Here is a 72,089-nt window from a genome sequence, read left to right as displayed (position 1 = left end):
AACATGACATTAGTCCTGAGTGAGTTGGGTTCTCCTGCCTATGAGGGTGACCCTTTGATTTACATGGGTGCGAGTGGCCAGATTGCCGACTCAAACCTACCACTTTGGGGATTCATCTCATTGGGAGCTGGGAACTCAACTATACAAGATGGAATTCACTCCTTCCCGGGATAAGTATATAGATTGCTCCCTTAAGTGCTAATTCCGGGGCTTAAACGATGTGGCACCACCTTCTCATGACCCGAAGAAGTATGCACACACCTTCTCATGACCCGAGGAAGTTGGGACCGCGTTCGAAAGTTTACCTCTTTGTAGGCTACCCCAAGGAAACGAGGGGTGGATGCTTCTATGATCCAAGTGAGAATAAAGTGTTTATTTCTACAAATGCTATCTTCTTGGAAGAATACCACATCAGGGATCATAAACCACGAAGTAAGCTTGTTTTACATGAGATTTCTAGTGAGACTACAAGTTCAACAAAAGTTGTTGAACAGACTGACAGATCAACAAGAGTTGTCGAGGTCGATACATCTAGCCAACCATCTCAAGAGTTGAGACTATCTCGATGTAGTGGGAGGGTTGCGAACCCACCGGAACACTACATGGGTTTGACTAAAGCCCGTAACATCATTTCTAATGATGGGGTCGAGGATCCGTTGTCTTATAAGCAAGAAATAAAGATGTTGACAAAGATGAGTAGATTAAGGCCATGAACCAAGAAATGGAGTCTATGTACTTCAATAATGTTTGGGAACTTATGGATCAACCTGATGGGGCAAAACCTATAGGGTGTAAGTGGATCTACAAGCGAAAATGAGGTGTAGATGGAAAGGTGCAAACCTTTAAGGCTAAACTCGTGGCAAAGGGTTATACCCAGGTCGAGGGAGTGGACTATGAGGAAACTTTCTCACCTCTTGTCATATTGAAGTCTATCAGGATACTCCTATCTATAGCCATATTTTATGATTATGAGATATGGAAAATGGACGTTAAGACTGCCTTTCTTAATGGTAACCTTGAGGGACCATCTACATGCCTCAACCAGAAGGGTTTATTGTTCCAGATCAAGAGCAAAGAGTTTACAAGTGTAAGTGGATACAATGTATATGTTATGTTGTGTATGTTTTGTATCGCTCATGCACACTACTGATGGATGAATGTACTACAAGCTCATGTTGCCATAAACTTGATGACTAAAGATTTGAATGATTGTCTTTATCTATTGCACTGATGAATGAATGAATGATACTTTAAATGCGTTCAAATGCTCTGGGATTAAGACATTTTATGCGATACTACGTCTAAGTGTATGCGTTGATAGTGATATGCTCGTAGTATGCGATAAAGTAGTGTGTGTCACCAGTTTCCTTGCGCTGAAACCAAGTATAATTCTAATGCAAGTTTCTCAGAATGATCTGAGGTCGAACACGGGGATTGTTGTCGTTAAATGCGATACTTATGTGATACATGCGACCGGTTTTGATAACGAATAAAGAATGTTGGTTTGTACATAAATATAAATTGCGATGAAAGTAAAAATGTGTTGATAAAGTAAATTCCTAAGCTACTATGATACATGATACAGGGGTCGAGGACTAGCTGTGAAGTTGTACAAAAGTATCGATGAATGCGATGACAAGTCTTATGAATGAGGCAGAAAGAGAAAGAGTAAAGAGTAAAACATCGCAAGTTTGTCGATCGTGTTAAGGATGCAACTAAGGTTCCGCTTTCCCTTGGCGTACACCTCTCAGTGATCGGCCACGTTCCCATATGTCTATGGTGAAACAGAGATGAACGTAATGAACGCAAGGTTGTTTCCATCTCTGGAAATACTTCTCTCTTTAGTTAATGCATTCTTCCAACCTTCTCTCGATAGGCGGAATAACATCTTCACTTCTGCTCTCATAGGTGAAGATGCCATCGAGCATGTTTTAGCTAAACTTAATTGATTCCTTAACATAGATTAACTCACTCACTTAATTCTCACTATTTACCTCGGGGATTAAGAATGCATCATGGAGAAAATGGATGATAAAAGTATGGAAAGTGACAGAGAGATGATAATGATGACGATGATAACATTTAATTCTAAAATTAAGTGTTTGATACATGTTTGTGAATGAAGGATTAAAGAAGATGAATACAGAAGATGAAATAGAGAATAGAAACAAATATGGAAAGAGTGTCAACGTCTTGACACAGATCCCGATCGGAGATTTGTGCTTGCCGGCGTGTGGATGTGGTGGAGAGGAAAGCTTCCCTCTCAGGCTTGCTTTCCCGGTAGAATTAACCTTTTGCACAGAGCTTCAACTTCGGGAATCGGAAGAATTCTCTGCTCGAAGACTCACTTCTCAGCCTTGTCTTGTAGTTCTCCCCGATTTACTTTATAAGTTGCTTCAGACCAGCCTCTCTCCCAGTATCAGTATAACTCTGTATCTATATATATCATGTATATCTTTCAGTGAATTTGAGGAAGCTATTTATAGGTGAGGCTCTTTGAATTTGCGGTCCCCACTGTCTAATTATGGTAGTTCCTAAAATGGCGGAATGGAAAATTCCTTTCTGTTACACGATCAATCCGTCAGAATTGCACAACTAAAAGTTGTACACTTGTCAGAATCATCTGCGAATGCGTTGCTCTTCACATCTTTGATCTATCGTCGCATGCAGTGTAGTTTTTTATTACCGCATGTGGTTGAAATGCGTTGATCACTTAAGCTCTTGATCGATTGTCGCATGCATTTTCATTGCGTTGATCATCTCTTCGTTCTTGATTGATGAGCGCATGTGATGTAGATGCATTGTACATTTTGTCTTCGAGCCATTAACGCAAGCGGTGACCTATTTCCTGCAAAACAGAGGCTGAAACATTCTATCGCCATCGCAATGGTGTTAATAGGTGTGTTTATGACATTTCATAATTTTCGTATTTCTTAGCCAATTCTTATACTATCGACGCAACTTTCCTCTCTTTTAGCCGCAATATCTAAATAAAACAGCATAAATAACTTGTATTTCTACAAGTTATCAACAAGCTTAATAAGTCCATTTATGGGCTGAAACAAGAGTCTAGATCATGGAACATTAGATTTAATAGTGCGGTCAAATCATTTGGCTTTAATCAGAACGTTAATGAGCCTTATGTTTACAAGAAAATCATCAACAGCTCAGTAGCTTTCCTGGTATTGTATGTGGATGATATCCTACTTATTAGGAATGATGTAGACTTTCTGACTGACATTAAGAAGTGGCTAGCCGCCCAATTCCAAATGAAAGATTTGGGAGAGGCGCAGTATATTCTAGAGATCTAGATTATTCGGGATTATAAGAACAAGAGGTTAGCCTTGTCTCAGGCATGATCAAATGTTGATCAGGTATAGGATGCAGGATTCTAAGAGGGGTTTATTACCCTTCAGTTATGGAATCGTTTTGTCTAAGGATCAATGTCCTAGGACACCTCAAGAGGTTGGAGAGATGAGACGGATTCCCTATGCTTCGGTTCTTAGAAGCTTAATGTATGTAATGTTATGTACTAGACTTGATATTTGCTACGCAGTAGGGATTGTCAGTCGTTATCAGTCCAATCCAGGATTAGATCACTTGACGACGGTCAAAACGATCCTCAAGTATCTTCGGAGAACGAGGAACTGTTGGATTGATATGGCAACCCTAGAGGGGGGGTGAATAGGGTCTAATTAATTTTTTTTTCTAAATTAACCCAATTAAACTAATTAATAAACTTTTTATAAATAATAAAAACAAATTCAATTTATGCAACAAATAAGATAACAAAAAAATGTGATAATTTAATTCTATCAAATTTTAGCAAATAAATAAGAACAAACTAAAACATACAATAAATTGCTTAAATTAATTGCAAAAATAAAAAGAAAAGAGTTAGAGAAGAAGACACCGTAATTTTTATAGTGGTTCGGTCAAACTCAACTTACTCCACTCCCCAAGCGCCTTTTGGGAATTTGAATAAAATCTTTCTGACTCTTTCCACGGATTAGAGCCCAACCGTTACACCACCGCTCCTTTTATGGGTTCAAGAGCAAATCGGATCCTTTCCACGGTTTAGGATCAAACCGTTACAAATGTTGGAATTTTTGAAGAACACAATACAACTCTCACTAGAGTGGATCTACAAGTTTAAGCACTCAACAAATTTATTCTCACAATACAATAACACTCTCTCAAGAATAAGATGAAAAGAAAAGAAAAAAAATTGGGAACTTAGAGAGAACAATGGAACTTTTGAGTTTTGGGGGATTATGAAATGTAAAAATTTGTTCATTCAAAATTTGGAGAGGAAGATGGTTTATATAGAGATGGAAAAATTTTAAAAACCACAATTAATTTGGACAATTGGATTTTGGAAACAAACAAAATATAATATTAAATTCCTTTTCTTTTGAAATTCATTTTCTTTTTAAAGTTAATAAAAAAATATATCATGTGTCAAAAACTAGCCGTTAGACACAAACATAAAATAATATTAAATTCATTTTTCTTTTAATTCATTTTCTTTTTAAATTCATTCTTTTTAAAGTCAATAAAAAAAAACATACCATGTGTAAAAAACTAACCGTTAGACACAAATATAAAATAATATTAAATTTATTTTTCCTTTTAAATTTCTTTTTAATTTCATTTTTTTTAAATCAATCCAAAAATCAAAAGTCCATCATACGTTAATCTCTTAATAATCCACCATTCAACCAATATGCTGCCACATGTCTACATGCAAATGGTCTGGTTATGCCACGTCATCCACCACGGTATTTTCTCTATAGACTTGTTTCGGTCATATCATCTTCGTTTTAGCTCCGATTTGAGTGATTCAAGAGGGTTGGAATCGTTGTTCCGAGCTCTACGCTATGGACATATTAAAACACTAAAATTTTCAGTAATTAAAAATTGAGTTTGTTATCATCAAAACATTGATTAATTAATTAATTAAAATTAATTAATTTGAGATTAAGGGCCAAAAAGCCAACAATCTCCCCCTGTTTGATGATGACAAACCATTCAAGAAAAATAGCTTGAAATACATGTAAACCATATGTAGCACATAATAAAATTCAAATATCATCATAAAGATCATTCTTGAAATTCACTCAAAAAAAATAAATTCTCCCCCTAATTAATACAATCAAAATCATAACAAATTTATAGCATATTTTTCTTAAACTTCTCCCCCTTTGGAATCACCAAAAAGAATAATTAAGAAAAATTTTGAACTACATAAATGTTTCCCTTAAAAACATGAACATAAATTTAGCACAACTCCCCCAAGAATATTAACACATGCTTTCCATATCTCCCCCTATCAAAATGCCTTCTAAAAGATTTAACAAGTAAAATTATAAAATCAAGAGGCATCACAACGAATAATACCGATCTCAAGCCTATTTTTGCAAAAGTTTTCTTCATTCAAAGGCTTGATTAAAATATCCGCTAATTGATTATTAGAGCCTACAAATTCAAGAGTAATATTATCATTTTACACATGCTCTCTAATAAAGTGATGTCTGATATCAATATGCTTAGTCCTAGAATGATGTATAGGATTTTTAGTCAAATTAATAGCACTAGTAATATCACAAAATATAGGCACATTATCAAACTTTAATCCAAAATCACATAGAGTTTGTTTCATCCAAAGAATTTGAGCACAACAACTAGCAACTGCAATATATTCCGCTTCGGTAGTGGATAAGGCAACCAAATTTTGCTTTTTACTATACCAAGAAATTGACAAGACCCACTAGTACTCTTACAGTCAAGTAAACTACCCACAAAATCCGCATCGGAATATCCTACCAAATTAAATTCAACATTTCTAGGATACCATAAGCCTAAATCAATAGTACCAAGCAAATATTTAAACATTCTTTTAACGGCACGTAAATATGATTCCTTAGGACAAGATTGAAATCTAGTACAAAGACATACACTAAACATAATATCGGGTCTACTAGCAGTTAAATAAAGTAAAGATCCAATCATACCTCTATAAGTTTTTATATCTACACACTTACCTTTTTCATCCTTGTCAAGCTTCGTGGATGTGCTCATAGGAGTTTTTGCAATTTTACCTTCATTGAATTTGAACCTTTTGAGCAAATCCCTTGTGTATTTTCTTGACTTATGAAAATACTATCCTTGAGTTGTTTGATTTGGAGTCCAAGGAAGAAGCTAAGTTCTCCCATCATACTCATCTCAAATTCACTATGCATTCACTTAGAAAAATCTTCACACAAAGATGGATTAGTAGAACCAAAAATAATATCATCCACATATATTTGTACTAAAAGCATATCATTTTCTTTAGTCTTAATAAAAAGAGTAGTATCAATTTACCATTTTAAATCCATTCTCAAGTAAGAAATTACTAAGTCTATCATACCAAGCTCTTGGAGCTTGTTTTAAGTCATAAAGAGCCTTTTTTAACTTATAGACATGATTAGGAAAATCAAAACTTTCAAACCCCGAAGATTGTTCTACATAAACTTCCTCCATGATATAACCATTTAAAAATGCACTTTTCACATCCATTTGATACAAAAATAAATTCTTATAAGAAGCAAAAGCAAGCAACATTCTAATAGCTTCTAATCTAGCAAGGGTGCAAAAGTTTCTTCATAATCTATTCCTTCCTCTTGACAATAACCTTCAGCTATAAGTCTAGCTTTATCTCTAATGATATTTTCATTTTCATCCATTTTATTTCTAAAGACTCATTTAGTTCCAATTATAGAAGCATGAGAGGGCCTAGGGACCAACTCCCAGACTTTATTCCTTTCAAATTGATTTAATTCTTCTTGCATAGCTAAAATCCAAAATTCATCATTTTCGGTATCTTTAAAACTTTTGGTTCAATTTGATAAACAAAAGCAAGATTATTAAACATATTAAGAGAGGAACGAATTTTCACATCTTGTTCGGGATTACCAAGAATTAATTCTTTGGGATGGAAAGGAGCATACCTCCACTCTTTAGGCATGGATGAAGAACCAACTTCTTTCTTTTCGATTAAGCTCACCTCTTGCTTACTTGAAATAATTTCCTTGCCTTTGTCACTAACAAGTAAATCTCCAAAATTTTCTTCTAATACATCACTATAAATAGGCTCATTAGAAATAACATTGCAAGATTTATCAAATACTACATGCATAGATTCCTTAATTACTAAAGTTCTTTTATTGAAAACTCTATAAGCTTTACTAGTAGAGGAATAGCCAAGGAAAATACCAACATCCGTCTTAGAATCAAATTTTCCAAGTTTTTCTTTGTTGTTCAAAATAAAACATTTGCAACCAAAAACTTTGAAATACCCAATATTTGAAATTTTGTTATGCCAAAGTTCATAAGGAGTTTTATCCAAAGAAGGTCTAATTAAAACTCTATTTAAAACATAACAAGCGGTGTTAACGGCTTCCGCCTAAAAGTATGTAGGTAAACCATACTCATGCAACATTGATCTAGTAAATTCTTGCAAAGTATGATTTTTCCTTTCAACTACATCGTTTTGTTGAGGAGTCTTGGAGCAGAGAAATTATGAGAAAAACCATTTTCTTCACAAAAAGTTTCAAAAACATTGCTATCAAATTCTCCTCCATGATCACTCCTAATTTTAGAAATCAAAAAACCTTTTTCATTTTGAACTCTTTTTGCAAAACTAGAAAAGATTTTCAAAGCATCATCCTTATGTTTTAGCATCAAAACCCAAGTAAATCTTGAAAAATCATCAACTATCACAAAGGCATAATAGTTCCCTCCAAAACTAGCAATTCTAGAAGGTCCAAATAAGTCCATGTGTAATAGTTGAAGGGGTCTAGTTGTAGAGATTACATTTTTAGATTTGAAAGAGGACTTAGTTTGCTTACCCATTTGACAAGCATCACAAACTTTGTCTTTTTCAAATTTAAATTTGGGAAGACCTCTAACCAAAGAATTCTTAGAAATATTTGAAATTAAGTGCATGCTAGCATGTCCTTGTCTTCTATGCCATAACCAAGAATCATTATGCAAAGCCGATAAACATTTATCATTAATAGGAAAATCATTCAAATCAATAGTATAAACATTTTATCTCTATTTCCAACAAATATAACTTTTCTATCACTAACATTTTCAATGATGCAATTCTTTTTATCAAACACAACTTTAAAGCCTTTATCACACAATTGACTAATACTAAGTAAATCATGCTTCAAATCATCAACCAAAAGTACATTTTCAATTAAAATAGCCTATACTACCTTTACCAATTATTTTACCTTTCTTGTTGTCACCAAAGATTACAAGACCTCCATCCTTTTTGGAGAGAGAGAGAGACAAACTTGGATGGGTCTCTCGTCATGTGCCTTGAGCAACTACTATCCAAGTACCACTTGTTTTTCTTAGAGGCTTTCAAACAAACCTACAAACACAAATGTTCAAGCTTGATTCTTTGGTACCTACACTTGTTTGGGTCCTAGATGGTTAGCATTGACAAACTTGGGAATCCATTTCATTTTTGTATAGACATTTAAGGCATTGGATTTAGACAAGTAACAAGAATAAGTTGTACGTCCAAACTTGCCACATGAGAAACAAACAACATTATGCAAAGATTTATCTCTTACAACAAATTTATGCACTCTACTTTTCTTAGAAAAATTATTCCTTGGAGCATTGTGAAACTTTGCCCTTTGAGAAAAATTTCTTCTTGGAGAAGTAGTATGAACATATTTCAATTTAAAACACTTAGGTCTAATATGGCCTTCAACACCACAATAATGACATATAGGTACAAAGTTAGATTTAACATGCTTAGACACAACCTTAGACATATTAAGCTTAGGCATATTATGAGATGCTTTAACAAAGATAGTTTTAGAACTTGAAGGAGTAGAACATTCATCAATATAGCCTAAACCTCTTTTATCACCAAAAGGCTTGCCTACTTCAATTATCTTGTCTAATCTTTGAGCACCTATTGTCAACTTTTTAATAGATTCTTTAGCCTTATCAAGTTCTTGCAAAGCAATAAATTCCTTTTCTTTGAGTAATTTAATCAAATTATTTTTTTCACAACTATCATGCTCAAGAAATTTAACTTTGTCAAGCAAGGCATTTTTCTCATCACAATCAAAAGCATGCTTGTCACAAGAGATATTCATTTCATCAATATGCATAGCATCATGCTCATTCTCTTTTAAGCAAGCAATTTCTTCAAGTAAAGACTTATTTTTACTAGATAAAACATTGTATTTCTTTTTAAGCACAACATACTTAGAACTAAGTTTTTCTAAATCATTTTGCATATTTTCAAAAGCTTCGAACAATTCATTATAAGAAAGAGGTTCTAGAGTTACCTCACCATTTTGTTCATCCTCTTTGTCACTATGAGCCATGAAGCAAAAATTGGTCACTTTTTCATTATCACTCCCACTTTTGCTTTCATCGCTATCATCTCAAGTAGCTTTCATTGCTTTCTTCTTGGATTTCTTGGATGATTTGAGAAAAGGACAATCGGTTCTAATATGACCCGGCTTCTTGCATTCATAGCATATTACCTTATCCTTTTTGTTCTTTTCACCTTTTGACTCTTTTTGGTTGGAGAGATGCTTCTTGAATTGATTCTTTCTCTTGATGAAATTCTTATACTTACGTGAAAGATAGGCAACATTATCTCATCAGGGTCATCTTCATCTTGGGAGTCAACTTCTAAAGAGATGGTCTTTAAAGCTATACTCTTTTCTTTCCTTTTCTTCTCTTCCTTTATGTTTTTTTTTTATCTTTATCTCATGCGTCAACAACGAGCCCATAAGTTCATCAATTAAGAGAGATTTGAGATCCTTTGCCTCTTGAATGGCGGTGACTTTAGGCTCCCATTGTTTAGGCAAAGACCACAATAGCTTCTTTATCTTCTCAAGATTTGAGTACTTTTTCCCAAGTCCTTCTAAAGCATTGACAATGTTAGTAAATCTAATAAACATATCGGAAATAGCTTCATTTTCATCAATTTTAAACATTTCATATTGATGAACTAACATGTCAATCTTTGTTTCTTTTACTTGACTAGTTCCTTCATGAGTAATTTCTAATTTATCTCATATCCCTTTAACGGTTTTGCAAATAGACACTCTATTATACTCAACTTCATTCAAAACACAAAATAAGCAATTAATAGCTTTGGCATTTAAAGAGTGTGCTTTCCTTTCATTTATTGACCATTCTTCCTTAGGTTTTATAGTGCTAACACCATCAACATCTTTTGTTGGAATTTTAAAACATTCCTCAACAATATCCCATAAATCATAATCAATAGAAAGTAAGAAAAATCTCATTCTATTTTTCCAATAACTATAATTAGTACCATTAAAGAAAGGAGGCTTTGTAATAGATTGACTATCGGTAAAAGGGATAAAACCTAAAGTTGCCATATCTCAAAAACAATTAAGTTTATCAAGAAATAAATATTTCAAGAAGAGCAACCCGCTCTGATACCAATTGTTGGATCGATATGGCAACCCTAGGGGGGTGAATAGGGTTTAATTAAACTTTTTTTTCTAAATTACCCCAATTAAACTAATTAATACACTTTTTATAAATAATAAGAAAAATTCAATTTATGCAACAAATAAGATGACAAAAAAATGTGATAATTTAATTCTATCAAATTTTAGCAAATAAATAAGAACAAACTAAAACATATAATAAACTGCTTAAATTAATTGCAAAAATAAAAAGGAAAGAGTTAGAGAAGAAGATAACGTAATTTTTATAGTGGTTCGGTCAAACTCGACCTACTCCACTCTCCAAGCGCCTCTTGGGAATTTGAATAAAATCTTTCCGACTCTTTCCACGGATTAGAGCCCAACTGTTACACCACCGCCCCTTTTACAGGTTCAAGAGCAAACCCGATCCTTTCCACGGTTTAGGATCAAACCGTTACAAATGTTGGAATTTTTTAAGAACACAATACAACTCCCACTAGAGTGGATTTACAAGTTTAAGCACTCAACAAATTTATCCTCACAATACAATAACACTCTCTCAAGAATAAGATGAAAAGAAAAGAAAAAAAAATGGGAACTTAGAGAGAGCAACAATGGAACTTTTGAGTTTTAGAGGATTATGAAATGTGAAAATTTGTTCATTCAAAATTTGGAGAGGAAGATGGTTTATATAGAGATTAAAAGATTTTTAAAAACCACAATTAATTTGGACCATTGGATTTTGGAAACAAACAAAATATAATATTAAATTCCTTTTCTTTTTAAAGTTAATAAAAAAACATACCATGTGTCAAAAACTAGCCGTTAGACATAAACATAAAATAATATTAAATTTATTTTCCTTTTAATTCATTTTCTTTTTAAATTCATTCTTTTTAAAGTCAATCCAAAAAAAAAATACCATGTGTAAAAAAACTAGCCGTTAGACACAAAAATAAAATAATATTAAATTTATTTTTCCTTTTAAATTTCTTTTTAATTTCATTTTTTTAAAATCAATCCAAAAATTAAAAGTCCATCATATGCTAATCTCTTCATAATCCACCATTCAACCAATATGCTGCCACATGTCTACATGCAAATGGTCTAGTTATACCACGTCATCCACCACGGTATTTTCTCTATAGACTTATTTCGGTCATAACGTCTTCGTTGTAGCTCCGATTTGAGTGATTCAAGAGGTGTTGGAATCGTTGTTCTGAGCTCTACGCTATGGACATATTAAAACACTAAAATTTTCAGTAATTAAAAATTGAGTTTGTTATCATCAAAATATTGTTGATTAATTAATTAATTATAATTAATTATTTAAGATTAAGGGCCAAAAAACCAACAGGACTACATGCTCGTATATGGGGATAAGGATTTGATCCTTACAATATAGATAGACTCTAACTTTCAGACTGATAGAGATTCTCGAAAATCAACACCAGGGTTAGTGTTCACTCTAAATGAAGGGGTTGTAGTGTGGCGAAGCATCAAGTAAGGATGCATCGCAGACTCCACTATGGAAGCCGAATACGTAGCCGCTTGTGAAGTAGCTAAGGAGGCTGTTTAACTGAGGAAATTTCCTTACAGATTTGGAAGTTGTTCTAAATGTCTTTGCCAATCACTCTTTATTGTGATAACAGTAGGGCTGTGGCAAATTTAAAGGAACCTAGGAGTCATCATAGAGGTAAGCATATTCAACGGAAATATCATTTGATCAGGGAGATTATGCATCGCGATGATGTAATAGTCACGAAGATCACGTCGAAGCACAACATTGTTGATCCGTTTACAAAGGCTCTCACGGCTAAAGTGTTTAAGGGTCATCTGGAGAGTCTGGGTCTACGGGACATGTGACATCTTGTCTAGGGCAAGTGGGAGTTGATGGAGTATAGAGTATGCCCTAGTTTATTGTATATTGTACTTTTTTTTTTTTCCATGTATTGTACATTAGTCTCCTGAGGTATTAGGACAAGTGGGAGATTGTTGGGATTGGTGTCCTAATTCTCTTGGAGTCTCATAGTTTGTAGATTTTGTACACATTGTTATGAATAAAATAAGAGTTATTTTATTTTTCATTTAGTCATATTCGATAAACAAAGCTCCATGGTTATTATATATAAACTTAAGCATGTATATGAGATATACAAGTGAATCATGCCTTAAGTGATAACCTAAAAGGTCTGTAGTATAAGGATTAAGGAGAGATACCTTATCTTAGTGACACTATAGATACAGCCCGCTTTGTAGAGGTTTACAAGTGTTGTGAACTACTACAGATGGTTGATCCTGACCATTCATGTGGAGACATGCGAGCAGGGTGTCCTATACAAAGAGTTTGTATAAGACCAGACCACGAGATGACTAGTCTCTTTATATAACGTCGTTGATACTTGAGACTTACATCTCACCTAAAACGACCATAGGTGACATGACCTTAATCCTGAGTGTTTTGGGAACTCTTGCCTTTGAGGGCTGTCCTTTGATTAGTATGAGTGAAAGTGGCCAGATAGCCAACTCAATAAGCTTACCTTTTTGGGGATTTTTCTAATTAGGGAGCTGGGAACTCAGTTACATAAGACGAAATTTACTCCTTTCTCGAAGTAGGGGTAAGTAGATAGATTGCTCCCTTAAGGGTTGATTCCGAGTCTTGAACATAGTGGTCACATCCTCTCTTTGGAAGAGAGGACTCGATCATAGTAGGACTATGACTTATGTTCATTAGAGGAATCAGTGGTACTTAAGGAGTTAGATGTAACTACAGGGGCAAAATGGTAAATTGGCCCAACTGTACTTACGAGTGACCTGTGAAGGGTTATCACACTGTTGATTGGTTGATATGGACACAAAAATATATTTTTAATGAGGAGAGTGCAACAGTCGATCTTAGTGGAGTGCTTGGCAATTAACGAATGGTGGATCCCGTGACTAAAGAGTTTAGTCAGTTATTCACGTACCGTTGGAGCTTCCAACTACAGGTCCATAAGGTCCCCTTGGTAGCTCAATGGATTCAAGTTGAGAATCAATTCTTGGGGTTAATTTGAAGTGTTTAAATTAACATGAGAAAATTCAATTATATATTATATAATTGGTATGATGTATGAGATGCATCAAGTGGAGGATTAATGTAAATATAATTTACATTAAGTACCATAAAATAGAAAAAGAACTATGGTTTGTATGTTTCATGAGATGAAATATTAAAACTATAGGTTATAAATTTAATATGGTAAGTTGGTTATCATATTTATTTATAATAATATTAATTATTTGATAATTAAATCTTTTTCTCTAATAACCAATTGAGTGGGAGGTTATTGATAGTTTTATAGTAACTGTGAGAATAAAGGAAAAATGTTTTCCTAAAAATTAGAACTTACTTGATTCGAAATTTTTCTCACGGAGAAGCTATCAAGTGAAATCGTTTCACTAAACGATAGTTATAGAGAGACTAAACAATCGTGGAGTTTAACTATACGATAGTTCATTCAGCTCATCATAGCTAAACGATTGTGTGGCTTTGTCTATACGATAGGCTACCATTTACTACACAATCGAGCATTCGTATATACGATAGACAACTTTCTATCTCCCACTTGCTCGATCGTCTACATGATTGTTGTCCTCTAATCTCTTCTTCAAGCCAAGTTCATACAGAGCCCAAGAATTTTGGATTCTCACACCGAGAATAACTAAGGTAACCATTGTGGTGATGTCCTCACTCAACTCGATTGGTTTCGAGGATTCGCGAAGGTCGTTCGTTGTGTTCGTACTGTTGATCGTGTTGTGCATCGGTCGTTGCCTTCAAGGTCTGTGTTACTGTTCTTGGACACGTTTGGATTGATCGAGGGAGTTTGAAGAATGGTTCTTCAAAGGTATGCATACTCTATCCCTTGACATTCTTGAAAGCATGCTATAACTTCGTTTTGTGCATGACCTGTTAGTTTCCGTTTTATGACTGTAATTGTTTGTGTTTAATTTCGAATGGAATTTGGAACGATCCTTTCGCTGCTCATGGAATCCTCATGTTTGATTTTCTTCACACAATATATCTACAGTGAGGGGGGTGCAACTACTGGCCCTTAGTGGAATGGTCTGGTAGTTAACGAATGGGATTTAATTCGGTGTAAAGAGTTTGGCCAATTAATCTCGGATCGTTGGAGCCCATGATCTGTAGGTTCATTAGGTTCCCTTACTAGCTCACAAACGGATTAGCCTTAGAATAATGTGATAAGTTGATTTGAAACGCTCAAATTCGAATTAAAGGAATTAGTAATTATATGTGATATAATTACACGTTTAATTTTGGAATTAAATATAATTGGAGAATTAATTAATATATAAATATGATTTAAATATTAATTTCATGAATAGGGATTCATGGTAATGGAACTAGTGACAAATTAATTTAATATTTGATATTAAATTAATAGAATTAATAGAATTAATTAAATTGTTTAATTAATTATTAATTTTATTAGAAATTTGATTATTGAATTAATTTTTGTAAAATTAATAAAATTTTAATAGCATTAAAATTGGGAAAAGTTTTGATTTGAAAATCCATTTCAATTTTTTTTTTAAAAAAAAAAGGAAATTGAAAAATAGGAAAATCCAAATGTGGGATTTTCCCATTTTGAAGCAAGAAGGTTAGTCACAGGAAATTGAAAAATAGGAAAATCCAAATGTGGGATTTTCCCATTTTGAAGCAAGAAGGTTAGTCACCTTCTTACACAAAATTCCACCACCAAATTCAAGGAGTAGCTGGAATCACTTCAAATGATCAGTTTTGCATGAGAGTCATGTAATAAAATCACTCTTGATTGAGTGAAAAAGCTGATGCAATTGCTGAATTACTGAGTTTTTGAAGGTTGAAGAAGTTGTTCTTTAACAAGCTGAAAAACCAGAAAACCTCTCCTTCAATTCCTTAAGTTTAAGCTTGTTTTGAGTCTCACAACTCAATCTACGACTCCTAGAGAATAGTAGAGAAGCTCTAGTGGTGGTCCACAGCAAGGATTGGAAAAGATTGCAGCTCAAATTCGTGTTTGAAGAGAATCTTTAAAGGTATGTGTTGATACTCTTTTAATTCTCTGTGAACATGCTTATTTTGATGTCAAAATTAAGGAATTAGAATGCTTAATGATCTTGTTTTCTTCTGCGGTATGTTTCTGTATTCCAACATTTATGAACACGTGATTTACAATTTGTACAAAGAATAGAGTCATAAGATTTCGCCATGATAAATGGTTGAGCCAAAGCAATCAATTAAATCAAGAAGAAAAAACCAAACTGCTAAACATACTGGTATAAATTGATTGAACCAAACTGGCTTGGTCATGTCAAACGAAATTAACTGAACTGGACCTGCTTGACTGGACAAAATCAGCCTGATTAGACCAATTGCACTCTTCTCAAACCCTTGGTCTTCGAATTTTATAAGGAAAACCAGGGAAAATGGATGAATCTCGAACAAATTAATAGATTGAAGAGATGATGGCAGATTTGGTTCAGATTCAACGACGGATGAAGAAGACAATGGAAGAAAATACACGACACGAGGAGGAATGGATGAGTCTAATTAATTTGATTTGAAACCAGAGACCTACGAAGAGATCTGAAAAATAGAGAGCAGCGATGATAGCTTGTAGAAGTATAAGTTATTTTGCCTTTTTATTTAGAATAATTAGGAAAATTCATAGGAAAGCGCATTAGCTTTACAAAAAAATCATAAAACTACTCATATTCTGCGATCATGTGCTTATAAAACTGATAATCCTTGAAAATTATAAAATATGTCATTTTTAGATGCAGGATTCAAATGAAATAAAGAGAAAATTGGCCAAAGAAACAAACTGTAGCCATGAACGCGTAGAAGAAATCAACTCGGTGCCTAACTTTGCAACACATAACACCATGTGATGAGATGAAACACAAGATATAAAACGACAAATGCATGGGCAGTGGAAGTCAAATCAACAGAGCAAGTTGATAGTTGATTAAGATGTTTGTGGCAGAGCCAATGGATCTGTGACGCGAAGCAATTGGTGCAGTAGGGCATGGAATTAAATACATGATGTTAGCATAATCATTAGAGAGAGGCGAAGAACCTTCTTTTCAACGCCTATAAATAGCCCATTGAAGAATTGTTGAAGATACTTATACAAGTACTGAAGGATTTGGCCAAAACTCTACTCGTCCTCTACCCTGAATCCACCATTACCACAACTTCTTCAAACATTTCTCCGAAGAATTTTAAGTGAGAGCTTAGAGCTCTACTCTGAAAAGTAAGACAACTCCATTGCCACCACAACAATCACTTGGGAAGCAACCACACCAAAGCCAAAGGGAGCAAGGCATTGCAACCAAAGGCTTGACATACTTTTGACTTTACATTTTATCTTTTTGTTCATCTATTTCATTATGTATTAAGTTATTAAGATTGAGAATCTATTAATGCTTAATTCAAGTACGATTTTCATTCATTTTCATATATCCATATCTCTTCATCATGAGTAGCTAAATTTTCTATGGGTTAAGGAGAATGATCTAATATTTTCAAGAATAATGCTTAAGTATACGTTCATTTTGTTTAAATTAAGCAAGGCTTTTATGACTGACAGCTTTAGTACATACAAGTTATTTTCCAATTGAACCAAAACCAATCTCCATACCATTCTTAAAAATAAACATTTTATTCTCATAAAAGGAGATGAAATAATTTTGTTCAATCAGACAAGAAACTGAAATTAAGTTTCTCTTGATATGAGGAACTACATAAACATTATCCAGTAACAGATACCGTTTTTTGTCCAAAAATAACTTAAGTCTGCCTACAGCAACAGCTGAAATGACCTCACTTGTACCGACTCTAAGAGTCAACTCTCCAGCTTCCAACTGTTTCCAATAACTAAATCCTTGATGGGAAGAAGATATTTGGTTAGTAGCCCCTGTATTAAGTATCCAGGCAGAATCGTCATTCTCTACCAAACAAGTCTCCAAGACAAATAAATCACATTTATCGTCTTCGGACTTCTTCTTTTTATGGAGAGTAGTGAGATCAGTATCAGAACCTATATTATAAACTCCAAATTCCATTTCAAAGAAAAATTCTCGCCGATGAACTTCCTCAGAATCTGCAACAATTTCTTTCTCTGTTAGTTCCTTGACATTCAAGAAGGACTGGAGATTATCTTGGGAACTGATACCACTGGTTTCATTGTTATCAATCCAGTGAGAACTTACGTTCAAACAATTCTTGCAACGAGTCCATGATCTCATGTGCAATGACCATGTTCTTAATCCTTTTGGCCAATGCATCAGGTATGCTTGCCAAAATGTGAAGTCAGACCAACGAATTAGCCTTTATCCACACCTCATATGCATTACGAACATTTCGCGGTGCATCAGGGGTTGGGACTTGAGGATAATCCTTAAACATGACAAATTCGAGGTCGTTTACCACAAAACGTGTTTTAATAGACTCTTTCCACATCATGTAATCGGTCAAAGTAGAAAAGGCAACTAATGAAAAATCATACATTGACATGTTGTTGAAAAAAAAAACATATTGATCTATGTTAGATTTCAGCAATTACTCTTTAACAAACAAATCCAATCAGGTTTAGCAAAATCTAAATGAACCCCATATCACATCTAGTTTTGCAATGACGCTTTAGTGGTTTAGGACAAAAGCCACCGAAGGGTAGTCAATTTATCGCTCCTCTGAATTGAGACACTCTCAACTAACCATTACACCAGAATAACTCTTATTCCTATGACGATTAGCCATCATTGATTTGGTCAAGAAATCATTAACTTGCTTAACAATTTCTCGTAAGTGTGACCCTTCATTTTAGATCCTAGAGTTCCGTCCCAAGTAGCCAACTGAAAGGAAAAAAATAAATTGGAGCAAAAACTAAAGCAACCCTATCCATTTCTGGAGTTCCCTCTGATATTGACCAACTGCACAAACCATCCAAAGAGGGACGCTCTAAAGGCACCTCGAGGCCATGCAAAAAGGTCTCACGGGGCAAACTAATGAAGGATACCACAGGACATGTTGACACACATCCTTCTCCCACTTACTATAAATACTCTATCCATTCACCTTGATATTGACCCATGCAAACACCATCCGAAAGGGGACACTCCCAGGGCACCATAGGCCAAGCATGAACCTCATGGTGTGAACATTAAGGGAGAAACATGAGTGGAATTAACATATCATATATATTCCCCCATTGAGTATTTTAACAACCTAGGATTTAATTCACTTAGAAAAAACACGGCTAATTATTTTTACTAAGTGTCTGTTTAAGTTTGTCCAAAAGTAACACTTACTTTGGAAAGTTAAACAACTTTGATCAACATTCATTAAACATTTTAACAAATATTAATCAACTGTTGCATGCTTGTAGCAAATCTATCTAGTTCACCTTTCCAGGTTTCCTAGGTAGGGGTGTTCCGTTTTCGTCAGCTTAAATACTCCAGCTTAGCCAGAACCCACCTTAGACAAAAGGTCCCTTATAGATAGATTTATTATAAATTTAGCCTTCTATTCAAATCGATTTAATCCTATTAAACTGATTTAAAAGATTAAACTTAGGTATCTAATCTCATTAGAACCGTGAGCTTAGGTATATCTCAATCAAATTTTAAAACTCTTTTAAAAAATGATTTTACCTAAGTTTTCATGCAACTCTTTCTTATTGATTTTAATTCTAATTTCATTGATTATGGCTCTTATAAAGAATGAAACAATCAAAATCAACCACATTGCTAAGCTAGATATCCACAAGGCATTTATAACTCCTATAAATAAACCTAAGTGTCATACTTCATGCAATGTTCATTCATTATTATATATAACTTTTATATAACTTGTAATGAACCAAGCATACATGCCAACATACACCCGTATACTATAACACTTATAATATAAAGATGATGCATGAATATGCTTAATGCATGCATATGTTATAACTCTTATATTATATGATGCATGAGCATGCTTTAAGATAATTTAATCATGCAAACTACTATATTATAACACTTATAATATAAAAATGATGCATGAATAAATGCATAACCTATAGTGGGTTTTAAATCTATATGTCATACATTATGGCAAATAATCAAGCATACATCATATGTACATTAAACAAAAAATTGATGGATCGGGATAATTAGCCTGAAAAACCAGAAATAAAAGCTATTTATTACATAAGGCATCGAGTCAACCGGTTCAAAAAGGCGAACCAGGTCTTGAATCGCCCGAGCGAAGCCTCGTCCCTTTGATCGTGCAGCAGCTCCATGTGATCGTGGAGTAACGCCTATCGAATATAAACGATCGTGTAACATGGATCGAGTGCCTTTGAACTATGTGATGAACATGAAGGCCACGCGATGAAGTAGCTAGTGACTATGCGATGAAGCGTGCTAGTCTACATGATCGTTTAGTGCGCGCACCATGTGTCAAGTATCTTATACCCTATACAATCGTCGACCCCAAGCGTCTAAGCGATCGAGTAAACTCTTTACTCGATCGTGTAGCATTAGCTATATGATCGTTTAGTAAATACTACATGATCGAGTAGAACTCTTCTACATGATCGCATAGCCAAATCTAAACGATCGTTTAGCTTGAGCTACACGATGCACAACCTTTGGTCTTCTTCCTTGAAGCAAACAACATTTCCATGCGTCTTTGAAGCTTCATCACAAACGACTTAAACAAAACAAAAACTTTCAATAGAGACTCGATTGCTTGTTAATTATGCCCAAAAACGCAGGGGCCCTTATGAATTAACTTTGGAAATGTAAAAGAAAGCTTAAACAGAGGCAATCGTCCCAAAACATCCATCAACCATCATTCACAACTACATCTAACACTTGAACGCATTGTAGAATCTATAAAACCCACCCAGACTGTAAATGACTTTCAATACAGCAATGGAATTTGGAATATCAGAACAACCTAACTCTGATACCAATTGAAGGAACTCTAAATCTAGAGAACCAGTGAGCAGAAGCGGATCGTTCCAAACTCCATTGAGAAAGAATACATACATTTACAGTCTAACAGAAACGATTATGCATAAAGACTAAATTACAGCATGCTACTTCCAAAGTAAATACAAAGGGATCGATTATAATACCTTTGAAGAACTTCTTGTTCACGTATTTCCCTTAATCAAACTCAAACGCGTCCAAATAGCACGAACGCAATGATCAACATAGAAAACAACACGAACTGGAAAATCCTTGATCACAATCGAGTGCAACTCGATCCTCGACCCTCGAACACAACTGGACACCACCATTCGTTTACCTTGGTATTCTCAATGTGAAAATCTAGGAGTTGTGGGCTCTGTATGACTTTGGATAGAGGGAAGAATGAGGTAAACGATCAAGTAGATGATCAAGTATGCGATCAAACGATCGTGTAAAAGAAGAAGCCTATCGTATAAACTTGATACTCGATCATGTAGTAACGAGTAACTATTGTATAGTAAACTCGATACTTGTTCATTTAGGCTCAAAGGCTATCGTTTAGTAAAACCTTTTTACTCGATAGTAAATTCTTGTGAGACGATACAAATGGTTTTAAAAAAACTCTTTTTTTCTTTTTTATCTCACAATTAACATAAAACCGCAAATAACCTCCCACTCAAGTCGGTTATAGAGAAAAAGAATTATTAATTATCACATAATTAATAAATTATAAATAAATACAATAACTAACTTATCATATTATATTTATAACCTATAGTTTTAATATTGCATCATATGTAACTTACAAACCATAGTTCTTTTTCTATTTTATGACATTTAATGTAAATCACATTTATATTAATTCCTCCAATTAGATAATGTATCAAATACATCATATCAATCATATCACGTATAATTGAATTGATTTAATTATACCATATATAATCAAATTCCTCTAGTTAATTTAAACACTTCAAACTAACCCAAAATCTTATTATCAACTGGAACCCATTGAGCTACCAAAGGGACCTTATGAACCTGTAGCTTGAAGCTCTAATGGTACGTGAATAACTGACTAAACTCTTTAATCACGTGATCCACCATCCGTTAACTATCGGACACTCCACTAAAGACCGAAACAATGCTCGTCTTCTCCATCAAAACAATGCTCTCCAACCCTTCTTTGAAGCTTCCCAGGAACAACATGAGCGACTCAAACTTACAAACTACAAACTTTATAGCAAGATTAATGCCCAAAAACGCAGAGGCCTTTACAAACCAAATTTGTAAATAAAGAAAGCCTTAAAACAGAGAGTTTTATCCTGAAACATCTATCGACAAAACTACATTCACAACCATTCATCGCATGAAACAGAATGCAGATTATAAAACCCACTATTACTGTAAAATCGTCAATAAAAGAATGGAATTTGGAATCAGAAACCTACAACCTGGCTCTGATACCAATTGAAGGAACTCTATGATAAGAGAACCTTGAGCGGAAGCAGATCAACCAAATTCCATTTTTCATTGAATGTAAATTTTACAGTAAACAAGAAACCAAATATGCATTTAATTATAAATTATAGCATGCTCATGAAAGAGTTTTAGAAACCTACCTTTGAAGGCTTTTTTTCACGGTTTCCCTCAAACAGTTCACGAATTTCTTGAAGACTTTCTTCAAGAATAACCTCGAACAAGAATGAACACGATCACGAAGGTTTCTTTGGTATTCTCAGGGTCAGAACCCAAGAGTGGTGGGCTCTAGTTATTTTGAATATGAGGGAAAACTTAATGGTAAGGAGGAAGGAATGAGAGTGTTCTCGAAAACTCAAAAAACACACAATCTCTTCTGTTGTTTTTTTCACTGTCAAAATCAACAATCTTAGCAAAAAGAAGAAGAAACATTTTCTTTTCTACATGCCAAATATAACCACCACCCATTTACATGGGTGGAGAGAAAAGAAGGGAAGCGAGTTGTAACTCCCTCCTTTATATTAAAATAATAATTAATATAAATATAAATATGATAAATAACTTATCATATTATATATATATATATATATATTTATATTTATATGTTATATCAAATATCAAATATAACATATAACCTATAGTTTTAATATTGTATCACATACAATATAAGCTATAGTTTCTTTTCTCTCTTATATGACATTTAATATAAATCATATTTATATTAAATTTAACAACTGTGAATCCAATTCGTAGAAACTATATTTGAATCTCATTCAAATATTTATTTCCTCTCATTAAGCTATAATGATACATTATAACAATTATATCACATATAATTGAATCAACGTAATTATATCATATATAATTAAATCCCTCTATTAATTTGAACAATTCAAATTAATCCAAAAACTGATTCTCAATTAATCCTTTTGAGCTACCAAGAGGACCTCATGGATCTGTAGCTTGAAACTCCAATGGTACATGAATAATTAATTAAAACTTTAATTAGATTATTCATCATCCGTTAACTGTCGGGCACTCCACTAAAGACTAACAGCTGCACTCTTCGCACTACATATATATTTCTTTGTCCATTGGATATAACCAATCAACAGTATGATGGCCCTTCACAAATTGCTCGTAAGTACAGCTAGGCCAAATTATCGTTTTACCCCTGTAGTTATACCTAACTCCTTAAGTACCATTGATTCCTCTAATGAACAATAGTTCATAGTCCAACTATGACTAAACCCCTCTCGGGCCAGGATAGGGTGTAGCGCCACATTGTTCAAGACCCGGAATCAATCCTTAAGGGAGCAATTTATCTACTTACCCCTGCCTTGGGGAAGGAGTGAATTCTATCTTGTGTAGTTGTGTTCCCAACTCCCCTATCAGACGAATCCTCAAAATGGTAGGCTTGTTGAGTTGGCGATCTGGCCACTCTCACCCATACAAATCAAAGGATTGCCCTCATAGGCAAGAGTTCAAACTCACTCAGGATTCAGGTCATGTTATCTATGGTCATCCTGGTGAAATGTAAGTCTCGGTTATGAGCGGTGTTTTATAATGAACTAAACATTTCATGGTCCGATCTTATACAAACTCCTTTGTATAGAATATCCCCGCTCACATGTCTATATATGAATGATCAGGATTAGATCACTTGTAGCATTTTACAACAACTGTAACACCTACAAAGCGGGATACACTCGTAGTATCACTAGGATAAGGTACTTAGCCTTATTCATCTACTACAGACCATTTAGGTTGTCACTTAAACATGATCCACCCATACGTCTCTACATACATGTTTAAGTTACAAAGATAACCTTGGATGTTAGTTTATTGGTTTGTGGTTAATGTAACTAAAATATCATATATTTTATAGACAATGAATAAAATTTTATTCATTGTCTATATTTTATTCATTGTCTATAAAATATATGATATTTTAGTTACATTAACCACAAACCAATAAACTAACATCCAAGGTTATCTTTGTAACTTAAACATGTATGTAGAGACATATGGGTGGATCATGTTTAAGTGACAACCTAAACATAAAAACACAATGAGTTTGTTCAATAATGTTTACAAACTATAGGACCCTACGAGATTTGGGAAATCAACCCCAACAAGTTCTACTTAGATAATAGAGTGCACAATCCTTGCCCTTCTCTTTTCTTATGCAAGAAGTGCTCCAAGCGATATTTCTTTAGCAACAATACATAATATCAATGGTCTTTCAGTTGTAGGCACGCTCAAGACTGAAGGGTTGAGCAGATACTTCTTTATGCTATCGAACACATTTTAGCATGTCTGGTCCCATTCAAAGACTGTATCCTTCCTCATCAATCTCTAAAATGGTCAACATCGACTTGCAAGATTAGATATAAAACTTCTAATGTAGGCCAAGCAAACTTGGAAACTTCTTAACTCGTGCAAGTTTCTCATACCTGGCATCTTCTGGATAACATCACTTTTAGATCAATTTATTTTAACTCCACGGTGCCTTGCAATAAACACAAGAAACTTTTCTGAAGTCACGCCGAACACACATTTAAGGGGGTTCATTCTTAATTAATATTTTCTTAGGCTATCAAAGATGAGCTTTAGGTATTTTAGGTGGTCATATCACTTCATGGACTTCACTACAAGGTCATCAACATAACATTCAACATGTTTATGTAGCATATCATCAAAGATCGTTTGTGTAGCATGTTGGTATATGGCACATGCATTCTTTGATCTGAAGGACATCACCTTGTAATGGTATATACCTTTTGGAGTTCGAAACGTTGTTTTTACCTCATCTTCTAGAGCCATTCGAATTTGGTTATATATTGATGACCTATCCATGAAGAATAAAGCCTCATGCCCTGTGGTGGCATCCACCATAATTTATGTGATATGCAAGGGAAAGTCTTCTTTTGAGCACACATTATTTAGGTTAAGAAAATCCACGCAGAAACATAGTTGACCATTCTTTTTCCTTACGGGAACAATGTTGGCTATCCATGTTGAGTACTTGACTTTGTTATAAATCCAGCCTCCATTAGCTTGTTAACCTCCTCTTCAATTTGAGGAATCGGTTCTGGTCGAAAGCATCACTGAGCTTGCTTGATTGGCCTGATATCTTGGTTTAATTGCTAGGCGATGGACAACCACTTTTGGATCAAGTCCAGACATCTCTTTGTACGACCAAGCAAAAACATCTTTTATATGTTATGAGTAAGTTCACATATTCATTTTCTTCATTATCAGCAAGTTGTGCACTTATGAAGGTTGGATGAGGCGCTTCTATCGTGCCAAGGTTGACTTCCTTAAGCTCATCAATTGTTGATTGGCCACCATCCTAAAGCGATAATGGAGCTTCTTTCACATCTCCTTCAAGCACCTCAACATTCGATGCTTCTTTTATTGTGACACTACAATAACTTGTCTAGGTCATTCTCTTTAGGTCGAGTGATAATGACATCGTGTCTCTTTACTTAACCTTTTATATATACGAAAACAAGCAACTTCCTTTTCATTCTTGATGGAACGTCACTGCGAATTTTTTTGTCATTTTTCACCTTGCATGCTTTGCCTAAGACCGATATGAGAGATTGCTTATGGCTTCTTGTTGTAGTCATGCTTAATCTCTTGAAAGCAAATGCCCACATGGTTGGAGTCGGACACACATTATTTGCCTTATTCAAAGTCTTGCTTAGCCTCTGAAAAGCTGAAAATCAAGTAGAGCCAAAAGCTTAATGTTGATTTTTATCTTTAATTGCAGGCATACCTAGCCTTTGAAAAATCAAATAACGTGCCACTGAAGAAGTAATGTGACTAAAGACAAAAGTTCTCTAACCTTTGCTTCTTTTGTCTTCTTTGGAATCGTTGCTCTTTACTACGGTAATGTGACAAGTGTTTGCAACTTTTACTTTCCTTTTTTCAGTTATGCGAATTGGCTTGAAGGACTTATATCCAAGTCCAGTTCTTGAACTAGGTATATAATACCCTTATTTTTTAAGCTTCTTTTGTGTCGGAAAAAACTTTCCTTTCGTCAAATATCTTTAGGTTTTTAAGCCCCATAGAGTCGTAACCTGCCTTTGCCATCAACTTATATGCCTTTGGATCGAACCCATCTTTTGTCCATTTTTCTGGAAGGACTATTTTCACTTCTTCTTTCTCAGTCTTTTTTACTTCTCCTTTATCCATCTTTGTAAGTGATGTGCTGAAGTTTTCCTTCAAAATTTGACATCTTCGATAGTTAGATTTTTGGAGCATTCTGCAAATAGCGATTCACCTTTCTTGCATCGAGAAAGAGGAACATAACATAAGACAGGAGGTTTTGAGACCTTTTCTTGTGGGCTTGTTGTCTTTTCGTTCTTTGACACCTCATACTTGATTTGAGTGGTCGGTTCATCATTCTCTCGAATATTGAAAGCATTTACTTCACTTGACTTCTTTGTTGTGATCATTTGTTGTCCAGGCTTATAAGTGCCTTTGGCCACAAGAACTTTGGTTGATATAACTTCACTGATATTATTGATTTTTATATAAAACTTTGCATCAACAAAATGAGACTCAACCTCTGAGAATGTGTTGGTGTTGGCGTCAACCTTTCTAATTCTCTATTGATAGAATTTTAAAACACTGATGGAGTGTGGAGATTATACTCCATTCTCATGAATCCATAGACGCCCCAACAACAACCTGTAGTGGTTTTGAATCGATCGAAATATAGTGCTTGCTTGTAAATCCCATATGGTGATTTCTAGATGAATTGTGCCTATCGCTCGTTGTGCTCCTTCATTAAATCCTTGAATCACCAGTTTACTACTTGATAACTCCTCTACTGATATACCCAACTGATTCATGGTTGACTTTGGCATAATATTGATGGTTGAACCATTATCAATGAGGATTCAACTAAGTTTTTTTTTCCTTCGGACATATCCTGACACAAATAAGGGTTTATTATGAAGCTTTAACCCAAGTAAGAAATATTCATCAGTGAATGATATTGATATACAACATGAAGCACGTCTATTTATTTATAATGCATAAGCAGTTGGAAATCCATCATTTTTTAATATTTTAACAAGCGTATTTTTGGCTCCTGCAAGAGTGACAACAAATCATTTATGTTGAAAGAAGGTAGTTCTTCCAGCATGGTCATTGCTTCAGCAGAATTTGAAGGGGTGTCGTCATCTTCAGTCGTACTGACAATGTGACATGAAACAACTTCAACTAGAAAGCTCTTTGGAAAGAAGTCCTTCAAGGTTATTGATTTTTGAGGTCGATGAAGCTCCTCTCTTTCTTCGATGTTGATCGAAGTCTTCTCGTATTATTCCTTGTTTTTCTTCTTTGAGACCTACTCTTCCTTTTATAGTATCGATACGAATGAGATTCCTTCTAAACAAATTTTTGTTTATGCTTCTTTTGACGAGTTACTAACGTCCATCTTTCATATGCATCTTTTACTTGCTCCTTTTTTTTTCTTGGGAGTCAACTTTTTGGAGGTCGGTTTTCTGTGATGCCTCCGGTGAAGAATATACAATAATAGGCTCAAGAGATCTAAATTGGATTAAACTCCCTATTGCAGATAGTCGAATATCAGGATTAATCATTACTTCAGCGTGATTTGTTTGTGCCACATCGTCGAGGTCCAATCCAATCTTTTTCTCCTGAGCTAACTTCAGAATTAGCTCATTCAACACAAAATACTTTTCTACTGGATGACTAATAACTTTATGATATTTGTAGTAATTGGGATCATTAACTCTCCCCATTTCTGTAAGTCGTTTACATTCAAGATGTTTAACGAGTTGTTTCTTCAATAGTTGCTCTAACATATTAGGCAAATCAGAGTCTGGAAAAGGGTAAACTTTTTCTTATCTCTTTTTTAATGTTGGGCTTCTTTTCTCACCCCCATCTTGACATTTTTCAAATTTTTTCTCCTTAGATATCAACTTTAAAGGGGTCATGTTGACGACCATAGCTTCTTTAGTAGCACTCTTCGACCTTCTAGATGCTCTTCATTTCTTTCTTTTCTTTCTTTACTTCTGGAACCAGTAAATCATTGCTTCCTCTAGTAGCTCCATATCATGAGCTTGGGTTGTTAGCTCTTCAAATGTTTAGGGTTTATCCTTGTTGGATATACATAAGTCCCAAGTTCATTCTTTGAGTGCACATTTCCACTGTTGACAGTTCAATTAATTTATCTTTGCAATCAAGGCTTAATGTTCTCTAGGGATTGATGTAGTCAATGTTCGGCTCACCTTTTCATTGTTTGGTGGCGGTAAGCTTTATCATGCTAACAATACGCTTAGTGCTGTAGAAGCGGTTGAAGAATTCTCTTTCAAACTACTCTTAACTGTCAATAGTTTCAGGTTCAAGGTCAATGTACCAGTTGAAGGCATTTCCCTTCAGAGTTCGAACAAAATGTTTAACCAGCAAATCTCCCGGTGTACCAGCATTTTTACATGTTTCGATGAAATGAGCAACGTGTTGCTTTGAATTGCCCTTCCCATCAAACTATTGGAACTTGGGTGGCTGACATCTATTTGACATTCTTAAGTTGTCAATCCTCTTTGTATATAGCTTGGAATACGATAGGGAAGTCTGAGTAGGCCCACCATATTGAGCCTTGATGAAGTTTTTAATCATCTTTTGCAATTGCTAAACTGATAATGAAACAATTGAAGTCAAATCTTGTGGTTGACTTTCTTATATAACAATCTTCCCTTTGTCATTATTCTTGACTACGAGTATATGACTTGACTCAACAGCATCACGACTCTTGATGTAATTCTTGCGAGATGAAATTCCCATAATCCATTTCTTCGAATGCCTTCATTAGCATGTTAACTTTCTTTTCGAGTTCGGCCATTATTTCTTCACTCGTTCCCACATTTGCCATCATGACTGACATTATATTTGAGTATGATGTCTCCTCACTTGATTGTTCATAATGTGGAGTATGCTTATTAAGTGCAGGACTTTCTCTAATGACAATTCCGCCTTTGGATTACTTTGAGATCTGTTATATATTCCTCGCAATCTCAAAGGGTGGCAGCTCTTCAGATTGTTGAATACCCTTGGAGCGACTACAAGTAATTGGTCTACTGTAGACATCGCTTGAGGTTTTGGGAGCATTATCTTTGGATGCCATGACTTCTTTAGGTAAATCTTGTTGTAGATAAAGAGATGAAAGATAAAGACGGTCCCATTAGACGTGTCAATCCGTTCACATGATCCAAAGAAATTAAATTCGTGAAATTTGTATTGATTTCAGTATAGTAGATACAATCTTTAATATTTGATCCCTTGATGCTTTCTCTCGAACGTAGGATAAAGTCTAAAAATTCTAATTATCCAGTCTTTAGGAAGTTGTAAATTTAAGATCAATTTGAATTTCGACCTTCTATAATTCAAGAAAGTTTTAGTCTACCAATTCTTCAATCTTTAGAAGGTGGTAACCTTGAGATCAACTAAAACTTCAAAGTCTTAAGAGCTTCAAAGGTTTAGTCTTGATCTCTAGAGTTTTAACACTTTGTTGTAAATTCTTCCCACCTCCAAATGAAAGTGCAAGGACTTTATTTATAAAAAATTTCCATAGGCTTTAGGTGGGCTTGGGCCCATTTTCTTTAGGCTATTGGGCTTGGGCCCAATTCCCCTTTGGGTTTGGGCTAAAGTCTGGGCTTGGGCCCAATATTTTCTTCGACCCAAAATTTTCCATTGCGGGGTTGAATGGGGTTGGATTTTGGACCCAAGAGACTTCAGTTACTTGGTCCAATCCAATTTATGACTTAAAACCCAATAGAACACCGATCAAATTCATTAATCGTGGTCTAGGTATCATCGTTGTTGAAGTTGATAAGCCGTCGTTGTGATCAAATGGCCGAATGGAAGAAGACACGTGGCATTTTAATAAGCCATTTATTTGTCTTTATACTTTTTAAATTAGGGACACAATAATTCATAAATGGCCCTAAATTTAATCAAATTAACTTTGTTGTGATAGGGTGGCATTTTTTGTTTGGTTGAAATTTCTTCTCCAACAATCTCTATATTTAACAAATTGATATCATACTCTAATGGTTTATTATAGTTTAATAGTCAACATTATGTGATTTTTTTAATACAATAGTGAGTGGAGGTTCAAACCACAGACAAATTGGTCGCTAACACATTTGTATGCTAGTTGAACTATGCTCGTTTTGACGATATTATATGATTTGAAATTATATCGACGCATCTAAAATTATATTTATATGAATTTGTACTTAGTTACATAAAATTCAAGATCCTGGTTAAGAATATGGGCAAACCTTTTGGTTTCTAAAATTTATTATAATTTTTTATTCACATAATTTGATTAACCAATTAAATTCAAACTTGTGGTTTATCCAACAATAGATCTTATAATTTGAGTAGAAAAGAAAAAAAAAAGTGTGATTTTCTAAAGTTATTGCTTCCACTTAAAATACACGTGAAAGTATATTTTTTTTATATATATATATAATTACTCAAAAAGATTTGTTTATATATATACTAGGTATAACTTTATTTGTTTCCCTACCGATCTGCTATTAATCACTTTTATCTAGGTTCAACTTGATAATCTTTTTTTTTTTTTTTGAAGTTCACATTACTAACAAATTTGATTTAATATGGTTTTTTTAAACAAATTTGTTCCTAATTGAATATTTTTATCTATTAATTTAAATATTTGATATTAAAAGAACAAATATACTAATAATATTTACATTTATAATAATAAAATAAAAATATAATCAATGTTATTAGAAATAAAAACATATTTCTAATATATTTATAACTACTATTTAACTTTTTTTTCCTTAAAAAAATAGAACTATTCTTGTATTAAAGAGAAAATTGTTCTAATCTGAATTTGAATTGCACACGATGATTAAAAAAATTAAAATAAATAGAAAACGTAGGAATGTTCTCCTTGATCTGCCCTCTTTCTCCTTCCACTAGTAAGGAAGGACGGTAGTAAATAAAATAAATAAACATAGAAGACTAATGCACTAAAAAGATGGAGGAAATATCTAAATCGCAAAAAGAAGAATGGATCGTTAACAATATAAAAATATACAAATAAAGAGTTAGGAAAAAATTGGAAGAACGTCGCGGAGGTGAAAAAGAAAATAAATCATTATGAAATATGAAAATGAGAAATATATATGTATATAAAAGAAAAGATACCTTAGAAATTGTTGGTATAATTCAGTCCACACAAATTTTGAAAATAAAAATGAATAGTATTTAATGCCGATGATGTGATATTTTCTTAAAAGTTATATTGCACTTAACTTAATATAATATAGTGAGATTATTTAAGAATTTAATGTGAATTAGACAAAATTAGAGATAAAATTAATATTTAAAATGAAATGTGAATATGTGTGTGTTTTTATATTACCCTTCTAACAAAATATATATATATATATAGTGAAAATTGTATTTAACGATTTAAATATGAAAAGTTTCCCATAACCCTTTTAGATTTAGAATAATTAAAAGATACCTGCAATGCACGCGAAAATTCATCATTTTAATTGAAATTAATTTTAAAAAACGTATAAAATCGAAGTTTTCTTGTTACGTAAATTAATTTAGAATAATTTTGAAATGTGTTGTATGTAGTTTTAAAATTTTAAAATGTAATATTTAAATTTTGAATAATTATATTTTCGATTGAGTTTAAATAGTAAATATTTGACATGAAATTAAAAAGTAATAAAAGAGATTAAAAAAAACTAAATTATTAAAAGAAACCACGTGGATATGATTAAAATTTCAATTCAAAGGATACAATTGAATTTGATAAAATAGTGATATAATATGATGGTTTATTACCTCAAATAAAATTCTTTGGTATTCTTCGAGAGGAAAAATAAATAAGTGTTTTAATAAATTTGATTTTCTGATTATATGAGAATATCAAACTTTGTAAATAATATCTTAAGCACACCTCTCCCTATCAAATTGTGATGTTTTACACCTACTATTTGGATTGTGTTCTTACGTGAATAGATGAGTTGATTCGATTTGTAATCAAATCCTTTCAAACAGTCGTGTCCTGTTAGCAAAACATTGCAATTATTCAATGTCTCTCTTTAAACGAACACCTCAACTTGAAGAGTTGCATCCTATCAACAATGATTGAAGGGTAAATTTTTAATTTGTTATAATTAGAAGGATAAAAGATGAAACAAATATTCTTCGATCCTCGATAACACCCCTAAATTTTAAAAGTATTGAAAAATGTATTAAAAATATCTTAAGAACACACATAAATGATTAAGATTGAAATATGTGTATAATGGAAGTAAAATGAAAAGTTGTAAATTAAAACTGTGATAAATAAGTGGCACAATAAGATAGTTTATTATTCCATGGGTAAAATTTTAGTGTTCTTATAAGAGACTGATTCCAAGAGGGGAAAAAAAGAATGAATGAAACAAGTATTTAATAGATAGAACTTTCATTACAGGAGAATTTCATTATAAACAAAATTTTAGAGATATCTCTTTACCATTGGAGCGTAGCTCAACATTCAATAATTATATAAAAGGTAGAAAAACATGCCTTCGTGTATTATATCCCTCAACTAAATCAATGGTTTTATTGTGAGAAGAGTGATTGATACCCATGGACATTTTTAATAGGTACTATGTATTCATCGATCAAGTCTCTACAAATTTCACATCATTTCATGTGAACTTTTCAAAGGACCAAAAGTGCATAGTCCACATACGATCTTAGTTTTTTTTCCTTTGAGACTTTGTCATGCATAAAAAAATAGCAATACTAAAGAACAAAACGTTCGATCTTGATTAACTTGAATGAAAAACAATAAGAGAATAAACAAACATTATACTCCACAATTTAAGATTTCTTTACTTAATGCACTAAAAAACAACAAATTAAAATTTAGATAAATAAATAATATTGCAAGATAAGTCTTTACCTGATGAGTTATTATATGAAAAAACTGGTTTATGAAAAAGAAAACAAAGAACGAAAAGAATATTTAATCAAATGAACTTTAATTATAGAATAATTTAGTAAAGAACATTTTAGGCACATCCTTACTGATAGATGGTGATGTTGCACATCTACCATATGAATCACATCCATATATGAATGAATTTGTCGATTTAATGTATATCCACCTCTATCTGAACAGTCGTGTCTCACAGCATAATTTGTAACTATTCAATGAAGGGCAAAATAGAAATTTATTATAATTGTAAGGGCAAAAGAAGAAACTAAAGATTCTCCACCATAACCCTTTATATATATATATAGTATAGATTACATGCTATACACATATAATTTTAATGGTTATGTATTGTTTTATTTCTTTAAAGAAAAAAAGACGCATTCCCCATCATTTAAATGTTAAATGCTCGTTAATACAAATAAACGGGCCAGGCCCACTATAAATAACGAAATGGGCCGTCAGCCCGTAAACAATAGGGTTTTATACCCAAAAAGAAAAAGAAAACCCTCCTAGGGTTTTTTATATAAAGTATTTCTTTCTCTTCTCTTCCGCCATTCTCTTTGGGTTTCCTCTTCGCTCGCGGCTTCAAATCTACAATGGTGAGACTTTCTTCTTGCTTATTATCTGTTTCGACCTATTTGCTCGTCTGCAGTTGTAGATTTCAGGTTATGCATGTTGGGTTTACTTATTTTCAGTTGTACTGAGGTTGATAGCGTTTTTCCCCCCTTACTGGCTCCCGTTTTTGGTCACTCGACTCCTAGGTTTAGTTTTTGACCATCCCATTTCACAAAACTGCTTTGTGACTCTGTTATCACAAATCGGAGCTAATGTCTTTTTTTCTTCTTCTTGTTTTTGGGGTTACTGATTCTATAACTTTGAATTCAAAGTCATACATGATGATCTATAGCCGTTTGTGATATGTTTCAATGTTGACGAGCTGTTTATTGTAGGCTTTTGCCAAAGCTCAGAAAACAAAGGCCTACTTCAAGCGTTATCAAGTGAAGTTCAAGAGAAGAAGAGGTGATTTTTTCTCCATTTAAAAACATATAAATGTTTTGATTTCTTTCAAGCTTTTTGATTGTTGAATCTTTTTATGCACAGAGGGCAAGACTGATTATCGGGCCAGAATCCGTCTTATCAATCAAGACAAGAACAAATACAATACTCCCAAGTATCGCTTTGTTGTTCGAACTGTATCCTTCGAAAGATCTGAATGTGTATATTGTCTAGACATTTACTAATTTATTTCATGTGTAGCCTGGATAATGAAAATGCAAAATCCCTTATTTGTCGAGTTTATATATATATGTATGTATGTATGTATGTATTTATTATTCCAGTTATACATCTAATTTAATGAATCATGGGAAATATATCCTTGACATCATTTAATAGTCGAACAAAGATATTACAGCCCAAATTATTTCCGCTAGCATTGCTGGTGACTTGGTCCTTGCTTCAGCTTATTCTCATGAGCTTCCCCATTATGGGCTTGAAGTTGGTCTCACCAACTATGCTGCAGGTGTGTGTCATTATTACTGTACTTGTAATATCACCGTTAACCCATCTAACATCATGTACAATTCTTTTGTAACTGTTCAGCATACTGCACTGGTCTTCTCTTGGCTCGACGGGTCTTGAAAATGCTTGAGATGGATGCTGAATACGAGGGCAATGTGGAGGTATTTTGGATCGCAATGGTTTCCTCTAACCCTATATCTATCATATTTATAGTTTTCTGAAGGCTATGACCTCACATGCATAGGCGACTGGTGAAGATTACTCAGTTGAGCCAGCAGACACCAGAAGGCCATTCCGCGCTCTCCTCGATGTCGGTCTTATCAGAACTACAACTGGGAATCGTGTTTTTGGTGCCCTGAAGGTACTTAACTGCATATTCAGTTTATAGTTCAGTTAGATAATATCATTACCATCATATATAGCTTATGTTGTGTTTTTATCAATATTTTCTTAAAAGGTCAAACACTTCTCAAGGAGAACTGGTTCTAGTTGTTATTTAATTAATTGTGTCTGGTCTAGTTGCCTTGGAACTAATATATATATATATATATATTATATATATATATATATATATATTTCTTTTGTAATTGCAAGTCATCGGTTTTAGAACCGTTTCATGGTTCTATGACTTTTTAGTTAATGGGAGTTCTTTGTCTGGGTTAAATTTGAATTGGTAATATAAAGGAATTGGATTACCATCTTGTTTCTTTAGTTGATTGTTTTGTCGTTTGAATCTGGTGCTTGTGAAGGATTGCAAATGAATCTCAATTTTGTAAAATGCAGGGAGCTTTGGATGGTGGATTGGACATTCCTCATAGTGACAAGAGGTTTGCTGGTTATACCAAGGATGGTAAGCAGCTTGATGCTGAAGTTCATCGGAAGTATATTTTTGGTGGACATGTAGCTGCCTACATGCGTGTAAGCCTAATCCGTGTGTTTGATTTACAATTTGGATCTTATTTCATTTGTCAGAAAAAGCTGATCAACAAATTTGCATTTCTGTATGCTTAACTTCCAGACCTTGATGGAAGATGAACCAGAGAAATATCAATCTCACTTCAGCCAATACATCAAGAAGGGCATCGAGGCCGATGACATTGAGGGCTTATACAAGAAAGTTCATGCTGCCATTCGTGCAGACCCATCAGCAAAGAAATCTGACAAGCCACAACCCAAGACACACAAGAGGTAGAAACTGATCTCTAGTTTTTGATGATTGATAGAATTTTTTTTTTTGTTGTGTTGGGCATTGTTTAGATAACATTTTCTTGTGTTTATTATTGAATGGTGATAGGTACAACTTGAAGAAGCTGACATACGATGAAAGAAAAGCCCAATTGGTTGAGCGTTTGAATGCCCTTAACTCTGCAGCAGATGCTGACGACGACGACGAGGATGACGAGTGAAAAGATGAGAATTATGAAACGACTTGAGTTGGTGTCTTCATCCAAGGATTTTATTGCAGTTCTGTTATTTATTATTTTAAGCTTCTTTTGTTGGTCTAGAACTTTTCACTTCTTTGGAGTGTTCAGTTAGCTAATTATGTCTTTTGCTCATCTCGACTTTATCACTTTTTGAGACCCAGTCATAATCTCTTCTAATGCAATCAAGTTTTGACTCAACCTCATTCGTTCACTATTAAAAATGGAATGGCAATTTATATTAATGTTGAATCTCTTACGGAATTAGATTGTGACGTTCCTGTTTCCTTTCTCTCATTGATGAGTTCTTTTTTGAGATAAAAGGGTCAATTCAGTGATTACTGTTATTTCCTTTTAAGTACAAAATGTAGTGATTACGGTCTCTGTTAGATTCAATTACAAATTCTGAGTTTTAGCCATATGATTTATAATTACAATTTGGACATTCGATGGAATTCATAAATAATCACAAATAATCATAATCTAGTCTTGTGGTTTGGTAGTTGTAGGGGACAATTTATTTAGTTTTATCAAATTATAGAACTAAATTTGTAACTTTTCAAAGTATAAATTCAACTAACTTGAAACATGTAATTATAATTAGAGCATAATCAACGGTTTGTTACTGAACTTATGGATCATACTTTTGAAGTTCCTTTTTCCACGCCAAAAATGGAAGAGAAAATTGGGGCCCACAACTACATTGCCTTATCTACTACTGACCAATAGATATCAATAACCATACTCTTCAGAAGTCCCAAGCGATATCCTCTTTGACAGTCTGTTTAAACATTAGAAATGATTCGCACAAGAGACTCGGAACATTGAAAATTCTAATATCATAAACTCCCTCATATGGTAATGTGAGATTGAAAAACAATGGCACATTCACTATCTTCTATATCGGCCACAGCCAATGTCACAGCCGCCCTCTCACGCTCTACCCGAATCAGCGGCATGCAATGCTCTAATCAAAGGCTTCCAAATCTGCAAACTCGCAGTAATGCTTGTAATAGAACTCCATGTAGCCATCTCATCTCTCGCAGGTACAATTCCAGAGCAACAAGTATTTTGGATTGACTAGAGAAAAATATATTTTTCAAAAGTCATTTTTATTTAAACTCTGTTCGGAAAGTGTTTAAAAGACTATTATGAATAGTTGCTAAAGACGTCAATTTGTTCAAATTCCTCTGAAATTATCAGCCACATCTAACAAATGTGGCGTGGTTCAAAATTGCAGAAATGCTTTCTTGATCCTGACAGGGGCAATACTAGGACTGAATGTGGTTGACCGGAGTGCGGAGGCGGCTGCGAGAAGGCCACCACCACCTCCACCACAAGAGAAGAAGGACCCAAATCTGAGTGGGGTTCAGGCAAAAGTGTTAGCTAGTAAAAAGAGGAAGGAAGCCCTGAAAGAAGCTACGGCCAAGCTAAGAGCGAAAGGGAAGCCAGTTGACCAACCCCCACCTGAATAATTTCTCTGAAACCATAAACTTTTTGATGTTTTTAATCCTTCTGAATAAAGAGTGCATATTATATTAACAACTCCGATATTCGTTTGTGAAGTAAGATGTGATTAAGGCTATGTTGCCACTCTATTGATTGTATTGTACTCTATTTTATGAGTTTCAAGGGCCTAATGTGATTAGAGTTATTATAAATTTTGTTTTTTTTTGGAGCCTTGATGGAATTGATTTCTGAATTCTACCATGAAAATCAGATTGCTGAAATGATGAATAATTACCATTGTCAATATGGAGGTCATTCTTTTTCGGCTATCACTACGAAAACGTCTCCTTTAGACCATTTCCGTTGCTCATTTTTGGCTGGAGGGTTGATAACAGCTTTTTCAGCATTTGCCAAACGGTAACCAATCACAATCTCTCTTCGTTGTCGAGCTCGTAAAAGTACTTCATAGAAACTCAGTTCCTCCCCTTCACGAAGGTATAGATCAGCTTGCCTTATATGCAATTCATTACCCTGAGAATAACAGAAAAGCGGCAGGTTATGAGTATGCCAGAGTAGTAGAGGGATTACCAAAAAAGAAAGAAAAAGAATTAAAAAACAAACTAAAACTACATGTTAGAACGGATATAATGGGAATATAAATGTTCAGTGCCTATGGATGAATGGGTTGTATGCGGTATTGAAGAGTTTTCTCAATGAAGGTTAGGAACACAAGTAATCACGTTTTTCCTTATGATGATATGCATCTCGCTTCTGATTGAAAAGAAAAGGTACCTCTTCTGCAAAGAGCTCCTCCAAAACATCATTTATCTGTCGATCCTCAGCCACCATAGCTAAGGCCATACTGACAAGTTCATTGGACAAGACATAATCACTGATTTTTGACATTGAAAGCAGATTTTTAGTTCTTGGATCCAGAATTTCACTTATAATAACCGACTTATCAGAAGCTTGCTGCATTTCTCCAATCCAGGAGCCTTGCGAGAAACTTCCCCTGTGTGCTATAGTCTTAGCATCCCTGACCGGCATACGCTTAGCCTGCAAAAACCACAAGTCTGATTGAGCAAATGACGATGAAACCCTCGACATATAACAGCAAAAGGAACTGTAAGACTCCAAAAGCAAGATTTTATGGCCAATGGCCCAAATAATATATACATATATGTATGTATGTATGTATGTAAAGTGTTGGCACCCTGTCTAACTCAACTTCTTCAAGGGCCAGATGGCATCCCTTCCATTTCTTGTATGGGGTCGAAAATCAAGTGGCACCAAGAAAGTGAGAAGTTTTTTCTTTGTTCAATGTCCAAAATAATTTGGACAGGAGGGTATATTCTCATCTTCTCAATGGCTCCACGGTGCAGCCTTTTGTAGGAATGATGCGAAGACTCAAGACCCATTATTCCTCAGACTTCACGCTCTATGATTGGTGGTGGCTACTGAAAATTTTTTGAACACGAGGTTCCCTCGTATAAATTTTCATGAAGCATCCCTTTCATGAGCAGTGCTAGGATTTATGTCAATGCAAAATTCTACTTTTTGCACCTTTGTATGAAAGAAACTAAACTTTGAAAGGGTATGTACAGATGGAGTGTTAACACTTTTATTTTCATGTTTCTGGATGGAATTCTTTGGAAAAAGAGTTCATCAATCAGTGTCTTTTTGTTTATTAATTCAATTGAAGCCCTTACTCATCCAACAACAAAGAAATTACGTGTTTCTTCAGGATTGGTATAAAAATGACCCCGAAAGATGGAATGAATGGGAAGCAATCAAATAATATGATTCTAAAAAGTTTCTTAAGGAAAAAAAGTAATATGTCTACGAGGGAAAAAAAACCATGAAGACAGAAGGATTGACTCCCATGGACATAACTAGAGCAGTTAATGTCATACAAGAAACTAAAAGCCTTTTTGGTTTGCAATCCGAATTTGGTTTTATGTTTTTTGATTTATAGAATTTAGGAAATATATGATTGATAGACAACCCAAATTTTGTTTCTAAAAATTGTTTTTGGATTCTATGATCCAAATAGTATAAAATTTAAAAACAACATTTTATGTTTTCTTTGTATCCAAAATTTGAATTTTAAGATTTAAAATGCAACATTATATTAAATAAAGATAAAAACATTTAGAAATATAGTATGTCATGTTATAAACCCAATTTATTTTTTTAAATTAAAATATGTATTATTTAATGTATTATAAATTAAATTAGGTTAAATTCCAAGTTTGGTCCCTATGGTTTGGATAAAGTTAGTCATTTTAAAATTTAGAATTTTGCTCCTATTGTTTGATATAACTTCATATATAATCCCTATGTTTTATTAAATCCCATAGGGAGTAAATTCTAATTATAAACCATAGACCTAAATTTTAACTTACTCCAAGCCATAGGGACTAAAACTTCGAATTTTCCTATAAATTATATAATATTACAAAACAATAATTATACAATTTTTTTAACATAAAACATGTTCATAAATAAATTAATAATAAATTATTGTCAACTAATATTTAGTGAGTAACTACAATTAGTTTACAATTGTTTAAATTAGAAGCCCATTTCTAAATTCGGTTACCAAACATATATTTGAAAACATGATATATAACTGTTTTAATTTACTTCTTTGTTTTCAGATTTTCCACCAAACAGACCTTAATATATATGAACATCCAATTTAAGAGAAGTACCTGGATATCACGTATTAACAACAAGGTTGCTAGGGATCTTGAATCAGCCTGAATAGCTGAATCCTCTACAGATTCATCGGCAAGAATCAAAATCTGTACAGATTGTGATTATGTCACGACAGGATAAAATACAACGAAAAGAGAAATTTACTAGTAACGGTAACAAAGTAGTTTTCTACTCATACTTCTGCTCCAGGGTGAGAAAATAAATCATGCTACTCACTGAATCAAATGACTCCAAGGGAAGGCTTTCCAAATGACGCCGAATTACAGCATTTCCCTCACGGTCAACCAAGGATATATTCTCTAATCGGCTGATATCAAGACCACCATCAACAAGTTTCTTTTCCCTCTCATTCTCAGGAACATCATTGAACATCCAAAGCTCTGAACCCGGTGCTAAAAATGCATCCAATACCTATAGTTGTAGAAACCAATGAGGGCAATAGAGCGCTCACTCCCATAAATCAAGCAGCATGCATGAATTTGTAAAAGAAGAAAGAACAAATAAGAAATCTACGCTCAGTAGTTAAAATTTGTATATGAAAAATGGGACAAATGCAGCAAAATGACTATGATCATGCTGTAAACGCTAGGACCTGCACCCAAGAAGCACAGGGAGCATGTTCTCAGATCTTAATAACATTACCATAATCATATCCTCCATATCTCGCCGCCAACCACACAACAGGATTCTTTCAGCAGATTTTGGAACAAGAAATTTTTTGGGAAGACTTCCCCTCCAGACCTGCAGCATTCAACGCCAAGAAGAAATAATTAGGGCTTTAATACAAAGTACTCACCACAATCATATCGTCAATGTCTCTCCTCCATCCACAAAGTAGAATCTTCTGTGGCTTTCTTGTTGGTCTTGCAATATGAATGAATGAAGCTTCTCTTACCTGAATGATCAAATTAATTGCAATATTGTAAGTTTTAATTGTAGGGTGTTTCCTCACTTATACCCATTATAGGCATCATCCAAAGAGAGCTATCAGGGCATTCCCCCCCCTCTAAATAAGAACTTTGTCACTCTTTCTTCAATCCACGAAATAGAATCTTCCGAGGCTTTCATGCTGGTTTTGCCAAGATGCACAAAGGAACAATACTTCTCTCTCTCACTCTCAAGATTTTCTCTCTCACTCTCAAGATTTCCCTTTGTCAGCATAGTTTATTAGACAAATAAATTCAGAAAAATTTCCATTGGAAAGGAAAGGCAAGCAATACAGTAAACAGAACGTGAATGCCCTTAGTATGGAAATAAAAATGTTCCTGCAGGGAAATGAAAGCACCGTAGGTAAAGCAGCTGGAGTGTAAGTATCATCATCCTCTGCTATAACAAGAACTTCATCACCTTCTTCCAGGATATACGAGTCTTCAGGATTCAGTACAATTTTTCCACCTCGTGATGCAACCTTGATTCCACAAGGAATCGCATCAGGAAAGCTGATCAATATGTCCTCAAAATGCATACCATCCAATTGTGGCCATCTTTTGATGTAGAATTCACAGTTTTCAAAACCAAGGATATCTTCCCAAATCTACAACCATATGAAAAGAAATACATGCTTTGCTCATAAAAGATGCAAAAAGGAATTATTATATGAAACAATAAGGTAGAGCATGCACGTTGAGAAGCATGGAGACAATATTTTATTTTATCTTTAAAAAATAAAACAAGCTGATTTAACTCAATAAAAACCTGAGCAAGTCCGGGCTGGCGAGCACATTGAATCATTAGGCGACCAATCACATCATGAGCCACAACAGTTTCAACAAGCTCTCCACCAACAAGTTTAACAAGAACCTCATTATCAAGATCACTAAGTTCCACCACTATGTGCCCTCCCAGCCCTTCTTTAACTCCAGTTAGGCTTAAAACAGTTCTCAATGCACGGGCATCACTCTGCAAATTACATATATCAAATACAGATCAAGCATCACAACTCAATGATACCAATCCACTTACTTGATCAGCATTTCCATCCTCAGCAATGACAATAATTGCACGGGCCTTTGACACAGAAACCTGTATATATGGTGTTAGCAAAACTTCTAACGAAAATAATGATATGCACAATTGGAAATCTATGGTATTCATGGATCAGAAAGACATTGTATGGGTCTGCCAAAAGGGTGAATCAACAGAAAGTGAGTGCAACACTTGTTGAGAGGACCCTTCTTGCAGCACTGCTATCACAATGAAAAGATGCACTTGATTAGCAGCCTAAAGAGGCTTCTTTAAGCTGCTGTATTTTTAACAATTCACAAATCTCACAAAATTTAAGAAATATAAAGTAACAATTAGTCACGGGTAGAAATACAATCAAATACATAAAGTTAGGACAGAAATCAATTTATTAGCCTCGGAAATAGTTCATTTGATGACTCTAACTTCATGTTAATAAATGAAATATTTCAGTTTAGTTGAGCAAGTAGAGGGGCTACAACTAGTTTGAGTTAGTTATTTCCGAAGGTGAAAACTTCTTGACAGATGGAAGAAAATATCAGCACCACATAGAAGTACCTTCTTCAAGTCTGCCAGAATTAAGGGGCTTCCACTTCTGCATATAACAGAGGTACCCTTAAAATCAAACTCCATTTTAGCAATTTCAAGTTCCATTTCTTCTTTGTCTCGTTCAGCCATCACCACAACAGTTCCTCCTCCCAAGCTCTCATTGGCTATAGAAATCTGATTCAGAAGTGACCCCTAGATCCACATAATTGCATTGCACACAGAAACAGGAGAAGAAGATCAATTACAATGAGCTAATAACTACTTTAAGGACCAGATTTTGCATCAGGTAATTATTATAAAGGCATAAACCATGCAGATTGTTTCCACAATGTTTAGTAAATGACAACGTAAGATGAGCAGAAATTAGACTTTTACCAGTTTGTCGCTCCATCCAAGGATCAAAGTGTGATTTTTTTCAACAACCTCGCTTCTTCCTTTTCTAAGTGAGTCAAACTTTTCAGATATTGAATCGGATACAAGGCCAAGCATCATAGCAAATATTAACATCCCACCAAAGCTAACGGAAACTGATACTAGCCTCGGACCAATACCTTCAGAGTTGGCGTGGTTTCCAGAATCAGCCACATATGTCCAAGATAACCAAAGACAATCGACTAAGCTATCATCCGTCACTCCAAACAGTGCTAAACCTCCAATCATAATCAGTAGTAGAGTTGCTATCAACAATGCCAGTGGCTTAGCATATGGATGAATAGAGAAAAAAACATCCACCTTATACGCAAGCTGCTTATTGAGTGAAACTTCTTCCAAATTATGATCCAATGATCTTGATTTAGAGATATAGTCAATATACTTGAGGATAATGATAGGGGCAAACAACAGTGTAAGGGATGCGATTAAGGCTAAAGTTTTTAATCTTTTATCTGTAACAACATCAGCAAGATCGTCTGGTGAACGTACATCATCTTCACTTCCAGAGTCAAACAAATTGCAAGCTCGTAATTTGATGTTAAGATTAGAAATCCGGGTCTGCAGGTGGAAAGCAACTTACATTGAGGGAGTGAGCAGCACAAGGAGTAGGAAAGCTCGTTGAATTCATAAAAATAACGACAAAAAGAGGTAATGGCATGAGAATCAAACGTCCACCGAAATCATAATTGGAAAATTAAGTACCTCTAAGTCGTTGACTTGCTTCTGTAAAGATAAGTTTACATGCACCATTTTTGCAAAAATCACGACAAAAATCTACATAAATACAAGCATGTCAACTACAAATCGTTAACAACTCAAGATACGTTGAGAGAGAGAGAGAGAACAAACCGATAATGCAATAGCCAAGAAATGCCATCGAACTTTCAGCGTACTGTCAATCGGCCTAGATAAACGAGAGTTATCAGAGACTTTCTTCGCCGAGCTCGAGAAGTCCGGCAGCTCCAACTTCCGTTTTGAAGAAAATTCCACTTCAGAACGTTTAAGCGACAGGTCGCTGCGGCGATCAAAATCAAACCTCCTTCGAGTACGAGCAAACTTGACATCATTACTGATCGTTGAACACGAATGCGAATCAGAAATACAGGATGAAGTCTTCCGATACCTCTGATAATCGGTATAACGCCGTGATATCCGAGAAGTTTCAGAAAATCGACGGATGTAGTTGTGAGATTTGGCGGGGTAAGATTGCACGAAGGATTGTGGAGGGAAGAACCAGTCCCTGCTCGAGGAAGGAGATGATTCAGAGTCAAGGGACATCGCGGTAATTACATAAAATGATCAGGGTATTTTAGAAATAAAAGCGAGAGCTTCTTTTCGTAGTTGGTCATGGCCACCGATTAAATTATACATTTCCACGATTTCGATATTGACGTGATATGTGAATTCATATTTTCGTTATATTTTTAAAAATATATAAGAAACATAATAACTAAATAATAAAATATCACTTATGAATATATAATATAAATAATATATATGTTAACTTATCTAAAAGTATAAAATGTTTATTTATTTATTTATTTTTATAATTTTTCTGAAATATCTATTGAAATCAAAATTTTATTGATATTTCTATCGAAATTTTCGTAAAATTAAGATTTCGATATTTTAGTCGACATCGATATTTTAAACATTGTATACACCTTTGTTTCATAGAAAAATAATTTTTGGTTTAACTTATATTTAATCTGTGAATTTTAAAATGGTGTGCTTTTAGCTTTTAAGTTTTAAATTTGATTTCAATTTATATACCTTTAAGTTTCAAAATGTTACAATTTTAGCTTGAGATTTGAGTTTTGTTTCAATTTAGTCCATAAATTTCACGAATTACACTCTTAGTTTTTCATTAAATATTTATTTTTAATCTTTCTTAGTGTTTATTAATTTATTTTAAAAATTAAAAATTAATTAATTAAGTTGCACTATTTTTATCACTATAAATTGATTTTAAATTTTCATTTTGTAATTATTTTAAATTAATTAATATTTAGTGAAAAATTGAGTTTAACCGTGTAAATCTTAAAATCTATAATTAAATTGAAATAAAACTCAAATCTTAGAGATAAAATTGTAGAATTTTAAAATTTAGGAAATATGTAATAGGTGGTGTTTTTATTATAGATAAATAAATATATATCATTTTTAAAAACTAATTGCATATATAGAATATTTGGAAAGATACGTTTACTTTTTTTTTTAATTCCTAAAATAACCTTCTTGTCCCAACGTCGTCTTCATCGTTTTTTATTTGTTTTTTCATGTCATATTTTTCCGCGGCTTCTTCATCAATTCCAACTCTTCATTCTCCCGCTTCTTCTTCATCTGTCTTCTTTTTGGTCAAGCTAATGTGCGTTTTCCAGGTATGTCTTCTTTATTGTTTATTGCGCGATTATGAGATTAGTAGTCATGAACTCCTATCACTGATATTAGTCTACCGATGATAGATACATATCATAGTCTATCGATGATATTAGTCTATCACTGATAGATATTGTTTTCCATTTATTCTACTAGTCTATCAATGTTATGAGTTTATGATTAAGCTTGCAGTAGTGGTGTTTCATAGTGGACGGTGAGATGATAAACATAATTACTTGAATTACAAGACTAAAGGCGTATTGGTCGATGAGGTTATGTGTTTTGAGAGTTTTATAAGTTTGATATTAAAGGAAATTCAATTGGATGTATCTATTTCTTCAATACAATTATCGATCTTATTGGATTTTGGTATCATTAACATTCAAATTGTGGTTGAAATTTTATATTTTAAATTTGTCTCGTGAAGTTACTTCACGAGACGAATTTCATGAGAAATGAACTTAACTTCATGTTATTTCTATCTTTTGTCTCGTGAAATGAACCCAATGAACTCAACTTCACGTCATTTTTGTCTTTTCAAGTAATGTCACTGTGCTTTCTATCACTGGTATTAGTCTATCATTGACATTGATCTATCATTGATCACCCATTATATAATAACAAGAGTTTAGTCCTTAGAACTTTAAAATAGAAAGCATAAAGGACATAATTTAATAAAATGAACTACATATGAAGTTACTGTGATTAATTTCAAGCAATGTCATTGTGATTTCTATCACCAATATTGGTCTATCATTGACATTGATCTATCACTGATCACCCATTACATAATAACAAGAGTTTAGTTCTTAAAAATTTAAAATATAAAGCATAAAGGGATATAATTTGCACTAATTCAACCAATGATCCAACAATATTCTATATAAATTATTCAAAAAAAATAAATAATATTCTCTATATATATATATGACAAAATGAACTACATATGATGTCTATCATGGATCGTTTCTATCACTGATACTACTATTGTGTCAGTGATGGAATATCGTTGGGTTAGGATTTTGAAGAAGATTGATAGCTCTAAAAAAGAGCTATTATTATTAGTTTAACTTAAGCTCGTTAATGGATTTTATGTGTTTATTGTCTTATTTTGTAGGTATCATGCCCTAAGGAGGTAGAACCAAGAAATTGGAGTGAAATGGGACTAATTTGAAGCATTTGGAGATGATTTGAGCAGCCAGGCTTCAAAATAGTGAAAATTACGAAATTGCCACTTATAGGGTTGCAATGCTAGCCTGACGCTTGCCCTGACGCTCTAAGGCATAATGTGTAGCATTGCAGTGCTCCGAAGTTGCACAACGCCAGCGTTGCAATGCTCTTCTTAGAGTTGCAACGCTCTTCCCAGCGTTGCGACGCTACGATTTTTTTCTAAAAATACCTCCATTCGTCTTTAGGTCAAAATATGCTGAATTTAGGAGGTCAATTTGATGGAGGCCAAAGTAAAACTTCATCCTTCTTCCTTTTCCTTCAATTTTCAGTATCTTTAGGTTAGTTTTGCTTTTGTTTTTGAGTTGTAATCGATGGATTGGATGATCGTTCTTGATTTGTTTATGAATTGAGAGGTAATTTCTATCTAATTTATTTTGAGCAAGAGCCCTATGTTTAATTTTTCGAACCTTTTCTAATTAATTTAACTGAACTCTTGTGAATTCTTTGGATGGATTCGTTTTAATATTAATAGAGTTTCGACTATTTTTTCTGACAAATTAATTTATTGAAATTCTTATCTGCAAAATCGTCATAGCCTATGTATTATTGATTGATTTAGTTGCACGTATTAGGAACGCATGTTTAGGGTCTAGACTGTTTTTGGCCAAATTCATGTATGCCCTAGTATAATCCTTACCAAATAAATCATGCTATAAGATATGACTGTCCGGCTTGTAGTATGTCTCAACAATTGAACCCTTTCTTAATGCTTTTAAGTTTTAACTTGTATATCCCTGAGAAGGAAAAGTTTTAAACTGAATTAGTACTAGTTTGGATTTTTATCAAAATTGACTAATTGAGCTATTATAATTTCTAATAGGTTGAGGGGTTGACAGATTCAGTGTAATTAATTGATTCCTAATGAAAGCAACTGCATAAGAACTCTCTCTTGCTCTAGAAATTAGATAGACTTCTATTCTAGATTACATTTACTCTTTTATTTCAATTTCACGCATTTATCTCTTCTACATCAAAATCCCCCCATTTATCGCTCTGGTTAGAAAATTAACTTAATGAAACCAATCGCGTTTCTTTGCGGATCGACTCGGACTTACCACTGTTGCTATGTTTTAGTAGTGATAGTAGTTTGGTACTTATAAATTTTCTTTTATTTCGGTTTGGAGTCGAATTGACGACATCGATCCCCGATCCGAATAAAGATCGAAAAAAAACAGAAAAAAACAAAATAAGATCAAATATCGAAGAGCTCTGGATGAGGGATCCCAATCATTGATCGTTTTGGATTAGTTGGAAGAGGGTAGAAGAAGATCGTGGAATGAGATATCTGGGTTATGGATAGGACTATGGATGAGATGGGCTGGAAAGATATCTGAGTCGTGGACTTGTTACATTTCCAAGGGCTTTTTAGTCTTTTTGTATGGGTTGTACTCATTTGGCCATATTTGTAATTTGTTTTGGTTAATGCTATATTTATAATTAGTTTGGTCTAAAAGTTTATATTTGTAAGTAGTCCTAAAATCTATGTTCTAAATCATAGTAAACTCAAAACTTATGAGGCGTTCGGGCCCCCTATTTAGAGTGGGTGGTGGGCTATTATAGCCCACCCAACGTTTAGGGCTCTAGTTGGAGCACAAATCTCACTTAACCACAGATTATTTGGGTTGATTGTTTTGCTCTCCCCCGTTTTGCTTACTCCGATTATTGCTTGATTATTTTGCTCTGTTTCCTTCCATCTCTTCTCCTTAGGGTTTCGCCATTGTTCCCGATCGACGTAGTTCTTGATGGGTTTTAGAGCTTCCTCTTCTTTGTTCCTATCGATCGACTACCATTGTGGTTTTCTTTGGTCGGATTTGATAAAATTCCTTCTAGACTACAGTATGTTTGGTAGTATTAATCTGTGTTTTTTCTCTAGATCCGTAGCCCTTTCTTTCAGCTTCCTCTTTCATCTTATCGTTCCGAACGCCACTCCTGTTCCTCCTTTATCTTGTCGCTTCTTTTGATTATCTTTGCTCTCTTTGCTCCAAAAGGGTTTCCCCTTGCCGCTTCTTTCGGTTCTTCAATCTTTTGTGTTGTCCCTCCTGTCTATCTGAGTCCGAAATCGTATAACCATGTTGGAGCTCAGATCTTGCTTGGTAGGGGATGGAGATCCTCGTTTGAAGCATGGTAGGGGATGGAGGATGGTGTTCAAATCTTTGTAGGGTTACCAGATCCAATGGAAGTTTCTTTCTCTTCACCACCCGATGATCAGTCACTGTATATTTTTTTCCTTCTTTTTTTTTTTTTTGACAAACATAAGCTTATTTTTACACATCTTTTTAGCTTACTCAGATTATTTTTCTCTATGCTTGATTTTAGTGTTCTATTCTTGGTCTTTGATTATCGGTCTCTGATGATCAATGTATTTGTTCTGTTCAATGATTGTTTTTCTCTGATTATCGGTCTCTATGCTTAATTTCAATGTTCTGTTTTGTTCTGTCTTTGATTATTTTGCTTCTATTTCAATGACTGTTTTTGCATTGCTACTGTTCTTGGTTTTTTATTATTGGTCTTTGATTATCGGTCTTTGATTATTTTACTACTATTTCAATAACTATTTTTGCATTGCTACTGTTCTTTGTCTTTGATTATTTTGCTTCTACTGTTTTTGCATTGCTACTATTCTTGGTCTTTGATTATTGATCTTTGATTATTTTGCTACTATTTCAATGATTATTTTTGCACTGCTACTGTTCTTTGTCTTTGATTATTTTGCTACTATCTCAATAATTGTTTTTGTATTGCTTTGGTCTTTGATTATCGGTCTTTGATTACTTTGCTACTATTTCAATGACTGTTTTTGCATTGCTACAGTTCTTGGTCTTTGATTATCGACCTTTGATTATTTTACTACTATTTCAATGAATGTTTTTGCATTATTACTAGTCTTTGATTATTTTGCTAATATTTCAATGATTGTTTTTACATTGACTCTGATGATCAATGTATATGATTTACCATGATAATCATATTATCTGAAATTCAGAACGACTTAAGAAAGAATTTTGTTGCTCTGAGGCTGGTTCTTATTGTCTAAGCATAATATTAAGATAGTTGATTGTTTGTTGGCTTCCTTGTTTTTTTTTTTTTTTCAATCTCGTTGCAACTATGTCATAACTCTTGTTTGGTTCCCAAGTTGTTCTTGTTTGGTTTACTCTAGTTTGATTGCAAGTAGTGGTTCATAAAGTAGTGGTTTGCAAGTACCCTATTGATGTGATTGATAGTAGTGGTTTCCTTGGTTCTCAATGTATTTGGTTTATATTAATTGTACACTATTCACTTTATTTCATTAGGTGGGGTTTCCAAGGTGTACTTATTATCATAGGTACACCTAAACTTGACCTACCCATCACATAGAATGTCAATATCTTCTCTTCTCTATAAATGAATCTTCTTTTCCTTACAACTATGAGGACAACCCTATCTTCACCAAACCATTATTGGTAAGTCCCTTCCCTCTCTCTCTCTTTTGTGTTGCTTATCACATCTCCTGTTAAGTCACTTTCACTTTTTTCTTTATATTATTACTAAAGCATCTGTTTATTGATTGTCATAGTGTTCAACTTATTAGAGAACAAGCGAAGCTTCACATTTCCTCATTCTATTATACATAAGGTGGTACTCTTCTTAGTCTCAATTTTCTTTTCTTTTGTATCCTTCTTGTTTATTTCTATGGTTGATAGATTTAAAATCTTTTCTTTCATGTGTTGTAGGTCGGGTGGAAACTAATCCGTACTTCTTCTTTTCTCAAATTTCATCCTGTATATTTGAAGTGTTTATTGATACTTAAATTCTTAAAATAATTAGTTATATATTAATTATGGTTCTGCTGTTGTTTTATTACAACAATTTCCATTCTTAAAAGGCTTGATTTTCTTCCTAAATACTTGTTAGGCTTCAATTTCATTTTTATTGATTTATTTTTCATTTAAAACTCAAGATTTGATCATGAGCCTAAAATGAAACCTATTAAAATCAAGAATATTTTATGAATGAGAATTTTAATTTCCATGTTAATATTCAAAAATGAAATTAGTCGACAAGAATGCGTGAAATTGAATATGGTTATTGTTGTTGATTATTATTATTATTAATAATAATAAATTGTAGGGCTAGCACTCATCTATGGGTTAAAGCATGCTAGTGATCAGCAACAAGCGTTAATAATACCCATTTGATAGCTTCATTTGGTGGGTTGAATATATTTGATAAAAATGCAAACAATATTTTTTATTAATAATTTAAAAGTAAAGTAACAGCTATGAATAACTATCTTTAAGGATTAAAGTGAACAAATAAAAGTCCGTAGAAAATGATCGGGGAAGGAATGAATTTCGTCTTATGTAGCTGAGTTCCCAGCTCCCCAGTTAGATGAATCCCCAAAATGGTAGGCTTGTTGAGTTAGTAATCTGACTACTCTTACCCATACAAATCAAAGGACCGCCTTCATGAACAGGAGTTCACAACTCACTTAGAATTCAGGTCATGTCACCTATAGTCATCTTAGTAAAATGTAAGTCTCTTTTATTAACGACGTTATATAAAGAGACTAATCATTTCATGGTCCGATCTTATACAAACTCTTTATATAGGATACCCCCGCTCGCATGTCTTCACATGAATGATCAGGATCAGATCATTTGTAGCACTTTATAACTCTTGTACCACCTACAAAGTGGGTCGTCTCCGTAGTGTCACAAGGATAAGGTACCCAATCTTATCCATCTACTACAGACCATTTATGTTATTACTTAAACAAGATTCATTTGTATGTCTCTACATACTTGTTTAAATTACATGAAATAATCTCAGATCTTAGTTTATTGGATTGAGTATATGCTTATAAAATAACACTTATTTTATTAACAACAATATGTTTCTACAAAGTTTAAAAACTTCAAGATTACAAGGAGATTCAGGACACCATTCCTAACACAGTGGAACTTAAGGAGCAAGACATAATTTTAGGGGTAAAACAATATGTGACCCAACCGTTATTACGAACAACCTGTGAAGGGTTCACTTACTGATTATGGTTAAATCAAGTGGACATAAATATATTTACATTGAGGAGAGTACAACTATGGAGCTATAGTGGTGTGACTCGGTAGTTAACGAATATCAATTAATTTGGTCTAAGGAGTTTTAACCAATTAATCTCAAATCGTTGGAGCACATGATCTATAGGTCCATAAGGTCCCTCTACTAGCTCGTAAAACATGAACATCTTGAATTAGTAAATTGAGTGAATTTGGAATGATATCAATTTGAAGTGTTCAAATTGAATTTTAATTTGAAATGTTCAAATTGGATTTAGGGTTTGAATCTGAATAGTTCAAATTCTAATTAACGAATGTGTAATTATATAATGTTTAATTTATTGAAATTAAACGAAATTGGAGAGTTTATAATATTTAAATATTTATTTAAATAATAATTACATGAATAAGATTCATGTTTAAAATTAGGTGTATGATTAATTTAATATTTGATATTAAATTGTTATTTAATTAATTAAATATGTTTAATTAATTAAAATCAAATTATTTTTCAAACTTAATTCAATTTGAGAAATTCAATTATGAAATTTTGATTTAAATTAATTTTGAATTAATTGAAATTAAAATTCAATTTTTATTTGAAATTTGGAATCTTAGTGGAAAATTCCAAAGTTTCACCAACTAGTAGGTGGAACTCTACAATTCACACATCTATCCCACTCAATCTTCAAGTTTAAGGTATTTTTGATTGAATTCACTGATGCCTCCATGTAGTTGAAGAATAAAAACACTCCAATTTATGAGAATTCGATAAGAGAAATATTGAAGAACTAGAGGAAAAAGTTCTTGCTAAGTTTTTCTCCTTCACCTATAAACTCATCCCTTTCCCTTCACAAATTCAGCTCAATTGTGAGTTCCACCACTCAAGTTCAAGGTTGAGAATAGTATAAAAGATCTCTTGGTGGTTCACTAAAGATTTGGAGCTGAGAATTCGTGAGCAGCAGCTTGGATCGGAGAGGAATTCTTCAAAGGTATGTGTTTCTTGAAACTATCTTATTACCCTTTGAACATGCTTATTTTAATGTCAAAATTAAGGAATTAGAATGTTTAATGATCCTGGTTTCTTCCGTTGCTTTTTTCTGTATTCCAATAACTGGTATAAGAGCATAATTTAAGTATTTAATTCGGTTTATTTTTGGTTTGGTGGGTGTTGTTCATAAGTTATATGAGACTGATAAACTGATATGGTTTTTTCTGAGTTTCGACATTGTTTTCTCTTCAATTATGTTGTAATTATTGTAATTGGCTCTTGATTGATGGGTTTTAATGTGTGATTAAGTGTCTATAATTCTATTGGAGTCATTAGAGTAGCAATTAGAATGTAATTGAAGAAAGAAGTAAAGAAGGTCGAGCAGCAGGAACTGGATTTTCAACCACTGCCAAATACTCGATGCACGATGCCATAATCGGTGGTACTCGATGCTCATACTCTATGGTATTTGGTGAAATGCTCGATCCATGATGCCATACTCAATGGTACTTGATGCTCATACTTGATGGTATTGTGTGAAATACTCGATTCATGATGCCATACTCGATGATATTCGATGGCATACTTTATGGTATTTTGTGAAGTACTCGATGCACGTCGTCATACTCGATGCTTGATGGCATACTCGATGCTTGATGGTACTCGATGGTTTTTGTCCGGTTCAACCCAATTTTGAGCATTGAAGGTCCGATTCGAAAGGTTTGGGTCCAGTTCAAGGCGGTTCGAGCAATCCACAAGTGTTTTGAAGCCTGTTTTTGCTGAATTTGATAATAATTAGGCATTTGTTTGCTTGAAAATGCCAAAAACTAAAACCATAATGGTTTGTGTTTAATTATTTATGCATGTGATGTATGTTATAATTAAATAAATCTTGTATGTGCATAAAATATACTATGTAGATTTAAAATCCCACCATAGGAAGCATGTTACATGCATTGAAAGTATGTTATAAAAAGTGTTGTAATATATTCTCATGTATAGGGTTTCAAATGTTTTAATATAAATGTCATATTAAATGTTGAATGCCTTTGATGTATGTTATGAATGTTTAGCATGTCTAAAATTTTGTAAGTTGTTATAAAATTGGGTTAGACATTTAAAATCACAAAGATAAGTTGCATGCTCATGTAGGTTAACCACCTGTTTTAATAGTTAAAATAGGTCAACATCTTGTAAAATACGGTTACAAACTCAACCGGTATATAATCATGTCTAAGGCTGGGGGTATTTAAGTTGACGGTCTATGAAACACCTCCTACCTAGGGATTATGGCCGAATAATTGAGCGTTGTTAACCAGTTTTATGAGCCATACGTGAGCAATGTGAGGTTTTAAAACCGGTTATCACCTAGACATCATAGGTTAAATCCAAATATAAACGTTATACTTGGATAAACACCTAGACTTAGATTGTTTAATTAGCCAAAATATTCCTAAGTAAAAATATACCCAACCAAATAATAGAACACTTCAGTGGGAGTTTAATAGCATATATGATATGTTATTAGAACGCTTCAGTGGGAGATTAATATCATATATGATATATTATTTTTAGCTCTCACGTCCCTAAGAGTTCACATCGAGATTCATGCTCGCTTCGTGTTGATTATGCCTCAACCGCTCCATTCGGAAAGTGTTGGCATGAGTCAAGATAAGGTGAATAGGGGAAGTTGTTCACAATAAAATCAAAAGTGATGTTTTGATTTTAAATCTCACGTCCTAAGATTTTCACACTGTGAGATCCGTGCAATGCTTCATGTCGATTATGAACCTCAACTGCTCCGTTCGGAAAGTGTTTGCATGGGGTCAAGATCAAGGTGAATGAAGGGGAGTTGTTCAAATATACAATCAAATATACGATATATTGATTTCAACTCTCACGTCCCTAGAAAATTCACACTGTGAGATTCGTGCAACGCTTCGTGTCGATTATGAACCTCAACTGCTCCATTCAGAAAGTATTTGCATGAGGTCAAAATCAAGGTGAATGAGAGAAGTAGTTCATAGTAAGTGGGTAAAAAATATGTGTCAACACATCCTGCGGTCTTTTCCATTTGTTTGGACCATGAGATTCCTATGTTGCATCTATTTGTCGTTTTTAAGTCGGCTTTGCTAGTCGTTTAACGATGACTATCCCCTCAGAGGGTTGTAATATAGGATTCAAAACAAGTCAAACTCCAGAAATGGATAGGATTTCTTAGATCGTTTTCCAACCTTGACTTTCCAATTCAGTACCATCATTGGGGCCGACCTCTAAGGTATGAAAATGGAGGGTTACACTTACGAAATTACGAAAATGTTAGTAAGTTCTGACAAAAACCGGTAGCTAAATGACTATCAGAATATGAGTTATTCTAGAGACAGTATTTAGACAAGAATGTCTTGCTTTAGTGAATGAGTATTTGACTGCCCCTCGGTAGCACTTATTTTGACTCACTATAGCATCGTTGTAAATAAATAATGATAATGGGTACATTATTATTTTTTGCTAAAACTTGATTTGGATTTAGTTGCAATTTACCAATAAGAATATGTTTAAAATTTCAGCATGTCGAATTCTTCTAAAATACCCGCTTCTGCTTTAATTAATGGTAATAATAATTCAACCTACAAATTACTAGCACATGATGATTCAAAATAAGTTTTAACAGAGGATTGTTCTCTATCTTTTAACTCATCTAAAGTTTTGAACAATATAAATAAGAATGAATAATTCGAACGACAAAGTAAATGCTATTTACTAGTCATCAAAACATGCTTAGTGAAAAACGATAAAAAGATCTGGATAATAGATTCAGGTGCCACTATTCATATCTATATTTTATCTTAGGAAACTAGTTCCTGAAGACAACTTATAGAAGGCGAAGCAACCTTTAAGGTAGGGACCGGGTAGGTTGTTTCAACTTAAGTAGTGGGAGATATGAAGTTATTTATAGAAGATAGGTACATTTTACTTGAAAAGTTTATTATATTCTTTTTATGAAAAGGAATTTAATATCCGTCTCATGTTTGTTGGAACGAAATTAAAAAAGTTTATTTTGAAAATAATGAAGTGTTCATTACTTCGAAAGACATTAATATTTGTTCCGCAAATTAAGAAATAACTTGTACATGTTAAAACCGACTGAGGTAAAAAGCCGTTTTGAACATAGAGATGTTTAAAACAGTGGAGACTCAAAATAAGAAAAAGAAAGTTTATCCAAATGCCTATCTTTGGCACTTAAGACTTGATCGCATTAATCTCAACAAAATTGAGAGATTAGTGAAGAACAATTATCTAAATCAGTTAGAAGACAATTCATTACCACCATGTGAATCTTATCTTGAGGGTAAAATGACTAAGAGATCTTTTTCTGGAAAAGGTCTTAGAGCCAAAGAACCCTTAGAACTAGTACATTCAGATCTTTGTGGTCCGATGAATGTTAAAGCTAGAGGAGGGTATGAATATTTCATCAGTTTCGTCAATGATTATTCAAGATATAACTATATTTACCTAATGCATCATAAGTCTGAAACACTCGAAAAGTTCAAGGAATATAAGTTTGAGGTTAAGAACCAATTAGGTAAAAGGTTTAAAACACGTAGATCAGATTGAGGTGGTGAGTATATGGACTTGAAATTCCATGACTATTTGATAGAACGCGAAATCCAGTCACAACTCATAGCACCTGACACACCTCAACAAAATGGTGTGGCAGAAAGGAGAAATAGAATCTTGTTAGATATGGTTCGTTCTATGATGAGTCATGCTTAGTTATCAAGTTCTTTTTGGGGTTATGCAGTTCAGACTGCAATATATATTTTGAACATGGTTCCCTCGAAAAGTGTTTCTGAGACATTATACGAGCTATGAAGAGGATGCAAAGGTAGTTTTCTTTACTTCAGAATTTGGGGATGCCCAGCACATGTGTTGGTGCAAAATCCTAAAAAGTTGGATCATTGTTCAAAGGTATGCCTATTTGTAGGTTACCCTAAAGAGACAAAAGGTGGTTTCTTTTATGATCTTCATGAAGATAAGGTATTTGTATCGACAAATGCAACTTTCCTAGAGGAAGACCACATCAAGAATCACCAACCTCACAGTAGGCTAATAATAAATGAAATGACCAGAGAAACGACAAACGCATCAACAAGAGTTGTAGATTGCGTAGGTCCATCAACAAGAGTTATAGATTGTGTAGGCCCTAGTTCATTTTATTTATTATTTTTGTTTTCTCTCATTGAACTCAATATTGTATATATTTATCCACTGGAGTTTTAGTCCAAGTGGGAGTTTGTCGGGTTGTATGTCCCAAAACTCGCAGTTTGTAGAATTAAACATTTTCTATTATCAATAAAGATGTTATTCAACATTTCTTCAATAAAGTTGTTATTGAACTTATAAATTGCACTTATAAAGACTAAATCCAATAAACTAAGTTCCATGGCTATTATATGAATACTTGACTTTATGTGAAGACATAAAATTAGATCAGGTTCAAGTAAATAGTTAAAACGATCTATAGTATACGAATAAGGTTGGGTGCTTTATTCTGGAAACACTATCGGATGCGACCCACTTTGTAGTTGTTTCAATTTGTTGTAAGGTGCTACATACGAAGTGATCTTGATTCATTCATGTATTGATAGAAGGAGTGATGGCGTCCTATGTAATGAGTTTGTGTAAGATCGAACCAAGAAATAAGTCGTTCTTACTTTATAACGATGTTTACTATTTAAGATCGACTATTTCACTTAGATGTCCTAGGAATCTCGATCTTAATCCTGAGCTAACTATGAACTCCTGTTTATTCGAGATTATTGTTAAATTTTCATAGATGAGGGTTGACTCAACAACGTCGGCTCAATAAGCCTCTGGTTTTAGGGGTAAGACCGGGTAGATAACTAGAGACATAGGGTGCAAGATGAAATTCACGCCTACCCAATTTAGGGATAGAAGGAAGGTTGTTCTCTTAAGTACTGAATCCAGGTCTTGAACAAGGAGCCCCACCCTCTCATTGGCCCGAGAGGGACCCGGTTTAGTTATTGGATCACAAACCAATTGTTTATTAGAGGATCAGTGGAACTTAAGGAGCAAGACATAATTTCGGGGGTAAAACAGCATTTGACCCAACTATTATTACGAACAACCTGGGAAGGGTCGACTTACTGATTATGGTTAAATCAAGTGGATATAACTCTTGTCTTTCAGTGGCAGAACAGATGCAGAGCTACCGTCTGAGAATTTGACCGCTACTTGGGGGAAAGAAAACATTTGAAAAATAGGGTGAGCTTACTAGCCCAGTGAATGACTTAAGAAAGAAAACTGATTCTCATACATATGTCTCAATAAAGAGATCATACTGAAATATAAATGTTTACAGTTACCTTGTACTGAAATATAAACATTTCACGTGCATAAAACATGTAAAGTTGTTTTCATCATAAAACATTAAACTATTCCTTAGTTGAGAATAACTCTACCGTGGTTAAATCCCAACGTCAACTGCTTAGTCAAAAGAGAACCCTTTTGCTCAATCTCTGACTTTAAACTACCTACGTGCATGTGGTTATAACTAAGTACCGTCATACCTTAGGTACTACTGCTCAGATACCTTCTCAATGTCCCTCAGTATTGAGCTGCTTGGATACCTTCTCAATATCCCTCAATATCGAGCTTAAAATATACTAGTCATACTATGACTTTCTCTTTAAAGTATGTAAAGCAAAACAAATAGAACGTGTCTTTAAAGGCTCTAACGCATGCTTTGTGTATTTAAACACTTAAATAGTTTTTCAGTAAACTTTCATACATGGCATGCGTTTAAAACATAACTCATAGTTTGCCTGGAAACTACTTTGTAAAACTAGCTAGCATGAGAATAATCTTTCTAAAAACATGGTTTCTTTAAAACATTGTAAACATTTAGTCACTCACAACTTTAGGACTACTTCTCAAAGGTTGATATGCTTCTAACTTCTGTGTCAATCCTGTGGACACAAAAGCATATATTTAGCTACTAGCATTGGTTTCCCTTTTGAGACTAACTCTGAAATAAGCCTTGCATTTAGCCTTCACCTAGAAGACCTTCACTCAAATGCATACCTTATTGTAGGTTTAGTACTTAGAAATTTCCTTGAGACTTTGGCTTTTGCTATGCGTCCAACATATATACAAACGCATCCCCACTTGTGCAACTAACACTTGCTCTAAGTGTTCCTTCAGCCGCACATGGTCATCCACAAAGGTTGTTATGCGTCCAAGACTCCAACGCAAGCCTTCCTCAACCCAAACAGCAAGTCAAACGTATCAGAGTGCTCAACTCTTAGTCTGTCCGAGTGCCTACTTTGAGCTGCCAATTTACTCAACCCAAGCAGCTGCCTGCTTGTTCATAAAATTCCAAATTCAAATTACTGAATTAATAACTCGAATTCTAAAGCTCATCTCAAGAAATTTCCTTCTATAAAAAAGTTTAGAATCGTCTTAGGAAGCTTACCTTAAAATTTTAGCTTCAAACTCTTCGTGGTTCGTCCCCGAGCCTCAATTCACCATCGATGGCTTGGATTCACCCGTGAACTGAAGCTCTGGTCACTTTTTCCCTTCTCCAGCCTTATTCTGGTGAGACCTTCTTCTGATAGTATCACCTATGAAACTAGATTCTCAAAGCTTTCCAATGACACTAAGATCTCTCAATTTTCATGGAGGAATTGATCAAACTGAGCTTTTGAAGTTCAACCTCCCTTTTATATTACTTCCCACTGTTTACCATTAAAGCCTAGCACAACACCTCCAGCTTAAATGGAGTTAAATCCGGTGCTTAGGACAACTGTTGCCCCTTAATCAGTGTTTAAGACTGATTACTTTATCTACTATCAATGCATGCTTTAACTAGGTTCAACGCACACCTTAGTTTCCACACAAACCTATTCCAACGCATGTGTTGTGTGCCTTGGCCTCCTCTCAGCCTCAAGCCTTAATGCAACTTCAGCCCTTTCAGCTTTGTAAATCTTGACCCACGCAAGCTCTACTCATCGCAGCCAAGCTTGACCAACGCACAACCAGCTTTACTCCAGTGCACAACTCTAACGCACACTGAGTAGCCAACGTTCAATGCCTATCCTGGTCCGCTCGCTCGCAAGTCTCAATCGTTTAGCTCAGCGCCCATCGCATAGCTCTCGCCGTTGTTCATCATGTAGCGCTGACGCCTATCATCTAACACATAACGCCCATCATTTAGCGTTCACACCTATCGTGTAGTGCCATCGTCTAACGCATCACGACCATCGTCTAGCGCTCACGCCCATCGTGTAGTGCTATCATCTAGTGTCATCGTGTAGCACCTATGCTGATCGTGTAACGCCATTGCCTACCGTGTAACGCCATCACTTATCGTGTAGTGCTATCATCTAGTGCATCGCTTAGCATCGCATGTAGCTACACGATCGTCCTCGTGCAGCACTCCAACGCCCAGCACCCCACGCTCGCGCACACTTGATGCTCACGCATGCATGCTAACCCCTCTCAAGACTTGGTTGCCGCATGCCTTGTCCAACGCATGGCTTTTCTTCACTCGGCCGCACTTGGCTTCCTTAAATGCCCAACTAACCTTTCAAATGAGTAAAGCCAATGCCCTTGGCTCAACTCCAACACCTAGCACAAAGCCAACGCATGGACAAACACTTAGTCAATTTTCTAGCTTCCAACACACGGGTTACACTTAGCCAATTTTTCTAGCTTCATAGTTAAGCTTCCAAACTTAAACTTAAACATTCCTTCTAACTTCTTACCCTTTTCCCTACAATTAAACATGAATTCTCACATTAACCTACTCACCATACTGGTCTCAGTAGGGAACATACACAAGTAGAGAAATTAGGGCTCAGGGTTTACACCACTGTTAGTAGAGCATGGTCAAACCGATAATCTCTAGATGTTTGTTTTAATTACAGTCTAATTACGAATATTTCTTATAAATCCATTACAATCTCATTTATATAGTTGAGAGTAGTTTAGACTTATATAAATTTGTTTTGCTATTTTTAACAAGTTAAAAATTATCATTCTTCTTGTTAAGCCCATTTATAAGCCCATTAAGAAACCCATCTAGAAAGCCCACAACGACCGGCCCAGCTCAAACTAAAAGAGCAAAGAATAAAAAAAAAAACAAAAAAAAAAACCAAACCCTAGTCTTCATCGTTAATTTCAAGTCTGACCTCCACTAGAATCGTCTTCTTCGTTCGTCCTCTCCATCTCGTCTTCCTATCTCCGACGACCGGCCGGCTCTCCGGCGTGCCATCAACGCCACTGCGGGCCTCCTTCGTTTTCGTCAGCTTCGGCTCTTCGTTCACTTCACACCTGACGCCCAACTGGATTCATCGTATCTCTATGTTCCTTAGTTGGTAAATTTCTCTTGTTTTTTGGTTTTTATTTTTCTATTGAAAAATCAATGGAAATGTGTGATGTGTTTAGTACTCATTTCTGTATTTTTGTTCTCTAAAATTTTAAATCAAAGAAATGAAAGAAGAACTTGATTTCAAAATTTTCAGTGGAAAGGTTTATTAAAAAGCGAGAATTGAAAAACAAGAACAGCTGTAAATGCTTCCCTCTAAAATCCGGAAACAAGAAACAAAGAAACTAACATTGGACTGCCACACTCTCAGCTCTTCCTTGAAAGTCGAAATCGAGTTTGACTCAGCAAACGATTTAGCTAATTCCATTGTGCAGCTCATTCTCCTTGTTTGTCATGCAATACATTGCTTCTAAAAGACTAGACGTAGGTTGCTGCTTTTCTTTTGTATTTTAACTAGTTGGTCGGATTAATTTTAGAACATTCCTATTGTTTTATTCTTTGGTTCCCTTTTAATTGTTGGAAGGAAGTTGGGTTGGGTTTGGGAATAGGGAAGGGTGTAGCTGCCGATGTTCTCTGAGATTGTGTGGCTGAATGTTTTTGAAGTGGTGATTATAATGTGAAATTCTTTTGAAAGGTAATTTTGTTTCAGAATTTTTGAAAAAAGGTAAATCTGTTTTTTGAGTGATGTAGTTTTTATAGAATAATTGCACAGAAATATAGAAGACAGGATTATCAAGACATTTCCTATGTTTTAATCATAATTCAAGAGTGGGAGTCCTGTGGAGTGAGCTCCTGTATCTTGTTCTATTTGCTCACATACCTTAATTAATCTTTTCCAATTTAGAGGCGGTGTCAAATATTAAGCATAATTCAATATGCAAGTCCCTTCAGAAGGAGAAAATGCTTTAGCTACCGTTGGTCCTCGGCCAATGGAATGGTCTACTGTTCCATATAATGCTCCTCAAGGACATGGGCCGAATGGGAAACAGCGAAGGTCAAGTTTGGAATCACCGATCATGTTGTTGTCAGGCCATCAGAGTGCCATATATACATTAAAGTTTAATCCAGATGGAAACGTGATTGCATCTGGGTCACACGACAAAGAAATTTTTCTATGGAATGTACGTGGGGATTGCAAGAACTTTATGGTTTTGAGAGGGCATAAGAATGCAGTTCTAGATCTTCATTGGACTATTGATGGGTCTCAGATAGTCAGTGCCAGCCCCGATAAAACGTTGAGAGCATGGGATGTTGAGTCTGGAAAACAAATCAAGAAGATGGCAGAGCATTCCTCCTTTGTCAATTCATGTTGTCCCACAAGAAGAGGGCCACCACTAATTGTCAGCGGATCGGATGATGGAACTGCAAAACTTTGGGATATGCGTCAAAGGGGAGCCATTCAAACATTCCCAGATAAATATCAAATCACAGCAGTAAGTTTCTCAGATGCGTCAGATAAGATCTTCACAGGTGGAATTGACAACGATGTTAAGGTTTGGGATTTACGCAAAGGTGAAGTTATGATGACACTTCAAGGTCATCAAGATATGATAACTGGTATGCAGTTGAGTCCTGATGGTTCTTATCTCCTCACTAATGGAATGGACTGCAAGCTCTGCATATGGGACATGCGCCCGTATGCGCCTCAAAACCGATGTGTGAAGATATTCGAAGGACACCAACATAACTTTGAAAAGAACCTACTGAAATGTAGTTGGTCAGCAGATGGCAGCAAGGTCACTGCAGGTAGTTCAGATCGGATGGTTTACATATGGGATACAACATCTCGACGAATACTGTATAAGCTTCCTGGGCATACTGGATCGGTCAACGAGTGTGTCTTCCATCCCAGTGAGCCTATTGTTGCATCTTGCAGTAGTGATAAACAGATATATCTTGGGGAGATTTAATCTACATTCCAAATCGTCATCTGTACTGAAAGTGTATTGTCAATTACTTAATTGCTTTTGTTTTCCGAATGTTAGTGACCCATGAAAAATGATGGTCGTCTTTGGACGTAGGATTCAAGGTGACATTTATGGTTAATGTAGTAAACGTCTTCATGATATAAACTTGCAATTTGAACTTTGTGGTTATTAGAATTTGCTCGTGGAGTTGCACAATTTGTATTTGAGGTGCAAATTGTTTTAGTATGTTTTTAAAGTGCAAAATTATTTTTTGGAGGTAGAGCTTACAATACTAAAATAAGTTATTATATATTATATGAGTTGAAAGGTATAAATCGAAGTTTTGTTTTTTTTTTGTTTTTTTTGTTTCTTTTTATTTATTTAATTTCTTATCTTATTTTCTAGTTCAATTTTAGGGTTCTTTATATATATATATATATATATATTAAAAATGTTAAAAAATAATTAATATATTTTTTTTCAATAAAATAATTAGTTTTTAAAATTTTTGAACTTTGAAATCAAGTTAATTGATATGTTAGGTCTGTGATTTATTAGATATAAAATTAAAAATTTATAGATTTATTAAATAAAATTTAAAATATTTAGAGATCGAAATTTGTAATTTAACATCTATACAAACATAAATTACATCTATATAAAATCTAAATTAAGTAATATTAAATTACAATATTATAATAAACCTTTATAAAATTATCCAACTAAATATGTAAGTAAGCAATAAATTTTGAAATATTTATCCAAGTATCTTAAAATAAAACTAAGTAAAATAATTAATTTTTTAAAAATTTTAAATTATTTATAAATTAATATACGTGTATATAATCACATGTGTGTAAGAGAAAAATTAAAAATAGAATCAAGTTTGTTTTAAATTTCAATTGTTATAAAAAAAAAAAATATTAAAAAAAATCTGAAGATTAAATAATATACATGAAAGTAATGAAACATGAGGGGTCACCAAACAAATACTTGTGTTACGTTGGAATTGAAAAGGTTGAAAATTATAGTAATATATAAATTTAAATTATAGTAATATAAAAATTTAAATTAGAACTAAAAGACAAAAACTTGAAATAAAAAACAAATACTCAAGTTACGTTGGAATTATTATAAATATTATGATAGATGTGCCACGTGTCTTGAAAATACACATTATTAGTGTCCAAGCCATTTCACATCCTACTTGCCAACTCCTATAAATAGTGGTCATTTGTGAGTTTTGTTGGTGTAAAACTATTAGTGAAAAATCCTAACTTTTGGAGAGAAATGAAAGGAAATTTCATAATTTTACTATTTTCTTTATTTTCTTTAAGTTAAAATAGATTATATTTTATTCTATTATACTTTATTTATTTTGATATTTATTTTCATTTGTATTCCGTTATGCTTCTCAAATTCACATCACTTTATCAACACGAGCTCCTGTCACTTCCATCGCTGAAGGTAGGTCGCTTTTTTTCCTCTTTATTATAATTAATAAATTAAATGTTATTTTACACCTTTAGTACATATTAAATTTCTAATACAAAAACAATATTTTATGATAGTGCTGCCATGACAAATCTCACAAAATTAGAATTTGCCATCATTGATATTAACGACAATAATTATTTGTCATGGGTGCACGATGCCGAAATCCACCTGGATATTATGAATCTTGGAGAGACTATTAAAGAAGAAAATATGACATCCAGTCAAGAAAAAGTAAAAGCTATGATTTTTCATTGTCATCATCTCCACGAAGGATTAAAAATGTAGTATCTTAAGATCTCCGTATCTTGTGGAAAAATTTGAAAGAAAGATATGATCATAAAAAAATAATTATTCTTCCTAAAGTTCGTTATGAGTGGATGCACTTGAGGCTATAAGATTTCAAATCAGTAAGTGATTACAACTCTACATTATCTAAAATCAGTTCGAAATTGTTATTATGTGGAGAGAAAATTACTGATGCTGATATGTTAGAGAAGATATTTTCTACATTTCATGTCTCAAATATGCTCATGCAGCAACAATATCGAGAGAAAGATTTTAAACAATATTCTGAACTAATTTCATATTTTCTCGTGGCCGAACAAAATAATGAGTAATTGATGAAAATCATGAATCTCGACCAACTGGAACAACACCATTTCTTGAGTGAATGCGGTAAATGTTAATAATCATGGTCTAGTCATGGTCGAGGTCGTGACCGTGACAGAGGAAGAAATAATTATTATTTTCGTGGTGATCGTTCTGATCATTTAAATTTCAAAATAACCACACAAAATGATGTCACAAAGGAAAAATTTCACAATATAAGAGTTTAAAAAGTTTTGAAAATAAATGCTTCCGAAGCTGAATGGCTGGGCATTGGTTATGTACGTGTCGTACGTCAAAACACTTAGTTGACCTCTATCAAGCCTTCTTGAGGAAAAAAGAGAAAAATGTGGAAGTAAATTTTTCATACCAGGGTAATGACATATTTGACCCATCCCATATGATAAATTGCAAAACTGATAGCACATCAAGTGTTTCATTTGACATTAAAAATATCTAGACTTAATGTTGTTTTTTCATCTCCATGTTTTTTTTCTCTTAGTAGATGATAAGCTTTATGTATTCCAAATTTTATTTTTCTTATTGTAATTATTTTCTTTTAATGAAGAAATCTGAATCATTTTCATATGTTGGGTAACTAAAAAATGAGTAAAGAAGATTTATGTTTGGTAGACAGTGCAACTACACATATAATACTTACAAGTAGAAAATATTTTTCCAAATTGATAATGTTGGAAGCAAAAGTCAATACGATATCAGGTTTTGCAAACCTGATTGAAGGCTTTGGAAAAGTAAATATTATTTTGCCTCGAGGAACAAAATTAACAATTGACAATGCATTGTTCTCTAGTCAATCAAAGAGAAATCTGCTTAGTTTTAAAGATATACGTTGCAATGGTTATCATATTGAGACTGATAGTAAAAATAATGTGGAATATCTATACATTATCTCTAATGTCTCAAATGAAAAACATATATTGGAAAAGTTGCTTGTTTTATCTTCTGGATTGTATTATACTCATATACGAGTGATTGAAACATATGCAACAACGAATCTGAAGTTCATGAATCTAGATATATTCGCTATTTGGCATGATAGATTAGGTCATTCAGGGTCTATATGTTGAGAAGAATTATTGAAAATTTGAGTGGATACCCACTGAAGAGCCAGAAGATTATTCAATCTAATGAAATATCATGAAATGCTTACTCTCAAAGAAAATTGATAATTAGATCATCACTAGTAAAAATGGAGACTAAATCACCTAAATTTTTAGAATGAATTCATGGTGATATATGTGGACCTATTAACCCACCAAGTGGACCATTTAGATATTTTATGGTATTAATAGACGCATCCAGTAGATGGTCACATGTGTGCTTATTATCAAGTCAAAATCTTGCATTTGTAAGATTACTTGCTCAAATAATTAAGTTAAGAGCACAATTTTTTGATCATACAATTAAGACCATTTGTCTTGATAATACTGGTGAATTTACATCCCAAGCTTTTGATAATTATTGTATGTCAATTGGGATAAATGTTGAACATCCTGTAGCTCATGTTCATACACAAAATGATTTAGCAGAATCATTTATAAAACGTTTGCAATTAATTGCAAGACCACTACTTATGAGAGCTAAGCTTCCTTCATTTATATGGGGACATGCTATTTTGCATGCAACGTCACTTGTACGCATTAGACCAGTAGCTTATCATAAGTACTCAGTATTACAATTAGCTTATGGTCATGAACCAAATATTTCCCATATGAGAATTTTTGGATGTGCAGTATATGTTACAATTGCTCTACCACAACACACTAAGATGAGCCCTCAAAGAAGGTTAGGAATATATAATGAATATGATTCCCCATCAATTATCAAATATCTTGAACCCCTAACGGGTGATGTATTTACTACACGATTTATCGATTGTCATTCTAATGAGACAAAATTTCCAACATTAGGGGGAGGAATTAAAAAGTTAGATAAAGAAATTACATGGAAAGCATCGTTATTGTCTCATTTAGATCCCCACACAAATCAATGTGAACTTGAAGTTCATAAAATAATTCATTTGCAAAATATAGCAAATCAATTACAAGATGAAAGAAAGTAACTAAGTCACATATACTACCTGCAAATGTTCCACCAAAAATTGATATCCCAACACAACAAGTTGTCACTAATGAGTCTGGAACACGCCAGAAGCGTGGTGGACCAGTGGGTTCAAAAGATAAAAATCCTCGAAAAAAAAATAAATAATCAATAAGACTTGGTTGAGGATGTAAATACCCATGAAAATATCCTCGCCATGACTAGTGAGGAAGGTGAAATACCTAAAGATAATAATGAGATTTCAATAAACTATGTCATGACAGGAAAAAGATGGAACCGAACTAATGTAGTTATTGACACGTTTTTGTGTAAATATTGCTCTTGATATTATATCTGAAAACGAGGATTCTAAACTAAAATCTGTTGAAGAATGTCGATAGAGAAAAAATTGGCTTCAGTGGAAAGAAACAATCGAGGCAGAATTAAACTCACTTTCAAAATGTTAGGTTTTTGGACCAATAGTCTGAACACCAGAAGGTGTCAAACCTGTAGGATACAAATGGGTATTTGTGAGAAAAAGAAATGAAAATAATGTGGTCACAAGATATAAAGTAAGACTAGTTGCACGAGGTTTTTCATAAATACCTAGTATTGATTATAAGGAGACATATTCTCCAGTGGTGGACAGAATTACATTAAGATATTTAATTGGTCTGACTGTGCATGAAAATATGGACATGCATCTTATGGATGTAGTCACAACATATTTATATGGATCTTTTGATTATGATATTTATATGAGAATCCTAGAAGGATTTAAAGTACCTGAAACATATAAATCAAATTCTCGGGAATTTATTCAATAAAGTTATAGAGATCATTATATGTATTGAAACAATCAGGACGAATGTGGTACAATCGCCTGAGTGAATATTCGTTGAAAGAAGGATATAAAAAAGTCCAATATGTCCATGTGTTTTGATAAAGAAATCACAGTCAAGATTTACTATTATAACTGTATATGTTGATGATTAAATATAATTGGAACTCCTGAAGAGCTTTCAAAGGCAATAAATTGTTTTAAGAAAGAATTTGAGATGAAAGATCTCAGAAAAACAAAATTTTGCCTTGGCTTGCAAATTGAGCATTTAGCAAATGGGACATTTGTTCATCAATCAACTTATACAGAAAAATTTTGAAAATATTTTATATGGAAAAAACACATCCATTAAACATTCCAATGGAAGTTTGTTCACTAGATATGAAAAAAGATATATTTTGACCTCAAGATAATAATGAAGATCTTCTTGGTCCTGAAGTACCATATTGTTGAGGATGATGCCCTAAACTCTCGTGTCCTATAGTTTGTAAACATAGTTTTAAACAAACGCTTGTGATGTATAATATACGATATTTTCTTCACTTATTGTCTATGAACACAGTTGTTTTATTTTCTTTACCACAAACCAATAAATTAAAATCCCTGGTTGTCGTTTGTAACTTAAGCATGTATGTGGAGACCTACAAGTGGATCATGTCTTAAGTGATAACCTAAATAGTCTGTAGTATATGGATATAGGAGGAAAATCTTATCCTGATAATGCTACGGATGCGGCATGCTTTGTAGAATAGTTACAAGTGTTGTGACTTGCTACAGATGGTCTGATCCTGATCATTCATATGGGGACATGCGAGCGGGGGCGTCCTATACAAAGGAGTTTGTATAAGACCGGACCACGAAATGTTATAGTTTCGTTATATAACACCATACATGATAGGGACTTCACTTCACTAGGATGACTATAGGTAACATGACCTCAATCCTGAGTGAATTGGGAACTCTTGCCTTTGAGGGCGGTCCTTTGATTTGCATGGTTGCGAGTGGCCAGATCGCCGACTCAAACCTGCCACTTTGAAAATTCGTCTGATTTGGGAGCTGGGAACTTAGCTACACAAGATGAAATTCATTCCTTCCCCGAAGCAGGGGTAAGTAGATAGATTGCTCCCTTAAGGGCTGATCCCGGGGCTTGAACGATGTGGCACCACACACCTTCTCATGGCCCGAGAGGTATCCACACATAGTAGGACTATGTTGTATTGTTCATAAGAGGGATCAATAGTACTTAAGGAGTTAGATGTAACTACAGGGACAAAAAGGTAAATTGGTCCAGCTGTACTTACGAGCATCTACGAAGGGTTATCGTACTGTTAATTGGTTATATCCAATGAACACATAAATATATCTGTCGATCTTTAGTGGAATGTCTAGCAGTTAACGGATGGTGGATCTCGTAGCTAAAAAGTTTAGTAAGCTATTCACATACCGTTGGAGTTTCGAGCCATAGGTTCATAAGGTCCCCTTCGTAACTCAATGAATTCAAGTTGAGAATCAGCTTTTGGGTCCGTTTGAAGTGTTCAAATTGACAAGAGGAAGTTAGATTATATATGATATGATTGATCTGGTTAATTATATTTAATATGATTGACTTTATGTATGAGATACATCGATTTAGAGGAAAATGATATAAATATGATTTATATCTAGTGGAGGAGAAAACACTATGGTTTATATGTGATATTAAACTATAAGTTAATAAATATAATATGATTATATTTATTATTATTTAATTTGGACAATTATAGGATAATTGTACTGGCGTTTTCTCCGTAACCGTGTGATAGTGGGAGGTTACATTCAGGTTTAGTAACTGAAGAATAAAATGAATATCATTTTCTTTTTACAAAGAGAGCACATGATTCGCTCACAAGTTGTATAAAGCCTATCGCATAGCAAACCGAGAACCTACACGATAGCTCAAAGTTTCTAAACGATCGTATACATGCGTGCAACTTACTAAACGATCACATAGGATTTGCTAAACGATCGTCTAGCTATTTCCTAAACGATTGTGCGCCCGAGCATTTACTAAACGGCCGTCTATATGATCGCAACCTATTTACTAAATGATCGTGTACCTTTTTCTAAACGATCAAGCATCGTCTATATGATAGACAATAATATTCTCCCACTTGCTTGGTTGTTGTATACGATCTTCCTTTCCTCCTTCCCTCTACCAAATCCAACAGAGCCCACACCTCCTGGATTCTCATACCGAGAATACCGAGGGTTCTAAGTGGTGGTGTCATCCCAATTGTTGTGTTCGTGTGGAGGCCGTTCGTGGGTAGACGACCGGTGATTTGGTGAACGATTGCTTGGAGGTTCCAGCGAGAGTGAGAGGAGCAATCCATTGTTCGAGAGTGAGATTTTGGTGAAGAAGAGTTCTTCAACTGGTATGTATTCCGTTCTCTTGTTATTTATTGTTAAAAGCATGCCGGTAATTTGTTGTGTATTACATATCTATTCTGTAATGCGGTAATTCTATCACAATGAGATTGGAACGATCCGCTTCTGCTCAGAGGTACTCTTGTATAAGAGTTCCTTCACATATCTTAGTGCAATTGGTGCACTTATGTATCTTGCTAATAATACAAGACCATATATTGCATTTTCAGTAAATTTATTAGCAAGATATAGTTCTTCTCCAACAAAAAGACATTGGAATGGAATTAAGCATATACTATGTTATCTCCGAGGAACGATTGATATGAGTTTATTTTATTCAAATAAATCAAATTTGATCTAGTTGGTTTTAGAGATTCTAGATATTTATCTGATCCACACAAAACTAGATCTCAAACAGATTATCTATTCACATATGGAGGAACTGCTATATCGTGGCAGTCAGTGAAACAGACCTTTACGGCTACTTCTTCAAATCATGCTGAAATTATTGCAATTCACGAGGGTAGCTGAGAATGTGTATGGCTAAGATCAATGACTTGACATATTCGTAAAATATGTGGTTTTTCTTCTAATAAAAATATTTCAATGATATTATACGAAGACAACAACATGCATATCCCAAATCAAAGGATGATATATTAAAAGAGATAGAACAAAGTATATTTCATCAAAGCTTTTCTACACTCATGATTTTGAAGAAAATGACGATATCATTGTACAACAAATTTGTTTGAAAGATAACTTGACAGACTTATTTACAGAATCATTACTAACCGCAACCTTTAAAAAATTGGTGCACAATATTGGAATGCGGCGACTCAGAGATCTCAAATGATGTTTCTATGAGGGGGAGCAAACATATTGTATATTTTAGGACTATAAATTGTATAAAATATGTACTCATTTTTCTTCACTAGGCTTTTTTTTTTCCATTTGGATTTTTTCCTAATAAGATTTTAATAAGGCATATTTCATATATATGATGATCACCTAAGGGGGAGTATTATAAATATTATAATAGATGGTAGATAGATGCCCATGCTTAATATCCAAATGCCATGTGTCTTGTAAATACACATCATTGGTGTCGGAGTCATTCCACACCCTACTTGCCAAGACTCCTATAACTAGTGGTCATTTGTGGGTTTTATTGGTGTGAAAATATTGGTGAGAAATCCTAACTTTTTGGAGAGGAATTAATGGGAATTTCATAATTTCACTTTTTTTTATTTTATTTTTTTTTTTTATTTAAGTTATTATATATATATATATATATTCTTTTATATTCTTTTATTATTGATTTATTCTATATATTATATTATATTTTATTATATTATGCTTTATTTATTTACTTTATTATATACTATATATTTATTTTAATATTATATTTTATTGGCATCCGTGTTCCGTTGTGCTCCTCAAATTCACAACAGAAATCAAATTCTGGAAATGGGGTTATTAAATGTTTCTTCCTGTCCCACTTGCCACTCAGCCAAAGACTTTTTATGTTGATTCGGGAGAACAAGTTATTTATCAACAAACAAACAACCAAATAAGCAATCAATTTGAATTGGATGTCCTAGGTGGATTCACCCCTGTTCCATTTTTCGGTGGAAGTTAGGTCACGTTTATTAATTCATAATAAAAATTGGTGTAATTGTAATAAGATTCCATTGATAGATTGAATTGTAATGGGCCATAATCGCAAACATAATTGG

At 33.9% G+C, this 72,089-nt stretch overlaps 4 protein-coding genes and 1 long non-coding RNA gene across 8 annotated transcripts; 4 read left to right on the top strand and 1 right to left on the bottom strand.

The window, feature by feature from the left end:
* The first annotated feature begins 33,473 nt into the window (after positions 1-33,473).
* On the top strand, positions 33,474-36,137 carry LOC120070099 (large ribosomal subunit protein uL18). Its single transcript, XM_039021953.2, has 9 exons — positions 33,474-33,593; positions 33,945-34,014; positions 34,096-34,187; positions 34,390-34,516; positions 34,597-34,676; positions 34,760-34,876; positions 35,299-35,433; positions 35,534-35,703; positions 35,810-36,137. The coding sequence occupies exons 1-9, from the start codon at positions 33,591-33,593 to the stop codon at positions 35,919-35,921; spliced, it is 906 nt and encodes a 301-aa protein (XP_038877881.1). The 5' UTR covers positions 33,474-33,590; the 3' UTR covers positions 35,922-36,137.
* Positions 36,138-36,536: 399 nt separating this feature from the next.
* LOC120070097 (ion channel CASTOR-like) lies at positions 36,537-44,456 on the bottom strand. 4 transcript variants are annotated; one of them, XM_090315953.1, is made up of 13 exons: positions 43,899-44,427; positions 43,752-43,823; positions 42,993-43,607; positions 42,627-42,809; positions 42,069-42,128; positions 41,802-42,005; positions 41,392-41,640; positions 40,903-41,001; positions 40,323-40,517; positions 40,100-40,192; positions 38,178-38,441; positions 37,681-37,916; positions 36,537-37,016 (listed from the first exon to the last, which is right to left on the bottom strand). In XM_090315953.1, exons 1-12 carry the CDS (start codon positions 44,325-44,327, stop codon positions 37,698-37,700), a joined length of 2,682 nt encoding a protein of 893 aa, XP_090172079.1. In that variant the 5' UTR covers positions 44,328-44,427; the 3' UTR covers positions 36,537-37,016; positions 37,681-37,697. The 4 variants fall into 4 exon arrangements, with proteins under 4 accessions (XP_090172079.1, XP_038877878.1, XP_038877879.1 ...); XM_039021950.2 differs by lacking the exon at positions 40,903-41,001 and adding an exon at positions 40,749-40,847; XM_039021951.2 differs by lacking the exon at positions 36,537-37,016 and having other exon boundaries at positions 37,627-37,916; positions 43,899-44,456.
* Positions 36,816-37,597, top strand: LOC120070100 (uncharacterized). Its single transcript, XM_039021954.2, has 2 exons — positions 36,816-36,982; positions 37,177-37,597. Exons 1-2 carry the CDS (start codon positions 36,816-36,818, stop codon positions 37,409-37,411), a joined length of 402 nt encoding a protein of 133 aa, XP_038877882.1. The 3' UTR covers positions 37,412-37,597.
* Positions 44,457-45,311: 855 nt separating the features above from the next.
* LOC150035313 (uncharacterized) lies at positions 45,312-47,026 on the top strand. Its single transcript, XR_016530969.1, has 2 exons — positions 45,312-45,430; positions 46,546-47,026. It is a non-coding gene; the product is annotated as an uncharacterized LOC150035313 (long non-coding RNA).
* A 13,782-nt stretch (positions 47,027-60,808) lies between these two features.
* On the top strand, positions 60,809-63,131 carry LOC120070106 (Transducin/WD40 repeat-like superfamily protein). The gene is made up of 2 exons (XM_039021964.2): positions 60,809-61,084; positions 61,880-63,131. Exon 2 carries the CDS (start codon positions 61,911-61,913, stop codon positions 62,943-62,945), a length of 1,035 nt encoding a protein of 344 aa, XP_038877892.1. The 5' UTR covers positions 60,809-61,084; positions 61,880-61,910; the 3' UTR covers positions 62,946-63,131.
* The last annotated feature ends 8,958 nt before the right edge of the window (positions 63,132-72,089 follow it).

This window comes from Benincasa hispida, chromosome 7 (assembly GCF_027475165.1).
Source record: "Benincasa hispida cultivar pf3 chromosome 7, pf3_genome.v1.1, whole genome shotgun sequence".
NCBI lineage: Eukaryota > Viridiplantae > Streptophyta > Magnoliopsida > Cucurbitales > Cucurbitaceae > Benincasa > Benincasa hispida.
This window is presented reverse-complemented; position numbering and strand designations above follow the sequence as displayed.

Bases quoted from the DNA above. Each gene is read 5' to 3' on its own strand.
- LOC120070097 (XM_039021951.2), bottom strand. From the start codon at position 44,327: ATGTCCCTTGACTCTGAATCATCTCCTTCCTCGAGCAGGGACTGGTTC. The intron at 42,006-42,068 runs GTAAGTGGATTG...TGTAATTTGCAG, and splicing joins AGGATGGAAATGCTGATCAA to AGTGATGCCCGTGCATTGAG. The intron at 40,193-40,322 runs GTGAGTAGCATG...CAATCTGTACAG, and splicing joins CCTTGGAGTCATTTGATTCA to ATTTTGATTCTTGCCGATGA.
- LOC120070100 (XM_039021954.2), top strand. From the start codon at position 36,816: ATGGCACATTCACTATCTTCTATATCGGCCACAGCCAATGTCACAGCC. The intron at 36,983-37,176 runs GTACAATTCCAG...TCAAAATTGCAG, and splicing joins AGCCATCTCATCTCTCGCAG to AAATGCTTTCTTGATCCTGA.
- LOC120070106 (XM_039021964.2), top strand. From the start codon at position 61,911: ATGCAAGTCCCTTCAGAAGGAGAAAATGCTTTAGCTACCGTTGGTCCT.
- LOC120070099 (XM_039021953.2), top strand. The intron at 34,188-34,389 runs GTATCCTTCGAA...ATCATTTAATAG, and splicing joins ATCGCTTTGTTGTTCGAACT to TCGAACAAAGATATTACAGC. The intron at 34,877-35,298 runs GTACTTAACTGC...TGTAAAATGCAG, and splicing joins GTGTTTTTGGTGCCCTGAAG to GGAGCTTTGGATGGTGGATT.